At 34.1% G+C, this 63,730-nt stretch overlaps 2 protein-coding genes across 2 annotated transcripts; one reads left to right on the top strand and one right to left on the bottom strand.

Annotated features, from left to right (window-relative positions):
• The first annotated feature begins 25,116 nt into the window (after window positions 1–25,116).
• On the top strand, window positions 25,117–28,461 carry LOC141663991 (uncharacterized). The gene is made up of 5 exons (XM_074469847.1): window positions 25,117–25,571; window positions 26,966–27,061; window positions 27,145–27,193; window positions 27,420–27,547; window positions 28,169–28,461. The coding sequence occupies exons 1-4, from the start codon at window positions 25,179–25,181 to the stop codon at window positions 27,512–27,514; spliced, it is 633 nt and encodes a 210-aa protein (XP_074325948.1). The 5' UTR covers window positions 25,117–25,178; the 3' UTR covers window positions 27,515–27,547; window positions 28,169–28,461.
• A 4,207-nt stretch (window positions 28,462–32,668) lies between these two features.
• LOC141664372 (cyclin-dependent kinase F-4) lies at window positions 32,669–39,306 on the bottom strand. The gene is made up of 18 exons (XM_074470311.1): window positions 39,148–39,306; window positions 38,284–38,534; window positions 38,147–38,197; window positions 37,480–38,049; window positions 37,325–37,403; window positions 37,144–37,212; window positions 36,977–37,066; window positions 36,753–36,891; window positions 35,768–35,870; window positions 35,637–35,689; window positions 35,481–35,547; window positions 35,052–35,160; window positions 34,617–34,682; window positions 34,430–34,498; window positions 34,136–34,340; window positions 33,695–33,726; window positions 33,466–33,547; window positions 32,669–33,054 (listed from the first exon to the last, which is right to left on the bottom strand). The coding sequence occupies exons 4-18, from the start codon at window positions 37,485–37,487 to the stop codon at window positions 32,852–32,854; spliced, it is 1,374 nt and encodes a 457-aa protein (XP_074326412.1). The 5' UTR covers window positions 37,488–38,049; window positions 38,147–38,197; window positions 38,284–38,534; window positions 39,148–39,306; the 3' UTR covers window positions 32,669–32,851.
• Between the last annotated feature and the right edge of the window lie 24,424 nt (window positions 39,307–63,730).

Genomic DNA, 63,730 nt, shown 5'->3' on the forward strand with positions numbered 1-63,730 from the left:
TTACTAATATTTTTGCTATGTATATATGGATGTAGCTAAATATGTTGTTTCTCTGTAGATTAAAAGCTACGCTCTCGGGACCTGACTTGCAATCCTATAACACCAGTTCAGACCTCACACTCTACAATGACTAAATTCGAAAAATATAAATCCCGCTATTTCTTCTAATGGTACATTACAGTTCTTTTAAATATCTATGTATTTGTGTTTATCGATGCTTGCCATTTAGTCCTTGACCAAGCTGTCGCTGTTCAACCTATGTTCTTGGCTTATATCAAGTAATTTTGTCTTACGTATAGTAGCATTCATACTTAACCTATAAGGCTAACAAGCTTGATTTTTTTTAATGTGATTTTTTTATGTACTATTAATGGAAGCCAAGTTCGATATTATATAGACTACTACTGCACTTGCAAACATAGTTGTTGCAGTTGTACTAGAACTACTGCAAGTAGTTAAAACTGGTAACTATGATTTATTTTGGTTTTTTATTCATTTCATTGCATTTCATTGTTCTTTGCAGAATTGTATTGAACTAGATATATATTTTTAGCTAACATAGTTGTGAATTGTGTTATTAATATCTTTCTTAATCCAAAAGATTATATAAGAACATGTGCAAAGTTCTCTCTTACCATATTTGATTTCCTTTCAAAGTACAGTTTTTAGTTATTAGCATTTTAGTGCATTTGTTCATTATTAAGAGTTGTTGTTTAATATGCTTTAAATATAAATTAAAATATCAATGATCAATGATATAATTTTTTTGGAGATTTCATGTCCAGCAAAACATGAGCAGCACACTCAGTCAGATCAATGATCCCCGTGCATCTCATTGTCCTTCTTTGACCTCCAGGTCTGATCTTATGTAAGCAAGTCACAAAAAGTTCCTTATACAATTTATATATTTCTCCCAGACTGAAATTCGTGCTAGGAGATAATGTGCAGCAGTGCAGGTGAAGAAATTTTAATTGAATTGGTACGGAATGGCATGATCCAGGTTGCAAACGGGAGGCCAAATGAAAAAGTTAAAACATCTAACTGGATTAAGGTGAATATTTAGTCATATGAGGTGAATATTAATATAACATCATAAATAGATAATTAAACCTCTTCTAGAAAATATTTCAAAAATAATTGTACACAACAACATGCTTATTATATAAATTACATATGTTTAAACTAAAAATGTTAAATAATGATGACATTTAATATAATAATTCCTAAATGTTAATCTTGTATTACAAGAATTGTAATTATTTTTTCAATATATATGATAAATAAAAATTTTGTGACGCTAAACTGGATTAAATATGGATAATAATACTTTTTATCACAATTTATAATTTAGAGTAAAATTTCAGATGGTTATAATGACTCATGGGAGTAAACTAAAACTATAACTAATATTTATTAACTCAAAATTTTAAAATTATCAATAATTTCTAAAATTTTAAAAGAAATTAGTCAATAAATTGTAACTATTTTATATAGTGAATTTCACAGCAGTGTTTACAAAATTATGATGAATTCTGTGTATGTGTGTCTAACCTATTTTTTGATTAATGATGCATGAATATCAAGAAATTGTTACAAGCACTCAATGACGCGGATGAAGAACCACTTGAGCATATGCCAGAATACGAGCAATTTATTTCCGGTGCTGTTTTCTGTACTTGACTTAACTTTGTAAAGATTTTTACAATGTCCAATTTATTAATATCTATAGTTTCGTGTTCTATTCAGATGACAATGAAGATGCATCAAATCCTCATTGTATGTTGTAATATAAGTTGCTCATTTGTATTAATGTTTAGCTTGTCTAACAATTCCATATCAATTTGATTTTACAAATGTTATAGTAAACATTCATCGAGGCGAATATTTATCTGATGAAGAAAGTGATGAACCAAATTCAGGTATAAATCTTTTTAATGTTGGTTACCTATTTCTACAAATAATTAAGCAAATCACAAGTTATCATCTTATTGTCATAAAAAATCACAGATTTGTGGAGTGGATACATGGACCTTGGACAACCGTCCAAAATTTTCCAGAAGTGTAATGCTAGAATGTGGAATGAGAAAAAGAACAATAAGTCTTCCAAGAACACTACCAGCAAACTTGCAAAAAAAGTGGAGATTTTTTAAGAATTTATTGCAAAAGGTGGATTGCTCTGATTCATTGTTCTGGATTATTACAATTTTTATACTTCTAATATGGCTATACAATTTTTGCAGTGTAATAGCATTTTCCTGCAAAATTCTGTTGCAATTTTTGAGCAGATTTTAGCAGTACATTTTGCATTTATCTGCACCAAACCTGTACCATTTTTCTGCAATTTTTTTAGCAGATTTCTGTAATAGTTTCCTGCATATTCAAGCAGCAAATTTGGTATGTTTTTGCGGCATATTATAATATAATTAATATGTAGATTGTTTTACCAAATAATTCAATTTTCTGCAGCGATATTTTCCACCAGATTTTATACTTTTCTGCATCAATTTTCTGCACTATTCTGTACCAAATTATTTAGTATTCTACTGCAATTTTTATGCAGTTTTTATTTAAGATCCCGCTTGCAGAATTCTGTAACTGTTTCGTGCATATTCAAGCAGCAAATTTGGTATTTTTTGCAGTGTATTAATATAGAATTTATCTGCAGATTATTGCACCAAATAATTCAGTTTTCTACAGCAATTTTTCCACCAGATTTTGTACTTTTCTGCACTATTCTACTGCATTTCTTCTGCATTTTGTATTTGAGATCCCGCTCTTTGTGCATAGCATCGCGGGTTTTTTCCTATCTTAATAAATCAATCTATGTTAGATATGAATACAACACAGAGGGGGGGTGAATGTGTTTTGGCTTAAATGTTTACTTTTTGATCGACTTTGGGTTTAGCAGTTGGTTGTTATCAATGATTTTGTAGAATAGATGTTAAACGTAAATAACAATGCAAATATGTAAAACAAAGATCTTCAAAACTCACTTAATTTTATATTAAAAATCAAGCAGTGTTTTGTTAGAAAATCTCTAAGTTCTTGGTTTAGAACTTAGCTTCTTTCTTGAGAGAGAATACAATTTCTAATCTTAATTCTTACAACTGACTAAGGACCAGTGTTAACTTTATAACTCAGTTAACTGATGGTTTACACAGTGTGTAATAAGACATGCTATTAGCTTTTCTAAACTGTCACTTGTCATTTCTATTTATAGAAAAACAGATCTTCCATTTCTGGCTTAGCATATCTTTAGCATCTCGTGTTCACTTTAATCTTCCTTTGTCAATTAATCTTTACCATTAATCTTGCACATCTCTCAAGCTGCTTTTTGTAGACTTGTCAATCCAGCTGTGTGAATTGTTTGTTGATTTGCAACCTTGGATATTGAACTGTTCTGCAATTCTGTACTTAGAGAAGTTTCTTTACTTCGAGATCTCCAATTAAGCTGTAGAGAACTCGACATCTCGATAGACATGTTGGCTTGTCGATATCTCTGAAACTTCATTGTTGACTTGACTTATCGACAACTCTGAGTTCTCTAGTGAATTTTGGTTTATCGATAACTCGGAGTTCTCTAATGGACTTTGGCTTATCGATAACTCAGAGTTCTCTAATGAATGTATACTTGCCGATATCTCTGAGTTCTCGAATGGATATCTGACTTATCGATATCTCTAATAGCATTTCCTGAGTTCTCGATAGACGATTCCTGAGTTCTCGATAGGTCTTTCTGAGTTCTCGATAGGTCTTTCTGAGTTCTCGAATGACTTCTCTATAACACTAATTCTGTGACTTGTAGAGATCTTGACTTAGAATGTTTTTCACCAAACAGAATTATTCAACTCCAAGCTTCTTCATAATTCTTCTGAGGCATGACCTTTTGATCTTCTTCCAGATAGAATTCTTAGGTTTGACACTGTTTAGGGAAAAATGCTCCAGTCTGCTCCATTTATATTTTACAGACATTAAGTGTTACAAGTATAAATTACAGATTAAGGTTACAATACAACTAATCTTAGGATTATCAATATGACTTAGTCTTGTTATGATACAGACATGTCTTGCACAACAATCTTCCCCAATTTGTGAGAAGATTGCTTATCACAAATTCATGCCTGTTAACAAGACGAACCCCAAGTTAAAGAATGAAAATAAAACAATACAAAAGCTGATACAACGCTTGTACATTGAACATTTGACAGTTTACAATAATTAAGTAAAGAGTGAGCTTTCTGATCCTTTCTCAATTATGTTCTTAATCTGTACAAGTATTTCCAATTCTTCTAGGATGGGGGTGTCAGTTTGAGCCTCTATTAGTTTCAGCAAATCTGGCTTAGGATAACTAGCTAACATCCCTATCCTGTATCTTGACAAAGAGCCAGCTTTTACATTCAGAAATTTTCCATCCTTTGATATTCTGCTCTTGCCTGCTGCCTTCAACTCTTCTGATCTTCTAATATACTCATCAATGTCATGCTCATACTTTCTCCTCTTTTCAGCTAGCAAAGTTCTATGCTCATCTCTCATCTCCTCTCTGTTAATCACAAACACTGCCAATACTGTTCTCCATGCCTTAGTGGCTGAATCTTTACCATTCATCAAGCTTATCACCCTTTTCAGTTCAACAATTGATAGAGAATCCATTAGTCTATTTCCAAGATGTTCAAAGGACCCATCACTGTAGTAGATTCTAACTTCTTTGATGTTAACAACCCAAACTCTGACAATTATTTTAGCTAGCTGTTGGAAGTATTCTTCATCTGAATCTATAACATTTAGAGGTTGGAAATCATCTTGATCATATCTGTTCCAGATGGCCTTTTCACCAAATCCATGATCATTGAGAAATTCAGCTATCAGTTATCTTCTTCTTTGTCTTCTTTGTCTTCTGAGTCTTCTCTTGACCTTGGCTTCTTTTGGACCTATTCTAACTGTTTTGAAGTGTGTTTTATGGGGTGGCTTGAATGAAGGTACAGTTTTGAGTCTTTTCAGAGAAGTATGGTTGTGAGAGATTTGAATTTTGATGAGAGAGTTTGCAGTGAGCTTGTAGAAATATTTAGACTTAGAGATTTGAGGTTGAGCAGTTTTTGATGAGGTTGAATGTGAAGGTTTAGCAATTGGTATTTGGATATTTAGGGTTTGGAGGGGTTGTGAGGTATCATTCTTTTATCTTTGTCTCCTTCCACCCCTCCTTTGAGTCTTAGATCCACTTTTCTTCTCCTTCTCTTTCTCACTATCACTTTTTCCACCATTTGCCTTGCTAGATTGACTTGAGTTTGAGCAAGAAGGGTTTTGACCATCTTTCTTCTGCTCATCATCACCCAAGTCATCTGTGTTGATTTGAGTTTTAGGCAAATTGGCTTCAGGGTTATCAATGTATCTCCTCAGAATCTTGATCATAGCTTCATCTTCACTAGTCTTCAATTTCTTACTTTTTAGCTCAGACTCAAGCACCATTATCAGTCTTCTGTTAGCCATGACACAGTTTTTAGGTACTTGGAAATGTTTGAGTTGCTTGGTTGTAGAGCAGATATAGTGCACCCCTTTGCTTGGATGCAGATAGGCTTCTGGGAATGCAGCTTCTTGAGCCTTCTTCAACTCTGCTAGTAGCATTTTCTCTTCATTGGTGATTATCCTGACCTTGTTAATCAAAATATCCACCTCAGATGCTCTTCTAGAAATTAGATAATTGAAATTGACCTGCATACATCTGTCTACACCAGAATCATTAAGATTGATCACTATCCTTTTCTCCAAAAACTGGTCCTTGACTGGGATCTGCAGCACCCTGATGTAATTGATAGTCTTTTCCAAGGTCTTTTTATAAGTGAAGAAGTTGTTGTTGAGAGAGTTCCTTAGTCCAGTGAGCAAATTGTCAAACTCTTGTGTCATTCCTGGACCTTGGGCGGCCATAAGGAGCCTCTCTTGTTCTAGACCTTGTACTTGACTTTTGAGTTTTGATTGTGCTAGCCTTGCATCTATCTCCCCCTTAGTCTTGGTGACAGGCATGAGTAGGGGAGTAGGAATCTCAGGTCTTACATCTTCAGGCAATGCTGGCAGTGGTATGTTGAGTTTTCCCATAATGGCTCCCAAAGCAATTGTATTCTGCGTTTGTAAATGCTTATGGGACTCCACTAGGGCTTGAATATCATGTTGTTGACTCTCAACCAATGTGGTTAGAGCTCTGACTTGTGAAGATAAATCTGAGTTGGAAGCTTGAACTGAAGAAATTTGATCTTGAAGTTCTTTTATTTGAGGAGTAGAGGTTTTGGTTGAGAAGGACCCAAAGTGTTCATCAACAGCTTTTCTGACACCCTCCATAAGAAGAAATGAAGGCTCATACCTAGCAATATGCATTTGATTTAGCTTGACCCTGGTATCATTTGAATTTTTGATATGAGCTTGAACTTGATCAAACAGGGTCTTGAAAGAACTCTTCATATTTGACAATTCCTTCTCTATGGAGGCCAGATTCATCATTGACATTTGCTTAGTGAAAAACTGGAATTTATCCTTGATGTCCTTTTGAGAAGGCACAATGTCATCCATCTTTTCCTTGATCAGCTTCCTGATTTTATCTTCATGTCCAGTCAATTTTACTTCAAGGGCCTTTCCAAAGAGATGGAAAGCCTTGAGTTGAGCTTTGTGCACATCCATGATGGCATCGTAGACTTCAGGAGGAGTGAGAGATTTAGCATTGCTTCCCATGATAGTTATGTACCCCCTCCTGAATCTAGCCAAAATTTCATCCATTTCTGCCACATGGTCATCAGACAACCAGGCATCTACATTGCCATCCTCTTCAGCCTCATCTACTATCTTCTCCTTCTATTGTTCAACCTCTTCATTGAAGCATAGCAGTATAGCTTGATAGTCCTGGTTCCCCATGTCTGAAGTGAGCAATTGCTGAGAGAGATTGGCCAAGCCTGAGATTTGATCTACCAACATGTCATCAAATGTAGAAGGCTGAGCTTCTATATATTGTAGCCATTGAGCCATGACATGTGGTTGGCTGGATTGAGATGTGGATGGTTGTTGAGAAATGTCCAGATTACTACCTGTGACTGAAGTCACAGTTTGACTCACAGATAAATCTGTGGTTTTGACAGTTTGTTGTTCACCACATGTAGTGGGAAACTCCATTGGAATTGGAGAGGATTTGATTGGGTTACTGTCATGTACACCAGCCTCAAACCTTTGTGCACCTTGCAGAGCACTGTCACATAAATTTGATAAACTTGCCTCTCCCATAACAGGGTCATTGGTAATTGTACTCCTAGCTTCAACTGCCAAGGCAATTTCAGCTAGGGTTTTGAGGGGAGTTGTTCCTTCTAGAGGAACCTCCAGTTGAATTGGAGAGAATTTAGATAGCTCTCCCTCAAGAGTACTACCCTCAAACCTATTCAACTGTGAGGATGATTGTGCACATGAAAGTGCAAGAGTGACCATGGGGTCTTCTGTAAAAACTGATGAAACCCCCATGTTTTTTATGGTGTCATCAAGGTTTACCCCAGCTAGTAGCCTCTCACCATCTAGATGTTGGTTCTGGGTGGTGATCACAGTTTCATGAACCATGTCACTTGAGTGTTGGTGCACTTGAGAATCAGATTCAAGTGCTCTATTTGATGAAGAAATTTGAGAGATTAGAGAAGTTTGCTCAGTTGTGAGTGTTGGCAGCTCCCCCTGAATGGATGAGGAAGCTTCAAATGATGTTCCCTCAATGTGTGTGTCATCCTTATTTCTTCTACCCTACACTCTAGGTGCAGGTTGTGCTGACTCAGTACATGATGCATTGGGGTGAATGCTCTTTTCAATAGATACACCCTGTTGAGAGGATACATCTAGTAACTGTTTACTCCCCATTTGTTCAACTGTGCCCTTTTGGGAGGACACAGGGGTGTTTTGAGTGGTCAACTCAGGTATCTTACTCTTCTTTGGTCTTTTGACCAAGGGTGACTCTGGTTCAGTTTGAACTGTTTCACCATCATTTACAACAGCAAGGGTTGGTTCCTTTCTCTTCTTTTTACTCACTTCAGTCTTTTGAGAGACTAAAGTGATTGGTTTGCTAACATCTAGTGGTTTAGAAGAAGGGGCTGCAGCTTTGGAAGGTCCCTGTTGGTGTGCCTGTGTTTGTACTTCCACAGGCTCAGGAACCATAGCTGAACTAGCAAATTGAGGAGCCCTCATGTCTGGCATAGGGTAAGGATAAGTCATGAATCTCTTTAACATAAATGGAGTGATTCTAAGACTTACACTCACCTTATTCTTTGTAGTAAGTGAGCCAAATATTATTTTGGACACTTGCTTACAATTTCCAATTCTACTACTATCAATACCAGCTAACAAATGTATGTCATTTACTTTATGAGCTAAAGTAGACATAATAAACCTTGGAAAAAAGATTTCTTTACCTCTATTCTTCAAAGGCATAGTAAGCCTTGTAGCTAGCTCCTCCAGAATTAGAGCTCCAACATTCAGATATTTGTTGTGAGCTATTGAGAACACCAGCTTCTGCACCACACTTGAGATGTTGTCAAAGCCAATTTTTCTGCAGGTGAAAGCCCTCACTACAGAATCAAACACAAAGGACCATTACTTCCTAAGGTTTGTCCTGTTCAGGCTTGCCAAGTTGATTGAGCCACTATAGTTGATGAAGTCCATGAATTCACTCAGCTCATCTGCAGTTGGCATCTCTCCATAGTTCTCAGTTGGTAATCCCAAGGGTGTACTCACATCAACAGCTGAAAACTCAATTTCTTGGCCTCCAATTATGCAGGTGACCACCATAGAAGTAACATTCTCTAGAACAACTGTCCTAGTTATAGCTGATGTCCAAAATTCATGAAGAACGTCCAAATACAGCACATGACTTGCAGTTAAAGCACCTGCAATATAGGATTCAGAAAGAAACTTCACAAACCCCTTGAAACTATCAGGGGCTTGGTTAGCATCAAGAAAAGCAATAAAGTTGGTTCCCTTCTCTGGAATGATAGCTCTAACAATGTTTTGTGCCATTTTAGTGTGTAGAAGTAGTGGGTAAGAAAAAGTTTTGAGAAAGGAGCAAAAACGAGAGAGAAATCGCCTTTTGTCTGAAAGTTAGGTCACTAGAGATCTCGAAAAAGTGTAAGTACAGTGTATGTATCGAGAAGTCTGGGTATTTATAGAAAAAGTAAAATACTTATCGAGAAGTCAAATAAACGTTTGATATTAAACTTATCGAGAAGTAATTTTGATTATGAAAAAGGTACATTCGATAAGTCTTCTTATTAATTCTTTTCGAGAACTAAGAAATGATTTATCGAGAACTCTTATAAATGCCCAGTTTGTCCGAAAATGGACTAAAAATGATTCTAATTTATTTGAATTAAATCAAATTGAAATCAGAATAAATTTTCCAAAAGTATTTGTCTAAAATAATTCATTGAATTAAATTATTTTAGTTCTGAGTTATTGATAAGTCTCAAAATATCCTTGTCGAGAACTCTTTGAATTAACATTATTAGAGAACTCTACATGGTCTTATCGATAAGTCATAATAGAGCTTATCGAGAAGTCATTCGAGAAGTCTGTAGATAGACTTATCGAGGACCCACTCGAGAACTCTAGAATGACTTGCCGATAAGTCATTTTGACTTATCGAGAACTCAGTTCTCTATACCTTTGAGTACTGTTATTCTACCTTGTGTTAATTTTACACATTTAAGATGTAAATTAACAACTAAGCAGTTTACTTAGAATTTGAAATATTCTAAGTTAATTTTTGAGTTAAAAGAAAATAAATATAAAGAGATTCTGAAATATTTATAATTCATATTTCAGTTAATTTCCAATTAAATCAAACTAGGTTGATTTATTAGAAATTAATCTGCTGCAACACATTAGCTGAGTTCTTGCCTTAGGATGAAGAATTGAGCATTCCAATTTCACTCACAAGTCTAGTGAAGGTTGCTTCATCCAAAGGTTTAGTAAAAATGTCAGAGCTCAATGGTACCATTTGCAGCATGTTCCCTAATAAAATGGTACCTAATATCAATGTGCTTTGTTCTAGAATGATTAACTGGATTAGCTACTATAGATATGGCACTAGTATTGTCACACATAATAGGAATTTTGTGTAACACTAGACCATAGTCCATTAGCTGATTTCTAATCCAAAGTACCTGAGCACAACAACTTCCAGCAGCTATATATTCAGCCTCAACTGTGGAAGTTGACACAGATTGTTGTTTCTTACTATACCAGGATACAAGTCTTTGACCAAGAAATTGACAGCTTCCACTAGTACTTTTCTTATCAACCCTGCATCCAGCAAAATCTGCATCTGTGTATCCAACAGCTTCAAAACCAGTTCCCTTAGGATACCATAATCCCAAGTTTGGAGTTCCCTTTAAATATCTGAAAATCCTTTTCACAGACATCAAATGTGATTCCTTTGGATTGGCTTGAAATCTAGCACATAGACAAGTAGCAAACATGATGTCTGGTCTACTAGCAGTCAAATAAAGCAATGATCCAATCATCCTTCTGTAGCTTGAAATATCCACACTCTTGTCTTTCTTGTCTTCATCCAACTTGGTTGTAGTAGACATTGGTGTAGATGCAGGTGAGCTATCCACCATACCAAATTTCTTCAATAAGTCATTCACATATTTGGTTTGGATGATGAAAATACCATTACTTCTTTGACTAACTTGAAGGCCAAGAAAGTAACTCAATTCTCCCATCATGCTCATTTCATACTCACTCTGCATTAGCCTAGAGAATCTTTGACAAAGCTTTTCATTTGTAGATCCAAAGATGATATCATCCACATAGATTTGAATTAGGATCATATCTACACCATGCTTCTTGTAGAAGAGAGTCTTATCAATAGTACCTCTGGTAAAACCATGTTTGAGTAAAAATTCTGACAGTGTGTCATACCAGGCTCTAGGTGTCTGTTTCAATCCATATAAAGCCTTGAGTAATTTGTAAACAAAGTTAGGAAATTCTGGATCTTCAAAGCCAGGTGGTTGCTGCACATAAACTTCTTCTTCTAGTTCACCATTAAGAAAAGCACTCTTGACATCCATTTGATACACCTTGAAATTTGAGTGTGCAGCAAATGCCATAAAAATTCTTATTGCTACTAGTCTTGCAACAGGAGCAAAAGTCTCATCATAGTCAATTCCCTCTTCTTGTGAGTAGCCTTTAGCAACCAACCTTGCTTTGTTTCTAGTAACAATTCCATTTTCATCCATTTTATTCCTGTACACCCACTTAGTTCCAATTATGCTTCTGTTCTTTGGTGCAGGGACTAATTTCCAAACTTTGTTTCTCTCAAACTGATTCAGCTCCTCCTGCATAGCACATATCCAATCAGGATCCAATAGGGCTTCTTCAGTTTTCTTGGGCTCTACTTGAGATAGAAAACATGCATGTAGGCATTCATTAGCAGTCGCACTTCTAGTTCTCACACCAGTTGAGGGATCACCAATAATAGCGTCTACTGTATGACTCCTATCCCACTTTCTAGTGTGTGTCTGTTGACTAGTGCCTTCATCATTTTCTTCAGTATTACCATGATTGTCATTTCCATTCTCTCCTTCTCCCCCTGAGTTTGTGCCACCAAATTCAGGTGTCTGAAGAGAGCTTTCATTCCCATGATTTTGTCCAGAGGTCTCTTCATTTGTCATTTGTTGTGCCACAACTTCATCTTCCTCATCAGAATGCAAGGGCTTCAGCATCATTTACATCAAGGCATTTCAAGCCTGGACACTTGTCACCATCAAAAGTCACATCTGTGCTTTCCATAATTTTCTTTTGATCAATCACATAAACTTTGTAGGGTGTTCTTTCCAATGAATATCCCAAAAAAATTGCTTCAAAAACTTTAGAATCAAATTTTCCCACATATTCAGAGTTGTCTTTTAGAATATAACACTTGCTTTCAAACACATGTAGATGCTTCACTGTAGGCTTCCTGTTAGACATGATTGAGTAAGGTGATTTGCCATGAGCTTTGTTGATGAGATATCTGTTTTGAGTGTAGCATGCAGTATTAACAGCCTCTTCCCAAAAACTAGTTGGCAACTGAGCATCTTGTAGCAAGGTTTTAGCAGCTTCAACCAATGTTCTATTTTTCCTCTCAACTACTCCATTCTGTTGAGGTGTTCTAGCTGCTGAAAATTCTTGAACAATGCCTTTGCTTTTGCAGAATTCACTTAATGTTGAGTTTCTGAATTCTGTTCCATTATCACTCCTCAATCTTTTTACACTAACTTTTCGTTCAGCTTGCTTCTCAATTTTCTTGATGTGCTCAATTATGATGTTTAGAGTTTCATCTTTAGAGTACATGAACTCAACCCAAGTGTATCTTAAAAAATCATCAACCATGACAAGGGCATATTTGTTCCTTGAAATGGACAAGACATTTACTGGCCCAAACAAGTCCATGTGAATAAGTTGCAGAGGTGCACTTACAGAATTCATAGATTTTGACTTGTGACTTGATCTTTTCATTTTTCCTTTCTGACAAGCTTCACAAACTTCCAGTTGAGTAAATTTCAGACTGGGCATGTCTCTCACAAGATCCTTCTTGACTAAGGTGTTGATTGCTTTGAAATTCAAGTGAGATAGCTTCTTATGCCACAATTTGCTTTGCTCTTCTGATGCCTTGGTGTAGAAACAACATACTTCATACTTATTTGTTGAGTCTAAATCTGCAACAAATAAACTTCCCTTTCTTACTCCTTTAAGAGCAATTTCACCAGTCTTTTTGTCAATAAAAGCACAATCTTCTTTGTTGAAAATAACTTGAAAACCTCTATCTGTAAATTGACTAACACTTAGAAGATTTACTTCTAATCCAGCAACTAGTGCTACATCTTCAATGACAACATTTCCAGAAACAATCTTTCCATATCCCATTGTGAATCCTTTGTTGTTGTCTCCAAAGGTCACCAAAGGGCCAGCCATCTCCTCAAATTGTGATAGCAGGGCCTTATCACCTGTCATATGCCTGGAACATCCACTATCAATGATCCATATGACCTTCTTTCCTTTGCCCTGCACATAATGAGGATTAAGTGTGTTTAGCTACCCAAGCTGTGTTGGGCACTTTCTTCTTGTTAACTGATTTTGCATAAGTAAAATGAGAATTTTCAGATAAAATAGAATTCATAGACTGTTGAGCATTTTCCCTTTTAGATATAGAACCAACTTTTGATTCTATAAGATCAATTCTCAATTTATGGCAACTCTTTATCACTTTCATGTTGCAAGGAATGCAGTCAAACTTGTCACAAAATGAATAGGGATCATTAGCCTTAGCTTCATTGTACTTGCAGACTCCTTCGTGTGGATTTCTAACAATCTTTTTACAAAGGTGAGTTAGGTGATTCATTGATCCATAATTCTCACACCTCTTTTGAGGAGCATCTGCAACATAAGCAAAATTATTGCTTTTGTTTATCCCAATCTTTCCATTTTTATTCTTCTTTTTCTTTTTGACCTCTTCAGTTTTAATCTCCTTCACATGCTCCTTAGTTTCTTGATTGGCTTTTAATGTTTCAAAAGAGATGGAAGACTGAGTTGTCTCATCATTTTTCTTTTCCTTGTCCTCATCAGCTATCTCCTGTTTGATGATCAACTCTTCTTCACTGAAGTTCACCTCACATGCCTTGAACAAAGGTGATTCAACTTTCTTCAAAATAATTGGAACATTCTCAGTTTCAGTTGATTTTCCTTTATCACTGACAGACTTCTTTTTGTTGTTCAAACCCTCATAATCAAGACCAATGGCAATGTTTGCACATGGCTTGTTCTTTTCATGATATTGGCCAATCAACTCAGAAGCATTTTTGAAGGATTTCAGCTTCACTTCATTCTTCTCCAGCCTTTCTCTCAATACTGCTTCAATTTCACTTGCACACTTTAATTTGTTCTTTAAGTATGCATTTTCTTGCTTAGCAGCATCAAGCTCAACCAGCAACAATTCAGTCTCTTATTTTTCACTCTCAAGTTTTTCATTGATCTTTTTCAATATGCTAACTTCCTCATTTGCAGCAACCATGCTTGTATGAATGTGGAACATTTCTGTGCTCATCTTTTCAATAGTTTTCTTATATTGACTCACATTTAAATCAATTGTGGTAAGAGTTGGTACCTGTGATTTAGATGATGAAGACTCTCCTTGCTCCAAGGCCATGAGTGCATAGTTTCCAACTTCTTCATCTTCATCATTATCTGAATCATCCCAGCTTTTGCCCTCGGTAATATAAGCTTTCCCTTGTTGCTTCTTTAGAAGAGCATCATACTTTGCTTCCAATTAAAGATAGGATTTGTCTTTCTTTGCCTTCTTGGGTTTCCTACATTCTGTAGCAAAATGGCCCAACTCATCACAGTTAAAGCACCTTATGTTTGATCTATCAACAGATCCAGTTTTGTAGCAAGTTTTGCTATCAGGAGTGTACTTCCCTTTTCCTTTCCAACTGTTGTCTTTGTTGAAGGACTGTCCTTTGCTCTTGAAAAATCTTGGTTTCTTCACTCTAATGTTAGAGAATTTTCTAGCCAAGTAAGCCATTGATTTGTCTAGCTCATCAAGCTCATCAAGAGTGTAGAACTCATCTTCTTCATCCAATTCTAGTATGACTTTATTTTTAGTGTCATTGACTCTTTTCTCACTTGTAGAAATTACTGGAGTTTTGGATCTTTGCTCATCATTAGAGGTTTGGCCATCATTCACAATCAGTGCACTTGAGCCATCCATTATATATCCTTGACCAGCCCTTAATGATTTTTTTTGAATCATTTCAAGTTCATAAGTTTTCAGAACCCCATAGAGCACTTCCAGTATACTCAAATCCATTCCTTCTCTAATTGCAGAGATCTTTTGTTCCAAATGATCAGGGAGAGTAAGCAAGAATTTCAAATTCACTTCTTCAACATCATAAACTTTATCATGAAGCTGCAAGTCATTTATCAGCTTATTAAACCTTTCAAACACATCAGTAATACCTTCCTTTGGTTTAGCCATATAAACCTCATACTGAGAGATCAATATCCTTCTTTAATTTGACCTAACCTCCTCAGTTCCTTCACAGAGTATCTCAATCTTTTCCCAGATCTGTTTAGCAGTGTTACAGTTAACAATGTTATTATACAGTACATTGTGAAGTGATTCAATTAGTATCAGTTGCAAAGCACTGTCTAGGGAAACTTTCTCTCTTTCAGGTTCAGTATACTCAGAGGCATCCTTGGGAGCATAATGAGCTGGAATAACCATGTCTCCATCTGTGGTTTCCTCAACTCTAACCATAGGAGTGAAGGGCCCATTCTTGAGGATCTGAATATAAAGGTGATTGGCCATTCTTATAAACAGCAACATTTTCTTTTTCCATAAAGTGTAGTTGGCCTTATCAAAGGGAGGAATCTTGATACTACTGATTTTCTGTGTATTCATTTTTCCAAGATCTAATCTGTTTACTTTCAGATTTTGCTCTGATACCACTTGTTAGATATGAATACAACACAGAGGGGGGTGAATGTGTTTTGGCTTAAATGTTTACTTCTTGATCGACTTTGGGTTTAGTAGTTGGTTGTTATCAATGATTTTGTTGAATATATGTTAAACATAAATAACAATGCAAATATGTAAAATAAAGATCTTCAAAACTCACTTAATTTTATATTAAAAATCAAGCAGTGTTTTGCTACAAAATCACTAAGTTCTTGGTTTAGAACTTAGCTTCTTTCTTGAGAGAGAATACAATTTCTAATCTTAATTCTTACAACTGACTAAGGACCAGTGTTAACTTTATAATTCAGTTAACTGCTGGTTTACACAGTGTGTAATAAGACATGTTATTAGCTTTTCTAAACTGTCACTTGTCATTTCTATTTATAGAAAAATAGATCTTGCATTTCTGGCTTAACATATCTTTAGCATCCCGTGTTCACTTTAATCTTCCTTTGTCAGTTAATCTTTACCATTAATCTTGCACATCTCTCAAGCTGCTTTTTGTAGACTTGTCAATCCAGCTGTGTGAATTGTTTGTTGATTTGCAACCTTGGATATTGAACTGTTCTGCAATTCTGTACTTAGAGAAGTTTCTTTACTTCGAGATCTCCAATTAAGCTGTAGAGAACTCGACATCTCGATAGGCATGTTGGCTTTTCGATATCTCTGAAACTTCATTGTTGACTTGACTTATCGACAACTCTGAGTTCTCTAGTGAATTTTGGTTTATCGATAACTCAGAGTTCTCTAATGGACTTTGGCTTATCGATAACTCAGAGTTCTCTAATGAATGTATACTTGCCGATATCTCTAATTCTCAAATGGGTATCTGACTTATCGATATCTCTAATAGCAATTCTTGAGTTCTCAATAGACGATTCCTGAGTTCTCGATAGGTCTTTCTGAGTTCTCGAATGACTTCTTTATATCACTAATTTTGTGACTTGTAGAGATCTTGATTTAGAATGTTTTTCACCAAACTGAATTATTCAACTCCAAGCTTCTTCATAATTATTCTGAGGCATGACCTTCTTGATCTTCTTCCAGATAGAATTCTTAGGCTTGACACTGTTTAGGGAAAAATGCTCCAGTCTGCTCCATTTATATTTTACAGACATTAAGTGTTACAAGTATAAATTACAGATTAAGGTTACAATACAACAAATCTTTGGATTGTCAATATGACTTAGTCTTGTTATGATACAGGCATGTCTTGCACAACAATCTATTTATGGTTATTGACAAGTTCTGATCAGCTAATGATCAATGTGTTTGATGTATTTCTTTGATTAACACGTATTTAGTGCACAAGGGTATGATATTTTTCACTAATATTTTTTCTATGTATATATGGATGTAGCTAAATATGTTGTTTCCCTGTAGATTAAAAGCTACGCTCTCGGGACCTGACTTGCAATCCTATAACACCAGTTCAGACCTCATACTCTACAATGACTAAATTCGAAAAATATAAATTCCACTATTTCTTCTAATGGTACATTACAGTTCTTTTTAATATCTATGTATTTGTGTTTATCGATTCTTGCCCTTTAGTCCTTGACCAAGCTGTCGATGTTCAACTTATGTTCAAACCTAGTTGTTGCAGCTGTACTAGAACTACTGCAAGTAGTTGAAACTGGTAACTATGATTTATTTTGGTTTTTTATTCATTTCATTGCATATCATTGTTCTTTGCAGAATTGTATTGAACTAGATATATATTTTTAGTTAACATAGTTGTGAATTGTGTTATTAATATCTTACTTAATCCAAAAGATTATATAAGAACATGTACAAAATTCTCTCTTACCATATTTGATTTCCTTTCAAAGTACAGTTTTTAGTTATTAGCATTTTAGTGCATTTGTTCATTATTAAGAGTTATTGTTTAATATGCTTTAAATATAAATTAAAATATCAATGATCAATGATATAATTTTTTTGGAGATTTCATGTCCAGCAAAGCAGCAAAACAGGAGCAGCACACTCAGTCAGATCAATGATCCCGTGCATCCCATTATCCTTCTTTGACCTCCAGGTCTGATCTTATGTCAGCAAGTCACAAAAAGTTCCTTATACAATTTATATATTTCTCCCAGACTGAAATTCGTGCTAGGAGATACTGTGCAGCAGTGCAGGTGAAAAATTTTTAATTGAGTTGGTACAGAATGACATGATCCAGGTTGCAAACGGGAGGCCAAATGAAAAATTTAAAGCATCTAACTGGATTAAGGTGAATATTTAGTAATATGAGGAGAATATTAATATAACATCATAAATAGATAATTAAACCTCTTGTAGAAAAAATTTCAAAAATAATTGTACACAACAACATGCTTATTATATAAATTACATATGTTTAAACTAAAAATGTTAAATAATGATGTCATTTAATATAATAATTCCTAAATATTAATTTTTTATTACAAGAATTGTAATTATTTTTTCAATATACATGATAAATAAAAATTTTGTGACGCTAAACTGGATTAAATATGGGTAATAATACTTTTTATCACAATTTTTATAATTTAGAGTAAAATTTCATATGGATATAATGACTCATGGAAGTAAACTAAAATTATAATTAATATTTATTAACTCAAAAATTTAAAATTATCAATAATTTCTAGAATTTTAAAAGAAATTAGTCAATAAATTTTAACTATTTTATATAGTGAATTTCACATTTTTTTTAAAATATTGTTTCAGTTATTTTTAATCGTCATGCTATTATGATTAATATAATATATCAATATAAATATATTATTAAATATATTAATATATTTAAGTGTGTGGTGCATTATTGAAATGTTATTAATCTATTTTTCAGTTTATTAAAAAAATTCAATTTGGTAAAGTTAAACAAAATAAAAATATATCTAGAACAAAAAATAAGGATGCCATATCGAGAAAAGATAAAAATAAATTATATCTTGAAGAGGAGCATTTTTTGGGTAAATAAAATTTACTATGTCATGTAAACAAAATTACTAATAATATTGGCTTTATTGGAATTAAGTGAATTATACCAAATGTGATAAAAATAATAAAGTTGAATTATACCAAATTTCAAATTTTTAAAAGGACCAATAAAATTAAATTTTAATATTTTTTGGAGAAAACATTGTTTTTACTTAAAAGTTACATACCAATTACATATTTTTTAAAAGAAAAGTAAATAATATGCATATGTTAATTTCATTTATTACACCACTTTAAAAAAATATAGAGTACATAGAACTATAAGTAAAATCAACGTTGGTTATTTAAGTATCTGCACTGTTGAATTGTTATTAATCTATTTTTCAGTTTATTAAAAAAATCACTTTGTTAAAGTTAAACTAAATAAAAATCTATTTAGAAAAAAAGGATGATAAAGATAAAAAAAATCATATCTTGAAGATGAGCATTTTTTGGGGTAAACAAAATTTAGCATATATATATATATATATATATATATCCATCATTAATGACTTTTTTATATAATTATTTTCTTTTATCTTTAGTTTATTTTCTTATATGATTATTTTTAGTTTATTTTCTTATATGATATACATGATTTTTTATAAGTAAAATATAGTTTTGGGAATAAGTACATACAAATTATAATATTTATAGTTTTTTTCTCCGGAAAAAAAAACTATATTACACACAAAAGGAAGATGAAATGTTCATAACCTTTTGTCCAAAACAACTGCACGTGTCCATTAAGTCTTTACGCATTCTTTTTCTTTAAATCTCAAAAGAGTAACAAGTTAACTACATCTTTCACCAAAGGTTTCTCAAATGACTGATCAAACTATTTTCACTGTTTCATTAGAGTTGATCACTCTTCTTTTTTCTCACCTTATTTTTCAGACAAAAAAGTTTCAGTTCGTTTGTGAAGCTTTTGTTAGTATGAGAGCGTAAACAATCAAAGAAACATATCAAGTATGTCCTTGAAACTCTTGACTGGGATAAGCTATATGACTTTCATCAGCATTAAATGAAAGTTACACATGACCAGTTCTATGGCTTCGTTTCTTATTGTGTTAGACACAATGTTCATCAGGCAAGCTTTTTTAACTCATCTCTCATATTGTTGTAGAGGCATAATGTTCAAATGCATCTTGAGGTTTTATCAAATCTATCTTCTACATATTTTCCATCCAGATTTGCTTACATTTTCTTTAAGGCATTATATAGACCAGCTGAATTAGATAATACCGCTACTGAAATGTATATGATAGTCACCAATATTGATATGAGAGGAAGAGTGAAAGAGATTATTACTCTGCTCTCAGACATGTACGGTAACATTGCTAGAAATGATCTCCTGCTACCAGCAAACAAAATCTGTCCAAATACACAGAGTAATAAACCATTAGACCTGCTAGATGGACCTCTGCTTGAGGTAGACTTGTGAAATTCCCTTTACACTAGAGCAGTACAAGGAAACTATCAGGAAGAAGGTGAATTATGGCCAGAGGGTTTGAAGATGGCGCATCTTTAGAACTCAAAAACTCACAAATACACTCTTCAACTGATATTTTTCAAGATTTTACTTTATGCTGTGAATTATTAAATTTACGCAACGGATTTGTGTTATCTTCAATTGAACTTATGTATCTTAAATTTATGTCCATCAATCTATATGACATGTTTCTATAACCTTATTTTGATTACTAGATTCTTGACGTCTACATTGTGCATTCTTAGCTTATAGTTGAAGTTTAAAGTTAATACATATTTCACAAATGTGTCAATGTGTGACAAATCTATCAATGTCTGCATTTTTAAAATTATATTACTTGCAACATCCTCAAATGCAAGTTGTGATTCACCAGTACTATTATTTCGACTCTTACTGTGTTACACACATTATTCATCAGGACAATTATAACTAATATATGTGACTGTTGATCAAGTATAATATGCAATGCTCGCTGACATCATTCCGGTGTCCTTTAGATTAGTTAAATTTGACATAATGGTTGTATTGGATCCAAACCTTAAGTTAGGTTGTAAAAGGCGAAGAGAAATACAGATGTGTATATATCTCTCATGAAATTAGAATTATGTTATACACTCTATCCAATGGCATGTTCAGATAATCCTATTTTAGAGTTTCATTTGGTTTTTTTTTTGAACTTAAATTCTTTATGTTGCTTACATGTTTGTTTGTCATGCATCTAAAACCTTATATCTGTCTGGTGAATTTGATGAACTTGCATAATATGGAAAATGCTAACTAACTGCTTTGATGAATTGTATTAAACTAAAAATTTGAAGCAAGGTGCTATTGAGGCAGGTTCTTATGGACTACAAGATTAGGTATGATTACAACTTAAATTTTCAGTTGCACTAGCTACTCCAACAGCACAGAGGTTATGCCTCCACGAACACGATCTACGACAATGCTTGATATAGGTGATCCTGAAAGATCACTTAAGAAGGTGCTTGATATAGGTGATCCTGAAAACTCATTTAAGAATGTGCTTTCACTTAAGAAGCTCACTTAACTTAGGTTGTAAAAGGTGAAAAAAATACAGATGTGTATTTATTTTTCATGAACTTAGAACTATGTTATACACTTTGTCCAACACATGGTCAGATGATCCGAATTTATGAGTTTCATTTTATTATAATTTTTTTCAATAAATTTTGTCAGTTGCTTGTCTGTTTGTTTATTTTCCATGTATCTAAAACTTGGTATCTTGCAGGTGAATGCATTTGACTCATGAAGAGATTTACTAACTACTTATAATGAACTTGCCTAAATTGAAAAATTGAAGCAGTGGGTTGTTGATAAGAAAGGTTCTTAGGAGTGTACGGCGTGGTTACAACTGAAACTGTTGGTGCACTGGCTAATCTAACATCACTAGAGGGTGGGTGTAATATGTTTCATAATGCCAGATATGAACTATGAGGCACAGATCAATTATAATGTAATTTTGGTTTAAAGCTTACCATTATTTGGGTGGAATTCATTACTTTGATATTTATATATAGTTGTATTAATTTACATATATTGTGATCACAATTTCCAAGCACATATACCATTGCCGGTTTGAAATTTGGATAAACGAAGTTTGTTCTAAATAATTAATAAATTGGTACTAAACAAACTTATTTAATTTTTAAAAAAGAAAGTAAATCACAATAACTAATTCATAAACTATTATAATAGATATTATATCAGTTCTAATAAAGACAACTATTAATAAACTATTATTATTATTATTAATAGATATTGTTTTATTAAACTTTTAATATAAAAGTTTCAATATAGTTGTATATGTATTTAAATCTTACCTTAGTTTTCATCATATGTAGTTTAATTTTACATAATATAATCTTCTACAATATATAATTTATATTCGATAACATAGCCTATGAACCATATATTTTAAAGTTGTATGTCTAATGTAATACTATACGTATCAATTGCTTAAATCATGTGCGAAAAATTAGAAGTTATTTATATAATTTTTTCCACATATTAATTCTCTTTTGGACACATTTTTAAACAATATTGCAGTCTAAACTGTTCCAATAGTTTTAGTTATTTAAAATTCCACAACTATTTGGAATAGACACATCTTCTCAACTCTTCTATTTATTTTTTTAGTTATTTCAAACTCTACAACTATTTGGAGCAGACACATCTCTTGAATTCTTTTCTTTATATATTAGCATGAATCATTTTATAATATCTCATATAATCAAGTTATACCCATAAACAGATAACTGTTGTGTTATACATTTAAGAAGAATGAAATATGTTGAGCGTGTATGGCAATTTTCTCCTAATGGTTGGGTGAAGATCAATGTGCATAGTGAGTTTAGTCAAAATATTCCTAAAGGCGATAATAAAAACGGTATTGGTGTTGTTATAAGAGACGCAGGGGGTCATCTTCTCAGACTGACTTATGGCACAATTCCAAGACTTACAAACTTGAATAGTGCATTATGGGCTATTCTATTAGGCATGCGTTGTGCATTCCCGGATTCTTACGAACAGGTTATCATTGAAACCGACAATATACAAGCATATCGCGAATGCAAATATTACAAAGAAGAAGGAATTAAACCACATACTAGACAAATTTTTAGACTTATTATTTCAAGGCTTAATGATAAGAATATCTGTTATGAACTTAATTTGGTTCACCCTCATAGGAATGCAGTTGCACGTCGTTTGGAAACACTTGGCAGACAGGATTCGCATGACCTTCAAATATTTGATAGGCCTGTTGCAGATATACAAAATTTCCTAAACATTGATTTAGGTATTGGGCCAGAGCAAGCAAGATTTCAAGACTTTGAAATTAATGATCCCGAACCAGCAAACGATGGTCAGGTTGTGCAAGTATAAAAATCTTTCAATTTATGTAAATGTGATCTATGTAGATCATGTAGGGAAAACATGTTTGTAAATAGAATAAACTGCATAAATTGTTGTTCAATGTATATATATCTTTTTAATCATCTACAGTAAACATAACATGATAGTAATCCAACATAAACAATCATTCTTATTTATATTTTTTTTGCATAAAGCGTTTATTACTGTCCTCCAACTTGAACAATTATAATACATTATCACAACATATCGACTGGAACAAAATTTATATATTTCGAGTATAATCATCTAATAATATGCGAAACTTTCCACTTTCTTCAATCAATATATCAGCACGAGCATTCAAATTATTAAGATGTTCTTTTCACCCATCTCCAAACTTTTGAAATGCACTTATCATTTCTTCCGTGTTCCGTTTGAAATTTTTCTCATGACCACGTATAGATGTGGACGTATCACCTAGGAATCTGAGTGAATTCCCTGTATAAGAATGTGGAATTTCAGTACTACTTTGTGATGATTTTCCATATTTTTTTCTTGATCCATTCTTCAGAGTATTTTCTATTTTGTTGTGAAACATTGAAACTAATTCCATTCAATTTGTAATATAAAGCAATACAAATCATAAAATCAGATACACATTTAAATATTACTTGAATTTTTCCTCAAGGCCAACGGAATGGGCAAACAATTCAGATTGTCTGTTTTCCATTGTAGCATACATCTCTGAGTATAAAATCTTTGCTTCTTCCATGTCATTATTGAAGTATGTGCACGTTATAGCCAAATTTTGTAACTCTTGCTCCGCTACATTCTTTATGCCTGACCATCTCTTCCTCTTTTCACTTCGTGAAGTCCATTTTATAATCTGTAGTATACATCTAAATGTAAAAAAATACCCAAAAGTATATATACGTGTGAGTATGTCCAGTAGTTTTGGGGCAATTCTTTTCTAATCACTTAAACAGTCACCACAATTTAGAATAACCGAATGGTAGTTATCAATTTTATTTAGTTTTTTTTTATTTCAACAGTCATGTTACACGAATGTTGTGATGCGTCTTTAAAGAATATGTTGATTATCTCCTCATTCTGAGAACATGTTTTAAAGAATGTTTATCAAAAACCATGTTAGAAACTTTTGGATGTTCTTTATGTTTTTGTAAATTTTTAAATTAATGGACCAATAATTTTTAATGGCAGGTAGTTTATTCTATAATTTGATTATCATCCTTTCCGTTATGTGGTTAATGTTTAAACTATAAACGTGCTTAAACTATATACAAAAAATAGAACTCTTCATACTATTTGACTACAATATTATACCATTTATTTATCAAAGACATAATAAGGGAAGAGACGTTATCGAATGATTCGTTGTTAGTGTTTACAAATGATGATATTGGTATAAAAGTGTTGGTACACAAAATCGCAACTTCATGAATATATATCTTTAAATTTTTAAAAAAAATCGTATATAACTAAACTCCGTGTGCGTAGCACGGGTAATATAACTAGTATTTTACAATTTACTCAAAAATGATATTTTAGTTTTACACATAATTACCTATATTTTCTTACACATAAATACCTAATTTTTTCGTACACTTTTAAAATATTTGAATAAGATATGGTATTATTTACGGTTAGAATTCTATATTCAATTTGCTCAATCATATTAACTGCAATGATCATCCGCAACCGATTCGCATATTACGAATAATCGCAAAATACGAATGATCATGGATGTAGTTTAAAATAGTCGTTAATTTGTGATTTGTTTACAAAATCATATTTTTAAAAAAAATCATAAAATTACAATCGACCAAATGCACGTTATATAAATTAATATATTTTTATTATATATATATATAATAAATATACACACATATAAGACACTTCAATGTTGCTTATTACACTTACTTTATCACGGTAACATTATGCACAATTTTAAATAATAAGAGATGTATTTCGAGTTGAGGTCTTATAATTTATTTCGCAAATGTAAAATTTATTAAAGTTAATTTTTTTTTGTATTATTTTAGAGGTTCGTGAAGTTAAACCATAACCAATTACAATTAAGTGGATAAATATGATTGATTTTTATTTAACAATAATTTAGTTTTGGATAAAAATTTTAAAAAATTACAAGTTATAATTTGAATTAATTTCCCCCCTCCAAATGAAGTGATTCGCATCGTGTACCCTTTGTAAATAAGGATACTCAAAAAAGCCCAGCTGGCCAACCATTATAAATACGCTCTGCCCTCATCTTTTCGTAAATCACCGCCACTTCCCCTTTCCAAAGTTTCAAATTTTGAAAAGATGAAAACCAGAGGAACCAAAAAAACAGCAGCGCCTGATTTTCTATCATCGCCGACGGCGGCGAGTCCAGATCCGTCGTTGACCGACTCACCTCCGGTCAAATTCTCTTTCAATCTCAACACCTTCAACATTCCTACGACTAGTGCTACTAAAGCTACCTCATCTTCTAAGAAGTCTAAGAGAAATGACGTCAGCAATAAGATCTCTGCTGCTGCTGCTGCTTCGGTGCCTACTGGAGCAGCATCGGAGGTGAACAATCCTAGCTCGATCGCGGATCTCAAGGCTTTGGCGTCCTCTCGATTGGAAGCGGTGAAGCGGCAATTCGAACGATCGCACTCTGATTTTGTTAAGGATGTTGAGGCTTTTCACTCTCGTCTCCATAAACGACTCAAGGTCCTCTCTCTCTCTCTCTCTCTCTCTCTCTGTACCAGTAATTGCCTGTATTTAAGAGCTTTGAATTCATATTTAGAATAGTTTTGCTGACCGTTTGGTTAATTATCGCAATTTCAATTTGCTTGTTCAATTATGTTTTACTAGGTTGTGTAACTTGTGTTTGTTTGAGCTAATCTAGAACAGTTTTATTATATTCTGTATTACCTGAGCTGAGAATCTAATGATATTTCTGTAATGATTTCTGAATAACTCTGCATATATGCAGAGATCAGCGTGATGATAGTTTTATGTGTCGAAATGTGTTTTAACCAAAAATGAAGCGTTAAGTGTTTATACGCTTGAGGCGAAATTAGGTGTCAGGGCTAAATCAGGCTGATCCATAATGATTAGATAAATTTTGCATGATGATCTATGTATTGTAAGTTTATTCCTTCTTAACTTGATTGTTCAGTGTTATAACTTGTCATTTTAGGCATTCATAATGTGTTTTGTTGGAGTTTTCACTTCTGTTTCTGTTAGTTCACAAGCTATAACAGTATAATCGATCAGATGAAAATGCTGCTCTTGAACGTCTATTACTTGAAGCAGTGTTATAGCTGTCATTTTAGGCATTCATAATGTGTTTTATTGGAGTTTTCACTTCTGTAAGTTCGCAAGCTATAACAGTATAATTGATCAGATGAAAATGCTGCTCTTGAACGTCTATTACTTGAAGCAATTAAATTTGATAGGATTTTTTACACGAATCTGCCGAAATCCACAAATTTAGTATATCTGTATATTTTATATGTAGGTTACTAAGTTATATTAACATTTCATTGCAACGTTTTTTAAGGTGAAAATTACTGGTCTGATTCGCATGAAACAGACCAATTCAGGAGTTTCTGGATCACTGAATGTCCAAAATATTAAATGGAAATTCTGTGTCCTTGTTTACAAGGATTTCCTTTGGCTTCTGGTGGCTTTTAGATTAAGTTACATATTTCAGTGGCTATAGCCCAACTGAGACGAGAAGTTGTACCATCTTCTTCGGCGAGGTGACATTAAGTTTACTACAAAATGAAGGCAGAAATTATCTGTGGAAGTTAAGTGGCCAGCTATTTATGTTGATATTACCTTAAAAAGGGCTTTGGTTTTTTGATCCGAACTAGCTAGTGATTTCATGAGCAATTAAAAGGCATCTCTTCTATGCTTAGCTTTCTTATAGTAGTTTCAGTATGTGTCTGTTGATGTTTGTTTACCTCTTATATAATAAAGCTTCTTTTATTAATTTATTACTCGGAGAAAATGTGACTATGTCATGACTTTGTTAATTGTTGAATACTGCTATAACTAAAGAAAAGGTGCCATATTGTTGCCATATTTAGCTGTTTGTTGGCTTCGAATATCAACAGATTCAAACACAAGGATGTCAGCAAGCTATGGATGAAGCTGAAAAGGAGTACAAGAAGATTAATGAGCAGATAAGTGAAAGCCAGGAAGCAATGAAGGTAATCTGTTATCAGTTTCATTGTTTAACTATGTATCTTTATGATCTTTACACATTTGTAACAATTTTAATGTGTCTGTTCAGGCATCATATATGGAGTTCATAGCTGAAGCACAGGCCACTGCATCTCGTGGTACATATGCCTCCACTTATCTTTAAAGGAGATGCATAAATGGAATTGTAATACACTTTGTTTAAACTAACTTCTGATCATTTGTGATCTAAAGATCCCAACTACCGAAGTGGATATCTAAATACTATTTGGTTTATGTAGTAGAATTACTTGACTAACAAGATAAACGTAAAAACATTAGCACCTTATAGTGTAGACTACACGTTTAATCGATGTTATGTTTCAGTGTGCAAAACATCTATTCCCGAGCTTGCCAGTTCCTTGGAGAAATCTGTTCAAAGTCTTCGGAGCCGTTATGGTAAAGCATCAAGTTTGGTATAGCATGCCCACTGCCAATCTGATTTGAGTCTTCTGGTGAGAAACCTTTCCTTTCTTAATGCAATTTTTCTCTCTCATATTCCTGTCAAATCCTTGTATATTTTGCAGTCATTATTTGCTTGTGGATACAGCACTTATTTATCTTCATTTTCTGTATTCACATTGTACCTAAAGGTCTTACTTTCCACCCTTCCCGGGTTATGCTTCTGAATTTCTGTGTCGACTAAGAATGACCCTCATTTAAAGTAATTAGATGTTTTACCTGTTGATTTATAGCAATTTAACCAGAAAAACACAGCTGCAGAGCTTATTTGCTTTGAACAAAATGAACTAGTGTCAAATCATACAGTGGACTGCAATTATTATAGGAAAAACCTGGTTAGTGGTCTCTATTTTCCTACTTTTGGTGGATCAGTGTTTAATGTAGTATGCATGTTTATCACAGTGCAGATTGGTGGCTGTACTATTATTTTTGTAAATGGACAAAACTAATACATACATACTTTAAGATGGAGTTGCATCCATCCTTCTTTTTGGCTATATTTTGCCTCAAGATAAATCTGCCCGATGTGGTTCAAGTATACTATGATGAATTTTCAAATCTACATAATATGATTTCTCATTCTTCATTGGCCTGATTAGTGGTGATTGTTTCAGGACAAATTGTAGAAGAGAACAACAGTTAAACATCTCCAGCTATTTGTTCCACTTTGCATAGATGTTGCTTTAAACTCAGAACGAGTGACTGAAGAATTTAGTTTAAGCTATTTGTTGCATTTTAGAAAATTATAAAGTAAAGTTGTTTTTACTATCTTAAAGGATTCCTAGTATGCATGTTGCCAAATACCTAATCTTTTGCCTTGTTGAAACTTAATGATCTCACACGTGTATCTATTATTACTGGATTATTGTCCATCATAAATACATATTTTACAAAGTACTAATTTTTACATCTCTTCTATATATCTGTTGGAAGGAATTGAACTCTAATCTTTACCTTTGCAAACACATTACTTTATCACTGCACAACTGTTACTGTTACTTAAGTTTTTTTTATCATATACATGTGTCATAAATAACGACAATTTATTTAACTTTAAACATGATTATTAAAATATTTGTAAAATTAATTTTGAACAATTGAATTTGAGATATAAAGTTAAGCATATTACATAAACGGATTATTCTCTTATTTATTAAACAATTTTTAATTTAAAAAGTATTTCTCGTACATTTTAAATAAAAAAAATAAATTGTACATATAATTAATTTTTTTATATGTTGAAAAGAGATACACTTATATAAATAATATATATGTGTACTACATATTTAGATAAGTTATAATTAGCGTATTTCAATTTATTCAGAATTCAAATCAGAATTTGACCCATTTTTCAAAAAATACTCGAAATTTGACTAAATGACTTGTCCATAAATATCACGTCACTACCTAGGTTTAACTTAAATTACGAGTTCGACTAGAAAATCTTACCAACAAAAAAAAAGTTTTGTGATATCTTATGTTGGTAAAAATTAATATCTTTGAGGTCTTTATTGAATAAGTCAATTGAAAATATGTATCAAAATTACTAGCTTCAAAATTAGAATTTTACCCATTTTGAAAAAAATAATCGAAATTTGACTACATTACCCAGCCGAAAATACATCATCACTATCTAGGTTTAATAAATTTAAATTACGAGTTCGACGAGAATATCTTACCAATAAAAATAAATTTTATAATATCTTATATTAATATAAATTAAAATTTTTGAGGTATTTATACGATCAAGTCAATTGATATTATGTATAAAAATTACTAAGTGGTTTTACATTATTACATCTGGAACTTGATCCAATATTTAAATATATTCAAAATTTGACATGACATGTCACAATCTCCGTTAAAACTACGAAGATATACTAAATCGATTTATTTATTAATATTTCACTTTAAAAAAATTAGGTTCAAAATGTTATTCAATGTGGTGAATTTATAAAGAGGTGCTACTAAAATCCTATTTTTTTCATTCTCTTTAGAAAAAATTAAACTACAACAATAAAGTAAAATTAATAATTTTTTATTAACAAGTTATTTGAAAAATGGTAAGACATTTGATACTTCTTCATAAAAAATAGTTTATTTATTGCATTATTTAATCAAAGATATATTTATAATTTAAATATTTGTGAGAGAAATCCTAAATTTTATAATATTCAATTTGATATAGTTATTATAAGTAATCATGTACATAAAGTCCCTATATTTTTTTGTGGAGTTCCGGAGTCCAAAATCCTAACTTTATATTACAATCCAAGGTTCAAGTTTTATGTTTCTAATAATTTAAAAACTAAAATAATAAATTACATGATATACACGTGTGTTATTAATGTTCAGCAAGTTGAATACTTATGTATTCTATAACTTGAATATGTATCTTTTTCAAACTGATCATGTTCTATAAAATCATATGTTCCGCAGTGTTCAACTTGTCAAATGTATGAGATTTGCAATATATTTATTAAAATAGTGATATTTGTGGAACATGATTCACATTATAATACGTTTTACAAAATATTTTATATTATTTTACTTGCAGAACAAATATGGACCCCCGTACTCAACTAAAAACAATGACTCCATAGAATTTAACTTATATATATATATATAAGAAAATTAAAAAATTATAGAATTCAATATTTTGAAAAAAATATTTAAAATTCGCAATAATAAATTTAAAAAAAAATTAGTGTTGAAAAATATTGTACAGCTATTTTGAATTATTTGAAAAAAGGTTAAAACTATAATTTATTGTACTATTTAATTTAATCCATTTATGCTATCTAAATAAAAAAAATTAATATTAGTCGATATTTTGAAAGGATTAACAAGTTCAACTAATATTTTAAAAAAATCATCAAATTGAAAATATTTAATTTTAGAAAAATAATATGCAATGTTATCAAGTTACCATAAAAAGATATATTAGAATCATAAATGAAAGAAACTTCAAAATGATTTGAATGATAATATTAGTACAAATTTATTTTCAGATTCTTGAGAAAAAAAAATTCTGAATATGAGTAATTAGTCTTTACGATATATGAGTTATTTTTATGTCACATCCATGACTGATGCTCTGTTGAGTAAAAATAGATATTGTTTGATTGTTAGTGTTACTACGACTACAATATACAAATAATTGTAATTTATTTATTAGATAATTATAATTTTTTAATAATCATAAATACATGTTATTTGAATAATTTACTGAATAATAATTAGATATATACATGACCAAGATATCTAGCATATAAATAAACGAGACCAGTATAATTTACTCAAAAATATAATAAATAATAATTTACATACACACACGTGACTTTATCTTTACCAATAATAAAAGATTCAATTTTAATAGTGTATTTCAGAGTTATTGATATATATACTAGAAGAAAATAACAAAAGTCTTTTATGTTTTTAAAATAAGAATGATCGATTAAATTAAGTTTTTTTCAATGTGTTGAAAACTAAATAGATTATGTCAATTTTAATTTATGAATTGACAATTATCTGACATCTTATAAAATTAACTTTGTATAATAGAGAGGATTAAAAACTAAGTACACTACCGAGATCAACTTTAATTAATGAATTAAGATATTAGCAATGATATTAAGGCTCTGTTTGAGATTACTGTTAAAAAATGTTGTATTGTTAGAAAAAGTGCTGTTGAAAAAAGTGTTGTTGTGCAAATCAGATGACCCTTTGGTAATTTTTTTGATATGTATATGTTTTGATGCAAAACATTAAAAATGATAATGGTTTTGGTAAGGTTTGATGGTGAAATCAGCATCTGCTTCCCGCAAAAGCCGAAAAGCAGCTTTTTCCAAACGTATGGGGGGAATTACTTTCTCTAACAGCAGCTTTTAGGCCAAAAACACTTTTCCGGAAATCAGCTTTTGAATTTTACCAAACAGTTTTTTAACTATTTTTTAGCGAAAAGCTGATGTTGCTGTCAACAACAATAATAACAAACACACCATAAATCAACATAAACTTAATAAAAAATAAACTCATATTAATTTTAGTGTAAATTCTATTTTGTTGAATATTACGATTGCAGGTCTTAACCACTTTAATTATGCATTACTAATCTTTTTAAATTAAGCAAGATAATTGTAATTTAGTAATAATTTTAGTAAGAAAATATCTCATTACTTCGGGTTTATTTGACCAAAACTCAAAAAATTTACTCGACTCTATAATATACATATATGTTAATTTTTAGTTTATTTTAATAAACATATCGACAATATTTGATGGATTAACTTCAATCTTTTCATTTTACACGTACAGTGACTATCCTGCTTATATTCATTTAGTAAATACAAATTACACGACACAAACAAGAAAATATGTATTATGATTAATTAGATATATTTGAAAGATTATAAACGTTATTAATGTTTTACATGAAAATCATACACATTGATAGATACTCAACTTGTATTTGATATGCTTTAGACGTTATACAATATTTATCAACAAAAAAATAATCAAGAATTTTATTAATATTATTATATGATGTACAAAAAAATCTAGAAAATGACCCGTGTCTAACACGGGTTATTATGCTAGTTAATTTGATTATAAGCAAAAGATAGGTCTTAATCAAATTTATAGACCACTGTTAGCTTTTTATACATTTGTGCGACTATCTGTTGTCAAACTGTGCTTAAATTACATTAGCTCTTTCCTTTTCACCATCATTTTCACTGTTTCAAGGCTTGCAGGGCTTTAAAAAATATACTCCCTTCCAATTATTTACATTTATGAAATGAGAAAAGGGGCATAAAAAGTTTTACAATTTTCTTTTCCAAAATAAAAGTTGAATATTTTAATTTTTTTTTCAAAAAAACAAAATTGTAAACAGAAAAACACAGAACACCTTAAAATGCGTGTCGAAGACTCTAGAAAATGTAAACAATCGAAAATGACTCTAAAAAATGTAAACAATCGAAAAAGATTGGGAGTATATGATCAGAAGACCTTTTGTCAATAACAGTACAAACGGCAAATGCCATATTCTGGTCTACATTCTTAGAATTTTGTGATCACGCAGACATGGACAAAACTGAAAACGATGCCAACAATGGACCAAGAAAATGGAATTTGTCCAAGCTCGTCAAATATCATTATTAACACATGTAAGCATAATATATTTTTAATGTTACACGGTTCCAATCAGTTTTGTGAATAAAAACCAAATCTCCATAGTAATGTAAAAAAAACAAGCACAACTTCCATCCGCCGAAACAACTTGAGATGGCTATTCTTCAGCCTGCCACTTTCCTACTGTATCCATGATTGAAGTCCTGAGATCTCCCAAGAAAAGGATCCGACTTCGGTTCCCATCCCCCAGCCTTCATAGGTGGTGGTAGTAGTTTCCCAGGAGACTCTGTGTTTTTACCAATTGTCATGTTTGCCAACTTCTCAGCTGTATTAAAAACTTCATGTGCTTTCCAAGCATGAACTGTTGCTGCAACAAAAAAAATGTCTTACTTCATGTATCTGCATTTGGCATAAAACAAATGCACCATGCATGTTCTCTTTCTGTATACTAAACAAGCAAAGCATAAAATTAGTAAGAATTCAATCCAATAATGACAGAATTTGACAATTAGTAAGAATTCAATCCAATATTGACAGAACATATTTTGACTGTCAACGTATAGTTACTGTTATCGCTTTGCGGATTGTCAGCTAGATAAACAGCAACATAGCCATTAACCAAAGAGCATCTTAATTCTCTTTTAAAGGTCACATGAGAAAATGCCAGATAAGTTACATTAGCATATCCTCAATGTCGAATGTCGAGCTACCTCCTACTTCAAAAATACTGAATGGCAAGACAAAAAATGGAAGAAAGAAAGCAAGGACAGAAACTTGCCGGAATTATTCTTCATAGGTGGTTGGTATCTTGGTGGTTGTTTCACTTCAGTGTTCTTCACAGTTTTATAATATCTATTTGCCTAAAAATCCAATACAAATTATTTATTTATAAACAAAAGTTAAAGAGAAATATATTAAGAGCGTCATAAATTATTATTCACTCCCCGGGCCTGGCAAAAAACCAAGGCCAAGGCTAATTGAATGCATAGTATGAAGAAGGCCATTACCTGATAATCCATCTCCAACTTCCGTTGCGCAGCTGTAGCAATATTAAATCAGGTTAGTGACCAAGTTTAAGAGGAAAAAGGTTACTTTGTAAAGAGAATGAGTTTTCCAAGAAAAACAGGGCACTGTTGAGAAGTGGTAGGTATATTTATGTTGGGGTCAAGTAACAAAGGGAAGGACATGGATTATTTATTTCGTGAATTATACATGTATTCTGCTTGCATTATAGGAGTAGCATTTATTTTGAAGGTCATAGTCAAGACAGCTAATTCTTCTTGTCACCTAAAAGGAAGGAGGGGAAGTTTTTAAATTGTAATGTTGGACAGAGGGAGATTACATTATTTCATCTTCATATAGTAATGCAAAGTAGACATTGCTATAATTATTCAGAACTCACATCACGTGCATCTGAAAATATATGTGGTCTGACTGAGGGAACATACCTGGCGGCTTATAATATGAAAAATTTCCATTATATCTCCTTGAGGGTTTCTGCTGCGTAAAATCTCTAGTTCCAGATGCTACTCCATATAAATCAGGGACCTGCAGATTCTTCTTTGGTAGAGAGAAATGAGGAGAAAAATTTGATGGAGGAGTCCTCACAACAGCAGGCTTGGAGCGAAGAGACGGAGGAACATAATAGCAACTCTGTCAAAATAAGTTCTATTTTAGTAACAACAAAGGAACAAAGAAAACTGATAATCATGATTTCTGCAAGCAAAAGATAAAATACATACCTGGAAGAAAGGATGCTGAAGAGCCTCCAAGGCTGTTGGCCTCTTGCTAGGATCCCAGGAACACAGTGCCTGAAATTTTCAAAAGGAGACGGAAAGTTAAATTGAGGTGCAAACAAGATTCTGACACAAATCAATCAGGAAACAGGTCCTGACAGAGGAAACTATACAATAGAAAACTAGCACTTACTGTAATTAGGCTGATTGCATCCTTGCTTGCAGATGGTACAAGTACAGAAAGAGGAACACCGGCAAGCTTCAAAAGAAAGGTAAAAGCATGAGAGATGGTCAATAAAAAGTCTACCCCTTGTGGGCGACATAACAATCATATCCGATATGTAGTAAGAGTACGAGGGATAATATTAAAGTACTGGATCGAGGGATCAATAATCTCTAACAAAAAATTTAAATCTAATATATATTAATAAAGGTTTAGAGTTTTAATAACATATTAAAATATAATGTTTATATTATCAACTCCAAGAACTGAAAAAAATAAATTAAACCGTATAAGTTAATACGTAAAAACAAATATAAATGAACCCGTGCTTTGAACTGGGTAAAAGCTAGTTTCTATAGAATAAGACTTAAGTAACAGCACCAGGGAGCAAGAATCCCAAATCACCTTAGGAAACTGATAGTTGACGTCACTTGCTAGTTGAAGCCCTTTAGCCCACTCAATTTTGGTTGGGGTGCCTATGACACTGCATATTTTGTAAATTTCATCTGCTTCACTGCAAATAAGAATATAATGTCAAGCTAAACGTAACAGAACAGGGAGATAAGATTTACATATCACTGTACAAACTAGTCACCGATATTCTATTCCTTCATTCCCTCACACACACGCACACACACGAGTCACGACACACACACGACACACCTTCCACAGGTTTTGCCTGTCCGAATTTAATCAGAAAAATATAATACATTCTTCACTACATAACAAAAACGTAAACAAGTCGAAAACTAGAAAGTCAGCACGAATAAGCTTTCAATAAACTTTTCATTACACAAGTATCATGATAAGAAAGTAAACAGTCGAACATTATACCTTGAACCTGGAAAAAGGGGGCGCAGAGTTAACAACTCAGCTATGATTGCTCCCATAGCCCACATATCTGTCCCACATGGCAAAATGCAAAATAATGCTTTAGTGTTATGTTCTACAACAGCTTCGTGAAAAGTAGTTTTTTTATCTGTAACTCACCAACTGCAGAACCGTACTCTGGAGAACTAAGCAGAACTTCAGGTGCTCGATACCTGATAAACATAAATCTTAAGCACTAAAAAAAGGAAGGGCTAAAATTAGAAACAAGAAGAGGAATCATTTGGACTCACCAACGTGTTGAAACATACTCCGTATACGGTGGTAAAGAATTGATCTCACGAGCTAGACCGAAGTCAGCAATTTTTATCAAGTGTTCAGAAACTAGCAAGTTTTCTGCCAGTCAAGTGGAAAATGTAAAATTCAACAAACTGATAGTATTGATATTGAGGTAATTAATAAAAAAAAATTGAGTAGCAAATCATTGAAGACATAAGCTAAACAACATATAGAGAAGTATGATAGGTACCAAAATTTATAAAAGGAAAGAACAATACATGCATTATGCAACTTAAATATATGATAAAACCAGATGCGTGATATTAGTCTTCAGCAGATCCAACCTAATAGATGACGCAATATTTTTACATTTGTCTAGACCTACTAAAGCATATACCCAGTGACAGTTGCATTGCATGTACATGTAGTCACAGTTGCATCGCATGTACATGTAGTAGCATTATACAAACTACAGCATTAAGAGAAATGTAAGTACTGTGTAGATGATTCAATCAACTCAAAATACTCAAATGTCTAAAACACAACTACGACCAATTACATTTCTAAACTATATCTTCCTTCATTCCATACCTTCATACGTCATCTGTCGGAACTACCCTTATCATCAGACTATAATAGATAAATCAGGAAAATCAATTTTAGAACTAGTGAGGAACTGAGGGTTTATCCACTTTGTTCCTTTTTCCGCACCTAATTGAGTTATTATTCCTCTCGACCTATTCCCTTTAATTTCAAACATTTTCCCTGTTCTCCTCCACACATAGTCCTCCTTGCACACATCTATCATCTTTTATATGGAGGCGAGTCATGCATGCATCAAATATCATAGCTAAACAAAACTTTTCAATTGAATATGTAATTAATCAACCTGCTAGGAAATTAGGCATTAAATAATGTTTGCAAGTAAGAAAGGTAGCCTGTTGCATTTTATCCATAACAGGTACTAGTCTAGTTCACTAGATAAAGTATAACGGTCACCTGGCTTGAGATCCCGGTGAAAATATCCACGCTGTTGCATATAAGCAAGACCCTGAAATACTTGGAAGCACCAATTTCTTACTTCAGCTTCTGAGAAAAGTTTTCGCCTGTCCTTCATAAGTTCGTAGAGATTGCACTCCTAAAAGAGATATAATATGTCTCTTATCAACTTTAAAAGACAACCACGTGATAATAAATAAGGAAGATAAGATAATTTCAATTACCATGTATTCAAACACAAAGTACAAGATGTCATTTTCTCTTATTACTTCCTTGAGCTTCACAATATTAGAATGGCTCATTTTCCGAAGCGACTGCCAATAAAGAAGCTATATTAGTTCAATTGAATGAAAGAGAGTCTGACTGTAAATTAAAGAATGAATTCTTTTACCTTGACTTCTCTCAGGTTAATGCATTCTTCCCATGAATAGTATTTTTTCTTCATTTTTTTAATTGCGACCTGTAAAACATAAGCCGTTAAACAAGGCAGTACATACCCTGGTTGCACCATCACAGGGCTTTCTTCCAAAGCCATATTTAAGAACTTCAATCAGTTCCATAAAGACACTTACAATTTCACCAGTTTGTTTATTCATAGCTTTCCAAACACTTCCAAACGTTCCACTGCCAACTTCCTTAATTATATTGTACCTAGACCCGATATTGATATAATTAATCTAAAGCAAGTGCAGAAATTTCCGAATAAATATAAAAAGTCAAGACTCACCTTTCCATTTGTACGATTTCAGCTGCTATCAACCTCTTATTTAAATGGAAAGAATGAGGAGATAGACAAAACTTATGGTTTTTTTCTACTAGGTAACTACTGCCAATTTCACTTAAGTGTATACCTACCTAACAGCCAAACTTATACAACTGAATGCACTGCTAATTTTTCTCCCATGTCCAGGCATGAACACAAAACTAGAAGCATTCGATAGACAGGTACCATAACCTTATTCTCTAGATATAGCTACTACTGGCTTCCAGGAAGTATCAGGCACAAGAAGCAAAGAGTCTAGAACCAGAGATCATTGCGACACCAGTAAAGAAAAAGCCAAGCATAATACTACACAGTAGATGGGACTCCTATATTGGAACCAGCTATCACAAATTTGCCATCATCAAACTTCACTATAATATACTCAATCTGATCCCAGATCTACCGTCAACATATATGGTAGGTCTAAAGTTGAGGAGGAGTATAAGTTAATTCTTAAGACAATCACAGTGGACCAAGTTCTTCTAATAGTTGGCTAAGTGCTCGATATTTTTCATGCAATTGCAGACTTGAGCCCTGTGATCAAAAAAATTGCATAGAAGTTAGAACTATCTTCGAAATTTCAACAGACTGACAAATGAAGGCACAATGAACAAATAAGTTAAAGTTGTACCCCAGAATACGATCTCTGAAGGATGTTGAATCACTGTTTACCAGCAAAGCACTAGCATCCAAAATATTAATAAGAAAATGGTCAATAATAGTAGAACAGTATATCCCAATCTTCAAAACTAAGTATGATCAACTTACTTGTACATGCAAGCTAAAAACTGAACACCTATCTTAGAAGAAAATCGCATCACGCCTTCCGTACTGATTAAAAGTCTGATCACTATGTGCAATTAACGAAGAAAACATAAAAGAAGTCTCTAAGGTTGAGAAAACGCCAATCAAGCAGTTCCTGGAATGAAAGACTCGATCCCGGAAACAATCTGACCATGTGCATACTTTCTCCATGTCTTCGAGGAGATTAATACTTTTGAATGGACACCTGATCAAACCTGTAACCACAATATGAACAATTAAACATCTGTCAAAGATCCCACGGTCCTATCCTGGGAAAGAAACACATTCATGACATTCTGTGCAATACCAACCAAATTTTAAATGTATACCAAATATTGTTTCAGTTACATGTAAACTGAGAATAGGTAAATCGAATTCGTCCTAATCCTATGGTATTTAAGGCAAAGGGATATTGGTTGTCTTAGAAGCGCCACATCATCTATATCTATATATATCAAATTCATACCACCCAATCTGTTCTCAAATGAATTTACATCTGGTTGCATAGCAGAACTAAAGCTTTAAAGGAAGAGCATTTAAATTGCACAACCCATGATAATCTCAGCGGAAGAGGTAACACATACTAAAGCAGGACCTATAAAAACAATGAAATACAATAAAGATAACACCATAAACCAACAGAAACCCTAGAAATAAGAGCTCCTAATAAGATATAATCAATTCATCAATCGAAACAATAATAAAAAAAGGCCTAAATCTGAATTGAAAGTCAAATACATGAATTTCAAAGCAAATAAACATGAATATTCATAAATTAAGCAAAGCAATAAACATGATGTTGATGAGAAAAAGTATGTGTAAAATTACCGATGATATTTAAAACATGACTCCAGAGCTACTTCTTCTAATTATAAAAATATCTCTATCTCTCTCTCCTTGTATTGATATTTGTGTTTGTCAAAACTAAGCACCGCCTACCCCCACCAATTTTTTCGTGTATATATAGACCGCCTGTATGTATAATGGATGATGATTCCTTTCTCTGACAGCTTTGCCCCCTAAAAACAGCCCATCTTTATTACACACGTGGTTTTTGTGGTATTCTACTTTGTGAGAAAATTTATTGTAGTACAAATTTTGGGGTAATTGTCTCGATGAATAAATATTTGATAAATGAATAATCTCTTCGAATAAAATATATTTTCAATTGTAAAGATAAGGTGTTTCCTGATCGAGTCAATTGAAAGTTTCTCCGATATAGAATGCAGGTGATGGGTCGACTGGATTATGATGTGTGTCAAGATAATGTCTACATTTTCTGGTTAAACGGATCTTCTATTGGGTCAATCTTTCCGAAAAGAGGACTGAGATCTTTTTTCTTTCTTTTATGTGTCGAAGGCCTCTCGAACACATTAGATCAGGTTTCGAGTGTTGGACATATCCATGACTGCAAGATTAGTTTAACTACACCTATTATCCTTCACCTTTTTTTGCCGATGTCAATTTCTTATTTTTCAGAGGGAATATGAAGGAAGTGGATATGATTAAAAGTTATTGCTGAATTACGAAAGGTGTTCACAACAGTCAATCAACTTTCAGAAATCGGGTTTCTTTTTTAGTGTTAACGTTCATCGTGACAATCAATTGAAGCTTTCTGAAATTTTAGGAGTGCACAATAACATCTCAAACTCCAAGTATCTTGGACTCCCCTCTTTTTTTGGTAGATCAAGAAAAAAAGTGTTTGGGTATCTGAAGGAGCAAGCTAGCAAAAGAATTCAGCAGTGGCAGCGTAGATCAATCTCACATGGAAAGACTATCCTGATCAGGAACGTGGCCCAATTCATACTGGCCTATACCATGTCATATTTTTTACTTCCTCGAATTCTTTTCCAGGAATTAGAGAGAATGTTAAACAATTATTGGTGGAAATTGAACATTTCTAGTTTTAGGGGTATCAATTGACTTTCGTGGAATGAGGTGAGTACATCAAAAGGTAGAGGGGGCTTGGCTTTAGGATTCTCTACGACTTCAATATTGCCCTATTGGGTAAGCACTGGTAGAACTTCATGCATAATCTAAACTCATCGGTGTCTAGGTTATATAAGGAAAAATATTTTCCTAACTCTCACTTTTTAAGAGCTCCAAAGGGTGAAGGAGTGAGTTTTTCATGGAATGGCATTTGGACTGCAAACGAAGAATTGTACACGGGTTTCATATGAGTGGTATGCAATGGAGAAAATTGTTGTCAAGGATTCTTGGCTGAAAAAAGAAGAAGAAAACTTAAGGGTTGAACAAAGCTATGTGTACGAGGGTTAGAGTGAACTGATTGCAAATTTATTTCTCCCTAGAGAGAAATAGTGGGATATTGGTTTAGTGCAACAACAATTTTTGAAAGTAGATGCAAAGGCGATTCTGGCAATCCAAATTCCACAACGGGATGTTCAGGACATAATTGCTCAGTCTAAGAGTGTTGATGGGATTTACTCTGCCAAGTCAGGATAGCACTTCTGGTTTGATCAATACGTGGGTATAACAAACACAAATTAAAGTAGATGCTAGAATAAAATCCGGAGGCCCATTATTCCTCACAAAATGAAGATTTTTGTTTGGCGGTTTGTCATAATAGAGTGTCAGTACGTAGTAGATTAAATTAGAGGAGTCAAACTTTCTATCACATGTCCAATGTGTCACAAGGATGGCGAACACTTGGCTCATGTATTCTTTAACTGTGACTTTGCTTTGCAATGTTGGTGTAATAACCCCAATTTTTAGATTTTTTTTTTACACACTGATGAATAGCAACTTTTGCTGATTGTGAAAAATTATCAGACCACCCTCTATAGGAGTTATGTTATGGAAATTATGAGTTCATATTAGTGTTCCGTAGTATAAATGAGTGTATGTAAAAGTCGTCAGAATTCAAATTCGAACACTTTGATTTTTTCCGAAAATCCACCAGATACTGAAGGAATTAAATATAAGGTAACGTGATTAAAAGGAATTCAATTCAAGGATTATAACATAGGATCATTAAAGAAATATAAGGTATTAAGAAAGGTTTAGGGAAACCAAGTAATAAGATACCTGATATGATCCCTCAAACGATCAACGAGAACGAGAATTAAGCGAATCGTAAAACAAATGAACGACCAAGGGGCAAGCATATGCAAGTAGCATGGGAAGGAAGCTTCCAAGAGAAGCTAAAACATATGGTTAAAAGTGAAGACACCCTCATATCATAAGAATGAGACATGTGGCATTATGATGATGCAAGCAGAGTGATGTAATCACTTTAATAAAGTAAAATCTAAATATTTATCTATATAAACCACTTAATAAATTACCAACCAAATAATTTGGCACAAGGATAAAAATCTCCCAAGCAAGCTTTCTTCCCCATTTATTTCATCATGCTCTTGGCCTTTCATGAAAAAAGGAAGAAAGAAAATTCCAAGTCCAAGCTCCACTCCATCTTAAATCATAAGGTAATTTCCATAGCTTCTTGGTAATTAGATATAGATATCCTAGAAGTTTAAGCTTCAAATTCCATTCCTAGCTAGCTTAAATAGTTCATCAAAGAAGATGATGAATAGTGATTTCAAGAAACTAATGTTGATTTCTTGATTTTGTTTGTAAGATCAAGGTTGTTTAAGGTTTGATCAAGGTTCCTCGAGGCTTGTTAGTAACTACCCACACTCCAAGGAAGGATAAACTCTTGAACTCTTAGTATTCAAGATTGTATTGGATGAGTTTTGAGTTATTTTTTAAGGATTATAAATGGATGTTTTGATGGTTGATTAGTGAATGATAGATTAAGCATGTTTAGTGTAATGTTTGTTAAAATTATTTTTGTGATTGTTGAACTATGAGTGATATTGATTGGGTTGGACTTTCTTGAGCATGTTTTGAATTATTTTAAGTTGTAAAAGTTTATATATTGAGTTGTGGTTGGAATGGAGTGAATTGGTGTCGGTAAACTTTGAGAATCGTTAACGTATAACAGTCGTAATGCCTGTTTTATTATAAACTGTTTTGTGCATGACTTTGGACTCGAACACCTACTGCTATGAACTCATCACTTCCATTATTAGACCGGTTATGATTTAAGCTTCATTTTGATATGTGGATCGCTTTAATCCGACTTACGGTTTAGGAGAAACGACTGTTTTAGTAATGACGTTTCCCGAGCGAACCCCTACCCCTCGAGTAAATTTGAGAGCATGTTTAAGGCCCCTAAAATACTTATCGAAACACGAAACAATTATGTAAAGTTGATTAGGCAGTTAATAAAGTCCTTGCAAAGGATTCGCCCTAAAATATTTAACGATCAATTTTATAAAAATGGTGGAGTTGAGGCTACACGAGCGACTAATGTAAATCTTTCAGCGTGAAAGCGAGCGTTAGGGTATGCATGAGTAAAATCTAGTTTCTTAAGCGACCGAGTATTAATTATGGCTTATGTTATTGTTTATAGGTTACCAGACCCACCCTAAGCTCAATAACACCCCAGGACACTCAGGAAAGTTTTCAAAACCTGTAACGGCTGGAATTTTCGCGATGTATTTATAAGAATAGAATATAGTTCTTGTGTTGTTACGTGGATTTATGTGAATAAAATTAAAAGGATAAATGATTTTGTGGCTTATGTATAATTCGGTGCAACAGTATTAAGGAACACGCAAAGTCTCGTTCCATTTTGATGTGTCAGCTAAGGGTTTAAGCTATGATTGTCGGGCCGTCAAGTAGAACGTGACCTGTTATTCAAAAGATGTATTAAAAGAGAACTATGTGCAAAGATGTATAAATAATTGCGGTGACTAACATTTTATGAATATGTGTTATTTGTGAGTACGTGTGTGAATTTGTGAATTCGTGAGCTTTTAAATGTTTTTAAAAAGATTTATTTGATTTAAATAGGGATTTATTGGTCCTTATACATTTTTGGTAAATTATTAAAATGTGATCAAACTGTAAGATTTGTTTTGTTATCTCTAAAATAGTCCAAGGGACTTTTTAAAAATGATAGCTGGAATTTTTTGAATGTTCTGATATTTTAAAATAAATTTATGGAGTTTATTTCTATTATTTGGTATTTATTTGTAAAATTCATAGAAATTAATTCGTTCACTCAATAATTATTCCAAAAATACGGGGAGAGAACTAATTTTATATTATTTGATTTAAATATAATTGTGGCACCTTTTGTTTATAAAAGTAGATTTTTATTTTTATTTAAATGCAGGAATAGAGTTTTCTACATAGAAGAAAATCTGAAAATCATTTATATTTGTGCAAGGACGAATTGCCCCTGCCACGAATATATATATATACCCACCCCCCTTTTTCTTTCTTTTCTCTCTTCCTCCCCAGTTGTCTCTCTCTCTCTCTCTCTTTCTCGAACTCTCCTCTCTCTCTCTCTACTCTTTCTCCCCCTCTTTCCCTTCGATTATTCCATCAAAACTCAACCTTAGTTTAAGATTTGAGTTCATCAAAACTCAACCTTAGTTTAAGATTTGAGTTCCTCATATCTTATATATATACATACATGTTTGCATGTGTGTGTTTGAGTGTTTTGGTGTTCGATTTAGGTGATGAACCTCTCGGTTCTTGTTCTTAATTCGGTTTCGTGGTCGATTCTCTGCAGAAAATTGTTGTTAGATGATTTCATGCTAGTTACTGTGGTTTTTACTTGTATAATCAGCGAGGTTTCGAGTTGGGGGCCGAGTTTTGGCAACCCCGAACCCTTGCCGCCACGGGTGATGAACTCCGGTGAACCGGTGGTGAACAATGATGATAGTCTGAGTTCTACAATCCCTGAAAAACTTATTTCGAGTGTTGCATGTTATTTTTTTGAAAAATCCGAATGTTATTCTTGGTTTAAAAAGAAATTGAGCTGAAATGATTGTTAAACTCGATTAATACAATGTTGTTCATAGTTTTGTATTAAATTGTGTGCGGGAAATCGATTGCATAATTGTTCGAGTGATTTTTGATTAATTTTGTATGCATGTTAAGTTTTTGTGGTTGCATGCTAAAAATTTAGGCTTATAAAAGTTAAAAAGTTAATTGTGTAATGAGAAGTTTTGAGAAATGAATTTAGTACGTTTAAAATGGAATTTGAAAATTGATTTTGGATTTTACAAAGATTTTGGTTCAAATTATGTGATATATACGATTAGTATGATTTTGTTCATGGGTATTAAGTCAAAGTAGGTTTGGTTTTTATCAACAAGTATACATGTTAATGTTAAGTGGTTGCATGTTGATTTTATTTGATTTATCATGTTATTTGGTTCGAATTTTTGGATAAAAATAAAAGGGGAATAAGTTGTTTATCAAGAATGATTGATATTTGAGTGATTATGAATGTTTAATTGGTTGATGTGGTTGATTGTATTAGAAAGGTAAGAGTAAATATGAGTACGTCATGTCTAACTCTCGACGAGTGAGTGAATAGGTTGTATATGGTATCAAGTTATTCGAATCGGTGATTATTTGGTAAGTGTAAAGCTTTGACATAGTTGGTGATATAAAGAGTATAAGAGTATATTTTATTATGTGCTACATATATGTATGCGTATAAAAGATAAATGTTTATTGCCACTGGGGTAGAAGTTAGACGTTCTGAGAAACGTCGGGAATTGATCAAGTATCTAATTAGGGTTCTGTTTTGTATTGTAGATTTGGATAGCAGAGGCATTCAGGCTAGTAAAGGGAAGGAAATCTTAGGTGGCAGTAGCTCAGGTTCCCTTAAACAGGAAAGCTTTTGAGACAAGTAACTCTACCTTTTATTGTGAATTGATTATAGAGAGGTTATTGATGTTATGCACTGATAGAGCAAAAGATCTTCGTAAAACTTATTATTGATTCTTGTGATAACCTTGTTATTGTTCCTTATGATAAAGTCGTTATTGAACCTTGTGATATAACCTAATAGTAACCCTTGTTTCAAGTACTTATATCTTATCCTTGTATTTTGTTAACTTATGTTCCTTTGACCCTAAGAAAGTCTTAACGAATCTTTCATACGTTATACCTTGTTAACCTAAATTCCTTTGATAATCCCTTGTGCTTTGTTCATCCGTCATTCTTTGGATCTATCCTGATCACGATCTTGGTATACCCTATTTATCATTGGATCATTATCTTTGACCAGCGATCCCTATTTACTTTCGATTTATTCACTTTCCTTGAATTCCTGAATGGAACATAGGAATGGTTTTTGACTTGAATAAGTCCAAATGATTTCATATACTTGGTAATGTTAAAATGAACTTAGTCAAATCTTCTATACTTCCAACATAAATATTTTCCAAATGAAAACCTGATCGATTGGATAGAGACGTAAGAGGCTAGTGGGCCTAGTCCAGTCACATAAGAGGCTAGCGGGGCTAGTCAAATATAAAGGCTGAAATAATACCATAGGTACCTAAATGACCAGATAGAGGTCAGTACGGGCTGATCACCCGTATTATATTTAAAAGATGGATATTCCAATCAAGGATTCTTTAATATTTTATAAAAGAGAAAAATGTATGCCTTGCTAAAGCAATATGCTTTATTTTAATTGAAATGAAACAGAATGAATTGTATCTTCTTTAAAGTTATGAAATTAATCGAGAACCCTGTCACTTTACTTTATTATTAATTCTCGAAGCCTGAATGATTGTTTCCTTTAAAGTGGGAAACTCCTTGAGAACCCCTTTATTGATTGTGATTAATGTCGGCTTTCTCTCTACTTTGAATCTTGAAATCCCGGGAACCTTTTCCAGAGCCGTTACCTAGCCATTAATGGAATACTGCCACCTAGCCTAGTTTTATTCTAAAATGGAATGCCTCGGCTAATGTTATTTATGCTGATATTTAGAACTGCTTATATAGTTACTTGTTGAGCGTCTTTACTCATTTATTTGCTTTGATCTAACCATGGCAGTTAAGCAAGAAGATGGTCAGACTTAGGCGCACCGCTCGCAATAGCGTACCTGACAGTCTTTATCGTGTTGTGGGATTTCAGATGCCAGATTAGGTAGATGTTGTGTGAGCAAGCGATGGTGGGAAGTGTTTTAGCTGAATCAAATACTTTTGGGTTATCTGTCTGTTATTCCCAGTGGACTAACAATGAGATTTACAGAAGGGGGGTTGAATATAAATCTCAAAACTTTTTCAAGTTTTGAGCAGTTTCTAAGGCTAAGTGTTTTAGTGAGCAAATGTGTGTGAATTGCTTGAAGCTAATACAGATAGATATATATTCAAACACAAATGTAAAGAACACAAAGAACTTAAAAACTTTTCTGATGGATTTGTTGTTCCACCAGAGATGTGTTATTTCAGAAAATCTGTGATTCAAAGAATTAAATCACAGTTGCTTCCTAGTACAAACTAGATGATTTTCTCTCTGGATTTTTCTAAATAGCTCTGAAAAATTCACATCTAATTACTAGCTGCTACTTGGTTTATATATATCACCAAGTTTACAAGTGAAGACAAAACTATAAAATATAATTAAAAAGGCTCTTCACATGTTTCTTCTTCATTTCTCTAGCCAATGCAATTTGGGTTTAGCTGTTAATCTTTGAATACTCCCTTGTTTGCACCAGAATGGAAATGCTGCATTTTCTTGATTCCTCCTAGAGGCTTCCACATTCCAGTTTGTCTCTGTCAACCCATGTGCCTCTATCAGCTTATGAATTGTCACTATCAACTGCTATTGAACTAAGCATCCATTGAAGCTTTCATCCGTTGATGCCTTATCCGTTGAGGCTTTATCCGTTGAAGCTTTATCCGTTGATGCATTAGCAGTTGAAGTCTTATCCGTTGAAGCACTTATCCGTTGATGGATATTATCCGTTGAAGCTTTAGAGACATCCGTTGAAGCTTTGTTTCTTATCCGTTGAAGGTCTTCAATATCAGTTGATACTTCTTCACTTATACAAAATTACAAGGCATGAAATATTTACAATTAGCCCTCCTATTTGCATATCCACTAGTAGTCAACATGACTGATAATTTCCTACAACATCTAGGAATTACAACTTGAATCCAGAGAATGAAATGTGCTACAATACTAAACTTATTGCTAAGTAAAGCTACTCCTTCAACGGATAGCCAAGATGGTCTTATCCGTTGAGGCTACAAACACTAGATTTCTACTTAAGTGTTTTGTTTAACTTATCATCAAACTAATACACATATTCCTAACAATCTCCCCCTATTTATGTCTACTAGAACTGTAGGCATAAATTTGGGTTTAGCTTGATGATAACAAAACACTTGACAAACATATTAACTATAATAAAGCAGAAATTCAAAAGTGCTGCAAAAATGTGTATGCTGAGATGGAATTGAAGAATTACATTGTTTCCAAAGGTGCTCCTTTAGCCTGAGCAAATTAATTTCTTTTCCTTTGATCCCTTGTTTTCTTTCCTAGCCTCCTCTCATTCTCCTCTATTTGAAGTTGAAGTTGTCTGTAGAACTCAGCTTCATCTTCTTCATTAATGTCTAACTTAGATTGCATATCCTTGAGAGTTTCATTACTGACAATCTTGAGCTGATCTTCAAGTCTGAAAAATCTTCTGACTCCTTTGTCGTCTCTGAACTCCATCAACCAATGAGGTGATTTGTGAACTGTAATTCCTCTTTCTTGAATGAGTAATGTTCTAGGCAAGACATTGGGCTCCCACCAAGTCTTCCTTATGTTGGCAATCTTGTTGAGCATCTCAGTCTTGACAGTCCTTTTTTACGGCTGAGTAGACTCTAACCAAGGTAGAGTAGCCTTCATTCAGAATACTGTAGAGAGGCCAAGTTCTTTCCCCACTTCCTTTGTATTTGAACACTAGTCTTTCTGGTAGCTGTTTGTAGGCATCTATTCCCCTTACTTCCTCCAGCTCATCTAGATAGAGTTCAATGTCTGAGAATTCCTTTATGTCACAAATATGAACATAATCATCCTTAGAGGCTTGTGGCTTAGGCTTAGGCTTCTGAGTGAATTTGATTGAGGTTAGAGGAGGTGTTGATTTGATTTTCCTTTTCTGTTTCTTTGAGGGTGGAGAAGTGGTTAAGAAGGTGGGCAATTTAATGGTGTCCCAATCAATTGGTTCCTCCTTAGGAGTGATTGTTTCACCATGGATATTTATGAAGGGGTCAGGCACAATGGGTTCAGGAATAGAAGGCAGTGGTTTGGATTTTGATTGGGTTTCTTCAGTCTCATCTACCATCTTTCTTTTTGCATTGGCCTTCTTTCTGTTCCCTTTCTGCCATTCCTCTCTTTCCTTACTTCTTTCTCCCACATCATCACTAAACATGTCCCCCATACCTACATCTTCACTCTTGTCTTCAATTTCTTTCTTTTCTTCAGCTTGACTTGACTTTAGCTATTTTTCAAGCTTTGCTTGTGCTCTTTTGTCAGCCTTTAGCTTTTTGGCTTCTTCCTTCAACCTTCTGGCTTCTTCCCTCTTGGCTATTGAGAATTTGGGATGTCCTTGCATCACACAAATGCTCTTTCCCTCTCTAAAGATAATAGCCATGTTCATCCTTTCAACCACATACATGGTCTCTTTGTACTTTATGATACTTCCACCCAAAACCTTGTCTTCATCAGGCTTTGGAAGAGGAAAATCCACTTCTTTCATCTGAGCAAGGCTTAGAGAATTCTTTGTAGAGTCCTTATTGGATCTGTTGTTGGGCTTGAGAACCATAGGTTTCATATTTTTGGCAGAAGTCTCTCCAACCTTATTCCTCCTTACTGGCTTGAGTTCCATAATAATTGATTCCACCTTTGTGCTATGCTTCACAGATTGTGATTTAGAAGCTGTAGAACCAAAAATTTGTAGCACCTTTTCATCAATTTTCCTCCTTTGCTCTTTGACTTGCAATTCAGCTGCTGCTATCTGGATTAGATCAATTGCATCAAGCTTTCCTTTGATTTGAATAGGTGGAGAAGTGGTGATGGCAGGAATTAGCACTTTAGATATTTGAACTGTTGTTGATGGCTCTCTTTCCCCTTCCCTTTTATTCTCCCCCTTTTTGTTATCATCAAGGGTAGGGGTCAAGCCTTGTGCTTTTGCCAGCTGCATTAGTAGATTTGTCTGAGTTTGTTGATTCTGAAGAATGGTGACCATAAAGTCTTCAACGATCTGAACTCTGTTATCCAACCTGGCCAGCCTCTTGTCAGCATCAGATTCTCTCCTCAATCTCACTAACAAATCTTGCATAGTACCATAAGGCATGACTGAATCCAACTTCTCAGCATTGTAGGATTTCAGATCAGCAATATCCTGCTTGAGTTCATCCATACTCAGATTCTGTCTGATATGCTGCAACTGCAAGAGATGCAGAGAGTCTAGATGAGCTTGAAGAATTGCCTTTGTACCAACATCTGTAGTCTCCTGAAGGGCCTTCTGTATAGACATTACTTGCCTGACCAAAGCTACACCAAACTGTCCTGGTGTGGATTCATTTGCCCATGCCCAGTCAGGTAGATTTGGAACAGAACTTGGGCTTGTTGCTCCCCCTAAGTTCATGCTCTCATCCAAAAAATTAGAGTCATCGTCATTAGAATTTACTCCAAATTCTTCAGATGGCTCACCAGCTTGAGAAGGCAGCCTATTAACTGCAGCTTTGTCTCTTAGGAGAGATTCTGAAGTGTGTACAATGTTCAAAGTCTGCTCTACCTCCACATTGCCCTGAGCAGCCAATAATTGATAGGCTGGAACAGGGTGAGTAAAAGTGTCAGCATCCAAGGAAATGTTATCAATTACAGCTTTGTAATGTTGCTGAAATTGTCTTTCCTTTTCTGCATCATCCACAATCATTGACTCACTAGCAATGGATGGATCCACCCTTATAGCTTCTGTACCTGCCTTTCTCTCATTTTCTCTATTTTCTTGCATCAGGGGCTCCCCCTGGCTCACACACACCCTCACACCCTCACCCTCACCTTCTAAGGTGGCACTCCCCTCACTTACTTTTGCCATGCTGGAAGAAATAACATGCATATGTTGACTCTCAACCTCTCCTTTTGCCTGGGAGCAACCCAGCCTCTCACTCAAATTATCACTCCCTTCCCTCAAACCTAAAAGTGATTGAACAGTAACCATGTCTTCTACAGTTGGAATTGTTTCTGTTAGATGTGTAGAGACCATCAAAGGATAGGGAGTATCCGTTGAAGTGGAAACTGATGGTATCAACGGATAACTGCTGTTAAGCTTATCCGTCGAAGAACAACCACTTGTCAACGGATGAGAGATATCCGTTGAAGAAGGAAAAGATGTAGATATTGAAAGTGACATAATTGTTGAATCTGTGTGAATTGATTTTAAGTGAGGCGACATAGATTCTTCAACTATATCCGAAAGAATTGGCTGATGATCCAACAAATCATCTAAAAGATGATGATCATCAGGATTTGAGTGGGGCTCCTCCCTGAGTTTTAAGGAGGGAGAATCAGGAATTGATGTGAATATCATATCCACATCCAGAGAGGGTGATGGAGAGTTTGATGATTGATGTGTTTCCATTATGAGAGAATGGGGCTGTGACTCCACATTTGCTGGAGTCACATCAAGCTGAATTTGAGAAGGCAAAGATACAGGTGGATGTATCTGTGCTGTGTGTGCCCCCTGTGTGGAAACTAGGGTTTTAGCCTTCTTCTTCCTTGAAAAGGCTTTGATTGGTGAATGTGTGGCTTCAGTGTCCCTCCCTCTTTTGTTCTGTGTCCCTGGTTGGGGACTATTTTCAATAGCTGCATCCTTTTGGGATGATGCAACTAGGGATGTGTTTGACTCCTTTTGAACCACCACAGTCTTTTGAGAGACTGTGGCTTGGCTGGCTGGGGTACCACTCACCTCTCCCACCTTATCCTGGGGGGTTTCTTGATGTTCAACCCTCCCCTCACCACTCACACCCTGTTCACTCCCTTCAGGGTTTATGGTAGTTGTTACAACTGTTGTCTTTTGAGAAACAACAGAGGTGGTTTTCTTTGACTTGTGCTTTGAAATTTTAGTTTTGGTGGCTTTGGTAGGAACCTGTTGGGACAAAGACACAGATTCCATTGCCACACTAGAAGGCAAAGAAACAATGGGGTTGGAAACAGTAGGAGTTATAGAAGTGTTTACCTCACTTACCTGTGGTGCATTCATTATTGGCAAATATACCAATGGCACCTGGCTGTTGAGGTTGATTCTCACAAGGTCTGCAAGGACCCTTTTCTCTTGAGCCCAGCATTTGAGTTTATTGCTCTCATTAGATATAACCAACCCTTCAACAACATGGTTATCCAATAACATAAAGAATCTAGCATAGTAGATGTTATGGGGTCTATTAGCTTTGTTACCTAACCTGGAACCTAATTCTAGCATGACATAGTTGCTAAAATTAAAGTAGCTATCAGAAACTAGCATATAGAGCATATTAACAAGAGATGAAGTTATGGCATCAAAATTGCTAATCTTCCCGGAGAAAACCTTGATAAAGGCATCTCCAAGAAAACTCCATTCTTTCCTAAGGCCCTTCCTTCTAATACTACCTAAACTAGCAGAATCAAAAGCATAGCCTATGGAATCTAACATAATAGATACATCTTTATCATTATGTGGTGTCATGGCATTATTCTCAGGCAACTTAAAGCAAGACTGTATATCATCACAGTTAATGCAATAATCCTTACCTTTGAGAGAGAAGACAATAGTCATATCTGTGGAGTTGAACTCTGCAGTTGTCCAAATCTCCTCAATTACCTCACAGTAAATGATTGGGGCTTCCAGCATTGCATAGCTTAGTTTGCAGTTTTTGATGAAGTCCATCATCTTGTGATAATCAGAATGGGCTTCATTCTTTTCAACCAAGGCTACGAAATTGTTCTTTTCATAAACAAATCCAGACTGAGACATAATTTTGACTATTGGTGCCATTGTTGTGAGTAGAGGTCTCAGAGAAAAAACTTGAGAGTTTTGGGAGAGAAAGAGAATAAAAATTGCAAGAAAGCGTAAAGTGAAAATAAGAATTCAATGGGCTTTTATACTTTCTTGAATTAAAACGTAAATAAAATGATTAAATGATAATTTTAAATAAATTACATCCGTTTGAGAATAAAGAAAACTGTAGAAATTCTGAAAACTGCCTTTAATACAAATACATACAACAGTGTATATCTGTATCAATCGGTTAAGTAAAAGAATCAACGGCTGTGACTTACTTAAAGTAACTGATGTGACACTTCAACGGATAAGGTAAATAGTTATCCGTTGATGATCAACACTATTTTATCCGTTGAGGGATAAAATTACCAGAAATGTATTTGTCTTTCAACGGATAATGAACATCCATTGATAGAACAATTTTGGTTTTCAACGGATAGGGAATATCCAATGATAGAATAATTTTTACTTAAAGCCAACTTTGTTCTTGCAGCAAATTCATTTCAGGCTTCAAGGCAGATTATAAAGAGGACATAAATTTATGAATAATTAAGCATACCTAGCTCACTTACTAATCTTGTGAATGTTGATTCATCAAGTGGCTTGGTAAATATGTCTGCAATCTGCTTTTCACTTGGAACAAAATGAAGTTCCACTGTACCTTTCATCACATGTTCCCTAATGAAGTGGTACTTGATGTCAATGTGTTTGGTTCTTGAGTGCTGCACTGGATTTTCAGTAATGGCAATGGCACTTGTGTTGTCACATAATATAGGAATTTTGTCAACAATTAGTCCATAGTCAAATAGTTGATTCCTCATCCATAGTATCTGTGCACAGCAACTACCAGCAGCAATGTACTCAGCTTCAGCTGTTGATGTAGAAACAAAATTTTGCTTCTTGCTGAACCATGACACAAGCTTGTTCCCTAGAATTTGACAGGTGTCTGTTATGCTTTTCCTGTCTATTTTGCAGCTTGCATAATCTGCATTTGAGTAGCCGATTAGATCAAAATCAGACTCTCTAGGGTACCAAATTCCTAGATTTGGAGTCCCTTTGAGATATCTGAAGATTCTTTTAATAGCCACTAAGTGAGATTCTTTAGGGTCAGCTTGAAATCTAGCACAGAGACATGTATAAAACATTATATCAGGTCTACTAGCAGTTAAATATAAAAGTGAGCCAACCATGCCTCTATAACTTGAAATGTCCACGGACTTTTCAGCCTTGTTTAATTCAAGCTTGGTGGCAGTGGCCATGGGAGTTTTTGCAGATGAACAGTCCATTAAGTCAAACTTCTTTAAAAGATCATTAATATATTTAGTTTGACTAATGAAAATTCTACCACTAACTTGTTTAACTTGTAAACCAAGAAAATAAGTTAGCTCTCCCATCATGCTCATTTCATATTTACTTTGCATTAACTTAGCAAACTTTTTACAAAGCTTATCATCCGTAGATCCAAATATAATATGATCTACATAAATTTGAACAAGTGTTGTAGAGACATTAACATTTCTAAAGAAAAGAGTTTTGTCAACAGTACCTCTTATGAAGTGATTATCTAGAAGAAATTTTGACAAAGTCTCATACCAGGCTCTAGGTGCTTGCTTTAGTCCATAGAGTGCTTTCAACAGATAATACACATAGTCTGGAAAGTTTGGATCTTCAAAACCTGGAGGTTGGCTTACATAAACTTCTTCCTCCAATTCCCTATTTAGAAATGCACTCTTGACATCCACTTGATAGACTTTGAAATTGGCATGGGCTGCATAGGCTAGAAAGATTCTGATGGCTTCAAGTCTGGCAACTGGAGCAAATGTTTCATAAAATCTATTCCCTCTTGTTGAGAATAACCTTTAGCAACCAATCTGGCTTTATTCCTTATGACAATGCCATTTTCATCCATCTTGTTTCTGAATACCCATTTTGTGTCAATAGAACTCTTGTTCTTTGGCTTGGGTACCAGCTTCCATACTTTGTTCCTTTCAAATTGGTTTAGCTCCTCTTGCATTGCTAAAATCCAATCTGGATCCAATAGAGCTTCTTCTCCTCTCTTAGGTTCCTCCTGTGATAGAAAGATACTATACAGACATTCATCTTGAGTAGCCCTTCTAGTTTGCACTTTAGATGTAGCATCACCAATGATCAGTTCAAAAGGGTGATTCTTGGTCCATTTCCTTTGAGGTGGTAGATTAGCTCTAGATGAGGTTTTCTCAGTATTATCATGATGTGTGATAGAATGTTGATTGGTTGAAACTCCCCCTGAGTTGCTGATCCTTTGAAAGGAATTGGGAGCTCTATCAACTGATGAAGTGAATTAATTATCCGTTGACAGACTGTGATCAACGGATGCTTCATTATGAACTTCAACGGATGATGCACTTTGTCTTTCAACGGATGCTGCATTGCTTCTTTCAACGGAAGCTGAATTATGACTTTCAACGGATGCAGCATTCTGTGCATTATCCAAAGACATATTTTGAATTCTTCTTGAGATGCCTTCTTCATCATTCTCATCTTCACTATCATCACAATATATCTCAATATTATCAAATTTGAGTCCTTCATGATGTCCCTCATCTGTTAGTCCATCAATCTTTTTATCATCAAACACAACATTCACAGATTCCATGACAATGTTGGTTCTTAGATTGTAGACCCTATATGATTTTCCAGCAGAATAACCAACAAATATTCCTTCATCGGCCTTTGCATCAAACTTCCCTTTGCGATCAGGTTGATTCCTTAAGATGTAGCATTTACAACCAAAGACATGCAGAAAGTTTAAAGTTGGTTTTCTTCTCTTGAATAATTGATAGGGAGTCATGCCTTTTGCCTGATTGATTAGAGAAATATTCTGAGTGTAACATGCACAGTTAACAGCCTCAGCCCAAAAGTAAGTTGGGAGTTTTGACTCTTCAAGCATTGTCCTTGCAGCTTCAATTAGTGATCTGTTCTTCCTTTCCACCACACCATTTTGTTTTGGGGTCCTTGGAGCTGAGAACTCATGCATGATCCCATTTACTTCACAGAACAACTTCATGGTTGAATTCTTGAACTCAGTTCCATTGTCACTCCTAATATTCCTTACTTTGAAATCAGGATGATTGTTGACTTGCTTGATATGATTGATAATGATTTCACTAGCTTCATCCTTTGATCCAAGAAAATAAACCCATGAAAACTTTGAGAAATCATCTACAATCACTAGGCAATATATTTTCCTTGAAATTGACAATACATTGACTGGTCCAAAAAGATCCATGTGTAGCAGTTGTAATGGTTCATCAATTGCAGATTCAAGCTTCTTGCTGAATGATACTTTCTTTTGCTTTCCTTTCTGACAAGCATCACACAGTCCATCCCTTGTGAATTCTACTAGAGGCATTCCTCTAACTAAGTCCTTTTTGACTAGATCATTCATTGTCTTGAAATTCAAGTGGGACAACTTCTTGTGCCATAGCCAACTTTCAACTGGACTTGCTTTGCTGAAAAGACAAGTAATAGATTCTGCATCTGTAGAGTTGAAGTCAGCTAAATACACATTCCCTTTTCTAACTCCAGTTAGAACCACTTTATTGTCCTTCTTACTTGTGACAATACAGGCTTCAGAGTTGAAGGAAACAGTATTCCCTCTGTCACATAGTTGACTGATGCTCAATAAGTTGTGTTTGAGACCATCAACCAATGCAACTTCATCAATGATGACATTTTCTTTTGAAATCAATCCATATCCCATAGTGAATCCTTTGCTGTCATCTCTAAAGGTTATGCTAGGGCCAGCTCTCTCCTTAAACTCTGTGAGCAGGGTGAAATCTCCTGTCATGTGTCTTGAACAGCCATTGTCCAAGTACCATAGATTCCTTCTTTTTCCTTCTGTCCAAGTTTCCTTGGGTCCAGCCTTGTTAGTCTTTTTCCTAGACTTCATTCCTCCTGCATCTTTTGACTTAGGTAACTTTGGGTCAATCTTGGTCTCAGATGTAGTTGGTTGAAGTGTAGGGTTAGTCACAGAATCATTTAGCACATTTGATTGAATTTGATAAGGCATAGATTGTGCAAACATGTTATTCCACATAGGCATATTGTATGGCATTTGAGGCATACTAAATGCAGTAAAATAAGGATTATTAATATATGGCATGTTTGCAAAATGTGCATGGGGATTCTGATGAGACATAACAGGCATAGCATGCTGAGGTGACATAGACATGTTAGGCATGGAGGGATTTGAAGGCATGGGAGCATTCTTAACATATTTGCAGTTATCAGATAGATGATTAACACTTTTACAATGCACACAGCTTTTTCTAGGAGCATACCTATCAGGTGTGTAATTATTATGTTTATTAATCCCTACCTTCCCATTTCTTTTAGATTTTCTTTTAGTTTCCTTTTTATCCTCAACCAACTTGAGCCTATTTTTCAGCTGATCTAAAGTCATGTGTCCTATATTCACCTTACTGGCATCTTTGGATGTGCTAGCTCCTTCTTTGACAAAGTTCTTGAAAGTTGAACCATCCTTCTTATTGAGATTTTTATTTTTAAAATTACTTGCCTGTTTTAATTGATGAGCCTTCAACGGATGCTCTTTTTCTTCCTTCAGCGGATAAATTTCATCATCCGTTGATTCCACATCCGTTGACAATCCATCAATTAATTCTAACTCCTTTTTGTTTTTCTTCCAGGCATCCTCACAGAATGATTCAATTCCCTGAACCTTGGCAATCTGAACACTAACATCCCTAGATGTTTTCCAGGCCTTGATTACCTCTTGCTCACTCTCTAACTGTTTAGAAAGAATTTCTACTTTCTTAACAGCTTCTTCTAGTTCACTCTCAACAGTCAAGCATTTAAGTTTAATCTTTTCAAGCTCAATTACCTGATCCTCTAACACAACATTCCTATCACTTAAAAACACATTATTCTCTTTGATCCTAGTATTTTCTTTGGCTAGTGATTTAAGGGAAATACGCAAATGATATAATTCATTGGACATATCATTTATGAATTCATTGCATTCATTTTTAGAAAGCTGAGAGAGATCAGTAGTAATTACCTGGTTACTTGATGAACTAGTTTCATTTTCATCAGAATTAGCCATCAGGGCTAGGTTGACATATTCCATATCATCATCTTCATTGACTCCATCTGCTGCCCAATCATCTTGAGTGAGAAAAGCTCGTTCCTTTTGTTTGAGCAAAACAAAATACTTCTTTTTGTAATCAACTTGCTCAAATTTCTTCTTATCAGAGGTTGGCTTCCTACACTCACTTGCAAAGTGTCCACTAATGCCACAGTTATAACATTTGAACTTGGATTTGTCCACCATGTTTTAGCTTGGCTTAGTGAATTTTGTATTTTTCCTAAACTTCATCTTTGCAAACCTCCTGGACAGAAAAGCCAGATGTTCATCAACATCATTAGAGTCATCCTGACTGGAATTGTCTTCATCCTCAGCTACTTGCTCTTTACCCTTGCTTGATTCTGATTTGCTTGTGCCAATTTTGAGACTTGGCATTGTCTTCTCCTCATTCCTGGCTTCAATCTTCTCACTGTCAGCTACAAGTGCAACTGTTCCTCCTTTTCTCTTTCCCTTTTCCAGCAGCTCATCCTGCTCCATTTCAAGTTCATAAGTCTTCAAAATTCCATATAATCTTTCAAGTGTGAAGTTCTTATAATCTTGAGAATTTCTTAGAGAGACAGTCATAGGCTTCCATTCTTTTGGTAGAGACCTCGGAAATTTTAAGTTGGAATCCTTGACTTGGTACACTCTACCATACAGCTTCAATCCATTTAACAGTTTCTGAAATCTGTTGAAGGTATCATTTAATGATTCTCCTTCTTCAAAGTGAAAATATTCATACTGTTGAATAAGAATCTGCATCTTGTTCTCTCTAACCTGCTCAGTACCTTCACAGATGATTTGTACAGTATCCCAAACTTTCTTTGCAGTTTGACTATTGATGACATTATCAAACATATCTTGATCTAAGCCATTAAACAAAATGTTCATGGCTTTCTTGTCCTTGCGGATTTCCTCCATGTCTTCAATAGTCCATTCTGCTTTTGGCTTGAGAATGGACTGTCCAACAGCAAGTGTTGCAGTAGCAGCTGTGGCCACTTTGTGAGGGATGTGAGGACCATTTTCAATATAGTTGTTGTAGCTTTCTGTTAGGTCACACACACACTGTAGAGGGGGTGAATACAGTGTATAGTACACTCAAATCGAACTTTAAGAACTTAAGTAACAGAAAACAAACTTTATTGAAACAATAAACTCTGTTACAGTATAGAACTGTTACCTCTCAGTGATGAACAAATATCACGAGAGCTGCTAGGGTTACAATGAATAATCTTCTCTAATAATGATAATACTTTTAGTGTAAACCCTATGTCTGTGTTTATATACTACACAGTTACAAGATAATCGCTAATTGATATGGAATATAATTCTGCTTCCTAAAATATATCAATCAGACATCTTTTCTTCCAAGTATTCCATTCTTTACGGAATTCCTTCTTCATGCATATCTCTTCTTATGTTTATCTTGATCTTCTTTCCTTTAATCAGCTACTATCCTTATCTGATTATCCTTCAGCACTTAAGTTCTGATATTTATCTTCTGATGATTATCTCTTGATAACATACGTACTGATATCCTTAAGTCCTGACTTCCAGTATAAGTACTGATCAACAGTTAAGTACTGATTTATCCTGTTCAAGTAAGATCTGAAAGCTAAACATAAAACATATTAGCCATGACATTATCAAATATATCTAACAATCTCCCCCAACTTGTAAATTAACATAATATACAAGTTTAACAGATATTTGATGATGTCAAAAACATTAAGTACAAATGCATGAGAATTAGACTAGATAACTACAACTTACAGTCCTTAAAGCTTTTACCAATTTTAACTTCTGATAACAACTTCAGTCTGTATAAATATCAGTATTTAAGCAGTTGTAGATCTTCGACTTGGCTTCATCATTTTCTGATCTCTCTGATGTCAGGAGTTGTTCTGAGATAGTTCTTCAACAAACATTTCTCAGCATATCTTAGTTCATCAATCATTCTCCTTTTGACATCTTTAAGCTCTGCAGTATCTTCACCAGTTTGAAAGATTGCAGCTCTGAGATCATTGATCTTTGCTTTTCTCAACTCCTGATCTAGTCTTATGACATAAGCTTTGTCAGACTCCAGATTGAATTCAAGTCCCTTAATACCAAGATATGTTCTGATCTGTGCAGTATTAGGCTTCATATCAACAATATCACCATTGTGATCTCTGTACTTTGGAACATATATGCTGTCAGACTTAACAGAATAAAGTCTTTTCTGTCTCTGAATCTGTTCTTTTAAGTAGTTTGCAGCAGTCTCTGTTATTCTGTCATCCACTTGAAGTAAGAAAAGTACATGCTCCAATTCTTCAAAATACTTCAATGGAATGGCATTTTGTCTTATATGATAAACCCTACCATCTGTCATGAAATACAACATAATGTATTCTTTCAAGTAGGTATGGTAAACCATCTGTACAGATTCCAGTTGATTCAATCTCTCAGGAGTTGCTCCAATACCTGGTTCACTCAAGGAAGTTGGATCATTGGTAGTGTTGTGTACTCTTCTTTCATCAGCACTTCCCAATCCAGTTTTATCTCTAGCTTTCTTTCCAGTAACTACTCTTGCTTCAAAACCACTTGCAGTAGTCTTCAAAGATTGAGTCTGTTTTGCTTTAGTGAATCCTGGTAAGAGTGTCTTTGATCTATTTTCTGATATCAAGTTAACTTGAGCTCTGTCAGAGGTTACTTGCTTCTTCTGAATATCAGAACTTACAATTTCTTGACTCTGAACAACTTGAGCCATGTCAGAGGTTGTTTTAAGAACTTTTCTTGAAGTCAGAGCAAGATCATCCTTTTCATCAGTAATTTCTTCTTCCTCAGGAGGTACATAAACCTTGATAGGTTCACCAACCTTTTCTTTACCCTTGGATCTTGGATCTATCTGTGGTTGTGATCTAGCCAACGTTGCTTCAGTATATGTCCTTTCTTTGATCACAATGCCTTTGAGTTTTGGAAGTGAATTTTTACCAGAAGCTTCAGATTTAGATGTGACTTTCTCTGATTTAAGTCTAGCTTCTTCTTCCTTTAAACTTTCCAAGTCCATTCCTGGATTTTCTTGAAGAAATAACTATCTTGACATTTCCTCATCAAGATCTAGAAGTTCATCAGAACTTATCCTTTTACCAGCAGCAGAACTTATTCTTTTCCCAGTATCAGAACTTGTCCTGTGACTAGCTTGTCTTGATGTAAACCTTCTACCTTGACTATGACCGCTACCCATTCCAGAGTATCCTTGATCATCATTTCCATCATCCTTTCCTTGCAGTGTCTTGTTAGTGTTGCATTTGGACTTAATTACCTTCTCCCCCTTTTTGGCATCAGCAGGTAGTAAAAGAGAGATAAGTAATTCCACTAAGGATTGGATTTTAGTAAGTTGCGATTGCTGAGAAGCTTAATTTGTCAGAATGTCATCAATCTGAGCTTGTTGTTTCTCTTGAGTGTTCTCAATATAAGCAATCCTGTCAATGGTAGGTTGAAAGAACTTTTTCTTATCAATTTTCCAAACTTGTTCTTGTTTGATAAAGTTCTCCTGAATCTTGTGTAGCTCTGCATGAGTAGTTGAATGAAGACCTTGTAGATGTTTAATACTCAATGCAGTGACTCTAAGCTGGGTTTTTAAATCATCAGAATTTAACATTTCATCAGCTTTAGTCAAGTGCTCAGCAAGATGTATTGCAGTTGGAACACATGAAACTGAGTTCCATTCCTTAGTCCACTCCTGACCTGCAGGAGTTTCACTCCAAGGTACTGGTGCAGCCCCGGTAACAAACTTCTGTACCAGTTCAGACTTAGGAAGAGTCTGTTGAGGAGTATGTCCTGAAGGACCTGCTTCATCAGCATCTACAGTTGGAGCAGCTTCACCAGTATCTCCAGCATTTGCAGCATCAGAACTTAAAGAATCAGTATCTTCTGATAAGACAACAGTGTGAGTAGCAATGGAGGCTTCAGCATCCTCTAATTGCTGATCTGATACTAAGTTCTGATCAACAGCTGTTGGATTTTAAACGCAGCGGGGGCATGGCAAAACACTTTTACACACACCGGTATCCACACACTTTTATACACACCGGTATCCACACACTTTAAAAATAATTCGGAGACAACGATCAGAGATCCTTAGCAGTTGCTCCTCAAGTGTGAAGCACTCCACCGGTATCCACCAAGAAAACGATGATAAGGAGGAGGAAGGAGGTGGAGAGAATTGGGTTTTCCAAACTTTTTGGGTTTTTGGGGTTAGAATAAAATAGGGTCTATAATAGTGTATTTATAGGCAAAATTTCAGCTGAAATTTTCCCATAAATATTATTATTATTATCCCATTTATTATTCTTATTAATAATTTAAACACCTTTTAATTATTAATCCTTTTTCTAAACACTTTAGAAATAATTCTCTCTCTTGATTTAATTTCCAAAAAATTAAATCCTTAATTAATAATATTAAGAACTTTTCTTAATTAATTTATAATCAATTAAATCTCATTTAATCAATTATTAAATTTGCCAATTAATTATTTATTTCTAAATAAATAATTATTAGCCATTATTAATTAATTCCTCCACCATAAAATCATTCTCTTTTTATGGTGTGACCCTGTAGGTTCAATATTAAGCCGGTAGTAGAAATAATAATATAAACTATTTATCATTATTTATATAAATTCTCTAATTTATTAAATATAATTAATTAATTAATCACATTTATTCTACATCGTGAGTGATGCTTCTCAACATATCGCGACTATCCGATAATATGAATTCACTGCTTAGAATACCAAGAACCTGTCAGTGAATAGTTACCGTACAATAAACTCCTTCTACCCTACATGTCCTGATTAAATACAAGGCATGGATCTTGTGTCAAGCCTATCAAATTTAATCACTTGCTTACCATTTACTATGCATAGTTCTATGCAAATTAGAAACTCCTTTCTAATTTCATTTACTCTGGCCAGAGATTCCTGAACTAGCATAAGTGGATCAGCCTTGAACATTCGTTTCCTTCACTGGAAGGGGTAGATCCTTTATTGATCATACACTATCTTCGTGTACAAATTCGTATACCCAGAAGAGCCCTAATAATTGTCCCTGGAGACTAAGAACTAAACCAAAGCATAGTTCAGTATACACAAGATGACTATGATGACCTCAAGTCTAAGGATACTTGTACAACTATCACTATGTGAACAACTGCTGACACGTGAGTGAACTCCATCAGTTGTTCAGCTGTGGCGAGTCATGTTCAGTGAACTTATTCTATAATAAGCACCTACATACTAGCTATAGTGTCACCACACAAATGTCTATGAGAACAGACATCCTTCATAATGAAGCAAGCATAGTATGTACCGATCTTTGCGGATTATTAATTACCAGTTAGTAATCCTATGACCAGGAACTATTTAAGTTTAGAGTTATCATCTTTTTAGGTCTCACTATTATGATCTCATCATAATCCATAAAAAGCTTTACTCTAAAACTATGATATATCTTATTTAAACACTTAAATAGATAGAGCCCGTAATAAAAACAAAACAAGTCTTTTATTAATATAAATGAAATCAAACAGATTACATAAAAGTTATTCCTAAATCCTAATACATGATTGACTTAGGACATATTCCTTTCAATCTCCCACTTGCACTAAGCCAATCACTCTGGTATCTAATACCCATCTTGTCTTATGACGATCAAGTGACTCTGAGAAAGTGGCTTTGTGAGTGGGTCTGCTATGTTGTTATGTGTGTCACTCTATTTCAATATAACACAAGAAATATTATCGCGCTCCCCACTAACCCTTTTGTAGACGCATGGTTCATCTTCGTTTTGATAAAATCAAACTCTTTGATTGTCTCATCAAAACGAACGTTCCATCTTTCGAGAAGCTTGCTTTAACCACATATGGTTCGCAGCAGCTTACACACTAGGTTTTCATTTCTCTTGGAAAGAAAACCATCTGGCTAATTGCCAGATCTCATAGTCGTAGTAAGCAGCAATCGCAAGCAAAATCCGAACTGATTTTAACAGGGCTACAGGTAAAAGGTTTCATCAAAGTCAATCCATTGCCTTTGTTTGAATCCTTTTGCCACAAGCCTGGCCTTATAGGTCTCCACCTGGCCATCTGCTATAATCTATCTTTTGTATACCGTATACATAGATTCCATTCTGGATTTCATGGCACTATACCATTTCTCTGAGTCAACACTACTCATAGCCTCATTATAGGTCACAGGGTCGTCATCATCAATGACCGACAACTCATTGTCATTCTTAATGACAAGACCATATTACCCTCTCAGGTTGGCAAGACACTCTCCCTGTTCTATGAATGGGCTATTCCACAAAAGGTTGTTCAGTCAGAACAGGTGTTTCCACTTGATCCGTGGTAGTTTGTGCTTCTTGAACTT

Source organism: Apium graveolens, chromosome 6 (assembly GCF_009905375.1).
Source record: "Apium graveolens cultivar Ventura chromosome 6, ASM990537v1, whole genome shotgun sequence".
Classification (NCBI taxonomy): Eukaryota; Viridiplantae; Streptophyta; class Magnoliopsida; order Apiales; family Apiaceae; genus Apium; species Apium graveolens.

Excerpts from the sequence above, each read along its gene's own strand:
- LOC141664372 (XM_074470311.1), bottom strand. Across the intron at positions 35,871-36,752 it reads TCACCGGGATCTCAAGCCAG|AAAACTTGCTAGTTTCTGAA; the intron begins GTGACCGTTATA and ends CTTGACTGGCAG. Across the intron at positions 33,727-34,135 it reads TTCATATTATAAGCCGCCAG|CTGCGCAACGGAAGTTGGAG; the intron begins GTATGTTCCCTC and ends ATATTGCTACAG.
- LOC141663991 (XM_074469847.1), top strand. The coding sequence starts at position 25,179 with ATGAAAACCAGAGGAACCAAAAAAACAGCAGCGCCTGATTTTCTATCA. Across the intron at positions 25,572-26,965 it reads GTCTCCATAAACGACTCAAG|ATTCAAACACAAGGATGTCA; the intron begins GTCCTCTCTCTC and ends GAATATCAACAG. Across the intron at positions 27,062-27,144 it reads AAAGCCAGGAAGCAATGAAG|GCATCATATATGGAGTTCAT; the intron begins GTAATCTGTTAT and ends GTGTCTGTTCAG.